The 72,089-nt window shown below is 41.1% G+C and overlaps 1 long non-coding RNA gene across 1 annotated transcript; it reads right to left on the bottom strand.

The window, feature by feature from the left end:
• Positions 1 to 31,005: 31,005 nt before the first annotated feature.
• On the bottom strand, positions 31,006 to 33,687 carry LOC132407146 (uncharacterized). Its single transcript, XR_009516378.1, has 3 exons — positions 33,627 to 33,687; positions 32,946 to 32,989; positions 31,006 to 31,116 (listed from the first exon to the last, which is right to left on the bottom strand). It is a non-coding gene; the product is annotated as an uncharacterized LOC132407146 (long non-coding RNA).
• Between the last annotated feature and the right edge of the window lie 38,402 nt (positions 33,688 to 72,089).

Below are 72,089 nucleotides of genomic sequence, written 5' to 3' on the forward strand. Positions count from 1 at the left end.
ATGTACATTTTCGGTGGATTAAAAAAGGGGTCATTCAGAAGAAGGTAGCCAATGAATAAACAAAGTAACCCACTTTGAATTCCATTCACAAAGCTTAATGCAGCGACAAATCACTTCTTTGTCGATGTCCATAAAACCTGAAACTTTTAACAACATTTCAATGAAGGTTAGTAGGGACCCATTGCCCTACCTCCTGCACAACACCATGCATTCAAATTTGTAAATATATCACTGTCCCTGTATTGACGTAGAGTTGCCGGAAGTCTTAGCCAACAAGATAGGCAAAAGCTGTTCTCTCAGCCGAACACGACGGAAGAATTAAATTGAGCTTCACGATTTGCTAACTTTATTTGCTGTTATTTTACATAAGTTACACAGTGCATTACCATGAAACATTACTACTGAATTCAATACACCTATTTATCGGTTTCGCTGTGGGTTGGAATAGAATTCAGAGAATGTTTGCAAGATGCCAAAATCACTATTGTTTATTTTCTTATATTATCATCCAGCCACCAAATTATTTGGACTGAAATGAAAAGAAGCTGCTGGACGAATTCAATGGGCCGTACAATATTTGTGAAGGCAAGAGAATGTTCAAAGTTTTGCGATCGAGACTTGGGATTAGAGTGTAGAGAGAAGATACTCAATAAATAAATATGAGAAGGAGGTGTGTGATCGAAATTGTCAGGTGATAAGTGGAACCAAACTGTGGGCTGGAGTGGTGGAGTTGTTGCAAGCTGAGCGATATTCGCTTCTTTATAATTGGCGGCTTCTACCTGCATTTTAAAAAAAAGTTTGTCTCTCCAATGCCGGCGAATCTCTGGATGTTGTTTCTTTTTCTCATCGTCTGAGGAATATTGAAGTAAATCATTGGGGGCATATTTAATGGAAAGTAGTTTCTTTTTCTTGAAATGGTTGAGAAATATGCAATGGGCCAGAAGTGGAGGTTATGACTGAGCATATCAGACATTATCACATTGAATGGCCGGGCCTACAAGAGGCGAAATTTCCGGACCCCGATTCATAAGTTTCTTACTTTTTTCAGTACAATTTTGCTGAATGAATCGGAGAAACGTCGAAGACGAAAATGACCGCAACTCATATATATGATATTGATTGTCATTCTTTTTCTGGATATAAGGAATGAAACGAAGCAACGCCTTGGGTCTACACTCATTGGTGGTCTACCGCTCTGAACTACAACTGGATTCTCAGCTACACAGCTTCCTTGATGTGTTTACTGTATAGGTGCGCTCAATATATGTTTGCGTTGAAGTTTGGATGCTGATGTGTTCATGGAATTGTAAGGTTGCAGAGCAGCGCAAGTCAGTTTGTCAGCTCCATTTGTAGATTGTGGAAGTTATATCAAATTCGAGAATCAAGTGACTAATTGAATCAAACGATCGCAAAATAAATTAGTGATGGACTGATTAAATTTCAATTTTAGATTCCTATCACTTAACACGAAGTTTCTGTCAGCGTTCTTCAAGATTTCCATTTTTGATTCTTATAGATTTTGAATGGCATGAGACTGTCTTATCCCCCGGAAGAATGACTGTTCCCTTCCTTATTTAAAATGAAATATAGCAAAATCTAATTAGGAGAGTAGAGAATTTATTACTTTATTTATTACTTTATAATAGTCATGTTACTAAATGTTTGGCTAAATCACAATACAGGCGGAATTTTGAGTTATTTCTGTTGATTTTCGCAACCTGATTCAGAGACTGAGATCACAGGCGGTTGTTTAACTACATCTGGCGTTTAACTTGAACTTGAGCTTCTCGTGAGAGGACATTACGATATCGTGATGATATATCGTCAGCGATAATGTTGTTCTGCAAGCTGATGTATATCAACTAGAGCAACTTATATATAATAAGTAATGTCGAATGTGAATCGGTTAATGCATTGGAAATCTTGATTCTCTCATTATCATTTCTGTTTTCAATCTGTCAAGATAGTAAATGGAAATTCTTGTTAAATCATTCATGTTCTCACCACGTTTTGTCTTCAGTCAGATTCTTATCAAAATTATAATCAGAATGACAATTGCCAGTCCGCCCAAAGCACCTCCAAGAATCAGGGATTTATTGCTGTCTTCTAGATCATGTAAAAAAAAAGTAACTGTGAAACATATATACATATATAGAGACCGTGAGAAAAAAAAGTGGATAATTTTAATACCCGAGGAACTCAGCAGGGCAGGCAGCATCTGTGGAGAAAAACAGTCGACGTTTCGGGCGAGACTCTTGGTAGGACTGGTGTTGCCTGGCCTGCTGAGATCCTCCTGCATTTTGTGTGTGTTGCTTGGAGTTCGAGCATCTACAGGTATTCTCTTGCTTGCGTTTTGGTTCTTTACAGTGAGTTTTTTTTTTCTTTTGGATTGAAGATTTTTTTTCTTTTTATGATGCCTTTGCAGATAGTTGGATCGCAATTGCGAAAGGAGATCATTTGCTTCTGAAATGCCACTCGAAAACTTTTTCAGCAGATCCCATTGGCAAAAAAAATTAAAATGAATTTTTGCTTTCACCAGACATCACAAGATGCATTGGTAGAATATTAAAAAGCATAATCCGAGCCATACATGAGAAGTGCTAACATAGTTGGTGAAAACCGGAGCGACTAAGTTTTAGATTAAATAATAGAAAAAAGACACATGCAGAGGGAATTCCAGCTTTCCTTGCAGAAGTAGCCAAATGCATAGAATTGCGCAGATAAAAAAGAACAGAATATGGAACAATGGATTTATTGATATATTGCATATGAAAATCTGAAACATAAAGATGATTTGACTATTTGCAAAAGTGACCAACTTCCAAACTTGTGCTTGATCTTCTCCTGCATGGTTCAGATGCTTCGATTCTCAACTGGGTTGAAGTAAAACGATTGCAGTCTCGGATGTTTCCAATGAATATACATGCACAATATTAGGAATTAGAAATATCAAAGATTTACCAACCTCTCAACGAAGAAAACATTTAGTACCCACTCTTATCACGACAAGGAATCTATCTCTGGCTGAAGGAAACTGCAACTTGATATTCTCAGCTGGATTCCTATATACGCATTGTAGTTAGATCGTTCTCTCAACTCACAGAGCCTTTTAAACAAACTTACAGAACATTCTCTTTTTGTCAGACTGATATAAACATGCAAAAGGTAATCCTGACATCATTCCTGATATTCTAATTACATATTCTATTTCTCGCTTGAGAGTTTGGTTGGTGCAAACATACCGTATGTCCTTTATACCGAATTTACCAAAGTAAAACATACTTTTCAAATTATTTTACCCAAAGAATTTTTTTCTAACATTTGGCTAAAGATGAACGGCAAAGTGCACGAAGGAAAATGATTGACTTTCCACAAACGAATGCAATGGTCAATTGGATAGAAAGCGAAATGGAACAGAATTGCATTTGTTATCATATCACATCAATATCATGTGCTTTCTTTAGCACTAATATAACGTAGAATTAAAAGCGATGGCCATGGTAAAGAGATCTTCTGGTTACACCATTTATTAGTGAATTTTCCAGTATTCTCAAAAAAATTCTCAATGTGCAGGAAAATAGAGCTGTGTTGGACTAATAGGGAAAGAAATAGAATTGCATTGTACTCCAGAATACATATCCATACCATTACCAGAGGTCGTTATTTCAGTAATTATGCTGGAGTATATACTTCATATTACCCCACCTTCGATTGAAACCGTTGCTGCAATGCGGTGAATTCCGTCATCAAAATCATTGATATATAATGGGGAAAGAAATAGTTCCAAAGCCAACCCCTGTGGAACACCACTATACAACCAAAAAATGATATTCCTGGTGATACGTAGAATTCCATGCAAGACCCAAATATTCTTCACATTTTCTCCAAGAAAATAAAAGTAATGATAAAATCTACTTCATCGACCATGTACCTGACATCTGTCGAAATACTTCTTTTGGCATCCCAGTTTTTTTTTTTTTACTCTTTTTTTACTATATTGGAATGTTTGCTATGTAATAGGCTATGCATAAATTTAGGAATTTCGTAAGAACATAAGAATTAGGAACAACAGTCAGCCATCTGGCCCATCGAACCTGTAAGATCATGGCTGATCCGACGAGGGACTCATTTCCATCTGCCTGCCATTCCCCATAATGTTGAATACCCCAGCTACGCAAAAATGTATCCAACCTTGTATTAAGTATATTTACTGAGGTTGACCCCACTGCTTCATTGGGCAAAGATTTCACTACACTTTGGGAAAAGCAATTCCTCCTAATCTCCAACCTAAAGTTACTCCTCCGAATCTTGAGGCGATGTACTTAGTTCTAGTCTCGCCTATCAGTGGAAACAACTTTCCCGGCTCTATCTTATCTAGCCCTTTTATAATTTTACATGTTTCTATAAGATTTCCCTTCATTCTTCTGAATTCCAGCGAGTATAGTCCCGGGCAACTGAATCTCTCTTCATAGTTTAACTCTCTCATCTCTGGAATCAATCTGGTGAACGTCGCCAGTATATACTGTCACTAGTATACCCTTCCTCAAGTAAGAACATCAGAACAGCACGCAGCACTTTAGATATGGCCTCATTAGCACCCTATACCTCTGTAGCATACGTTCCTTGCTCTTAAATTCAATCCTTCTAGCAAAGAAGACCAACAATCCACTTGCCTCTTTGATAGCCTGCTGCAACACCGAACCAACATTTTACAATTCATACACAAGTACTCCCAGAACAGAAGTATGCTGCAACCAATTAAATAATAGTCTGATCTTCATTTTTCCTTCCAAAATAGATGACCTCGCATTTACCAACATTGTACTCCATCTGCAAGACTCTTGCTTAACATATCTATTTCTCTCAGCAGACTATCTATATCCACTGCATAATTTGTTTGTTCACTCAATTTAGTGTAATCAGCAAACTTAGATACACCACTGATTGCCAACCAGAAGACCCATGTCTCCCAACTCTCTGCTTTTTATTTGCGAGCCATTTCTCTATCCATGCTAACCCCCCCCCCCCCCCCACTCTGCACATTCTTATCTTTTGGATAGGTCTTTTATGCGGCACGTTATTGAACGAATTCTGTAAATCCAATTATGTAACCTCCATCTGTTCCCTTCTATGCACTGCGCTTGTTATATCATCAAAGAACACTAGTAAGTTTGTCAAACGGGATTTGCCTTTGCTTCACCCTTGTCTGTGTACCTGACGGATCAATTTCTTTTCAGCAGTTTTTCGTTACTTGTTGTTTAATGACAGCTTCAAGAATTTTCCCAACTACAGATGTTAACTGACTGGCCATTTACTTGTCTTTTGTCTGCCTTTTTTATTGAACAGTGACGAATGTCATTAGCCCTCTTCCATTCCGCCGGGACCTGCCCAGAGTCCGGAGAATTTTGGTAAGTGATCACCAACGCCCAGCTATAACCTCTGCTATTTCTTTCAGTACCCTGAGATTTGTCTGTATTTTGATCCACAAGATTACTCAGCGCTACCTCTTAAATTATAGCTATTGTATCGAGGTCTTCACATCCCATTGCATCCATATTATCTCACTTCGGCAGGTTAGAGATGCCCTCCACTGTGAAACCTGGCAGAAGACAGTCATTCAAAGCCTCGGCCAATTACTCATTAACCAGATCAATTCCACTTCTCGTCCTCCACGGGACCCACGTTCACCTTGGCCACCGCTTTATATAATTATAAAAACTTTTATTATCCGTTTAAATATGTTATACTGGTTTATTTTCATAATCCATCTTCCCTTTCTTTATTGTTTGCTTAGTGGTTCTTTGTTGCTTTTTAACGTTTTCCAACTCTTCCAGTTTTCTGCTACTCGGGGAGACTTTGTAGTCACGAGCTTTTAGTTTGTTGCCTTTTTTTATATCCTTAGTTGTCCAAGGATGGCTCTCCCTGCCCTTACTGTCCTTTCTTTCAACTGGAATATTTTGTTATTGAACTTCGTGAAAAATCTCTTTGAAAGTATTCTAATGTTCTTCAAACGTCCCACAATATAGCCTGTGTTCCCACTCTACCCTATGCAGCTCTTCCCTCATCATTTTGTAGTTTCCCTTGATTAGGCATAATATACTGGTTTTAGACTGAATAATTGACACTCTATTTGTAGAAGAAAGTCAGCCATGCAGCCATGCTTTCCAGGAGGATGTCTAACAACAACATTGGTATTTTACTTGTCTCATTGTGCAGCGCTAGATCCAAGATAACGTGTTTGCTTGTAGGTTCATCAAAATGCTGTAGAAGAAAGCGAGCGTGTGTGGATTCTAGGAAGCCCTCTTTAATACTACCTCGACCAACTTGAATCAAATAATCGATGTGCATGTTAAAGTCCACAATTCTGCAAACACGTTTCTGTATAGGCCACTAAATCACAGGCCCTTGTACTATTTTGTACCACAAATTCACTGACCTTGTTAGTGACACTACGAGCATTCAGATAAAGTTCCCTTACACTCATTGTGCCTTTAAAATCTAGTGCTCTCTGTCTCGTAGGCGCTTGATTCTCTGCATTCCACCCATACTTTTCTCTTTCTCTAACTTTTGCTTTTATTTTATCTTTATCCACACTTTTCTCTTTTACTTTATCCATACTTCTCCAATCTGTTGAACTTATGGTACTTATATAAAAAAAAATCGTATCCACAATCCTAATTAAGCCATTCGTCAGGATCCAGATCCCATCACCGTTCAGGTGGAGCGCTTCCGAATGGAAGAGCTCCCTCCTCAATTCTGGTGCCAGTTTTCCATGAATTCAACCCCACTCCTTCCACAGCAATTCCTGAGCAACGCATTTAACTGTCTAATCTTCTTAACCCTGTGCCAATTTGCACGTGGTTCAGGTTGTAATCCAGAGATTACCACTTATTTGTTTCTGCTTTTTCAGTTAGCCCCTTGCTGCTCGAAATCCCTCAGCAGGATCTCTTTCCTTGCTTTACCTTTGTCGTTGATCCCAACATTACCTTACAGGCTGTAAATAATGTAGACACAGGACACACGTTAACTTTTCCCCGTTGGAAAAAGAAATGAGATTTCATATTTTCTTTCTCGTGTTTGTACAGCTCTCCAGGCATTTTCTCATTCAGGTTGGAGCTTGCTTTAAATGATTCCGGTCTTACCCTGTTCAATAATATAGCTGAAACTGGCTGGAATTTTTAGCGTTTCGTGAGATACCAGGCAGGTGTAAACCATTTTGCCCTGAACAGGCTGTGCATCTTTCAAAGTACTGGAAGCCTCAAAGAATCCTTCTTAAGTCTCGTTTCTTGGCGTTTCTATTTTGGTTATAATTTCCATATTATTTCTGAGCCAAAAGATGTATAATTTCTGCGGATAAAATGGTGCAGTTTTACACATGAGTTTCTGTGATTCAGATGATGTTTCTTCAACTTGAATGATTTTCAGTCGAAGTTCAAAAGAATAAAACGGACGTAGAATATTTAGCTATTATTTGATCGCATATACTCTCCGTCTCACGCTACCAATCTCAATTGTTATCAATGCGGCCGTTTAAAATAGCCTGAGTCTGTCATTTTTTATTGGTTTCAGGGGGCAGGAGAACATGACAAAACAGATGTACTGGTGACAGGTGGAGAACGCATGTCTATTTGGAATAAACGCAGCAGACTTAGCGTGTGCTAGGACTGACTTTATTTCTTCTTCAAACTGTGCATTTTTCCCTAACCCTGCCCTTATAGGTCAATTTTGTATGAGCGCAAAATGAGAGGCAGAGAACTAGTATAACAATGCTGGTTTCAATGGGATCGGCATTGTGGAGCTGCACAGGTAACAATCTGTGTTTCTCACTGTATAGGTTTAAGCACACGTCCCGTAATTGACATTAATGAAGTGGGTTTATTTGTCTTTGTGCTTTAGATGGAAGCTGAATATATTCCTCTGTGAATTCACTGAATTGTTGATTACGGTGTTTCGATGATCCCCGTTCCCCAAAAGTTCATCGAGAGATTGGCGCAGTGAACGATGTTTATTAATTACTTATCAATAGTTGTAGCTATGCGTTTAAGCAACTGCGGGATCGAGATCGGTAAAATACGTCGTGATATAAATACGACGTAGTATAAAAACAGGTTGAAGAACGGGTGGATGTCGTTCACTTATGCAATGCTTCGCTTTGAATTAGATGGCTTGTGACTTATCCTTCAACGCAAATTGTCTACAGCTCCCTAGTTAAGCCGAATCAATTTGGTCGTCCAAAAATTAGGTGGTTCATTTCATCCGCTGTTTGAAGCAATTGATTGATAAAGTTGTTGGGGCTGTTTCAGGAATAGGTCAAGGCCGGGACAGGGTGGGACGTTGTGTAGGAATATAGGAATAACAAAAATATGGTTGGAAATGTCAACAGTCCAAAAATAATTGGAGCAAAAGCTAATCTCCAGAATCATGTCAAAATAATAAACAGAACAATCCAAAAATGTCTAAAATGATCTTTTCCTTTTTTTGAAAGTATGTAAACCAAATTAGTGGCACAAATTGTACACCACTTCATAACATTTTCATAATCCTGGCTTTTTCTAAAATGCAAAGAGATGAACACTCTCCAATTCCAGGAATAAAGACATTTACGTAACGTATTAAGCTGAGAGCCACTTCCAATTCCCAATATTTGTTGTTGACTTTTCACTTGACAGTAATAGCAGCCGACCTCTGCTTATCTCACATTCAGGAGGGTAAATGTGACCCTGCCTTTCTTTACACTGAACTGATTTCTGCTGTCTGGTTCTAAAAATGCCTTCTGACCCTCCTTCCACTACGAAACTTCAGCAGTATCTTGTAGTATTGGAAATTTGCAGAACATGGATTCTTTGCACCCGATTGAGACTTCTAAGGTTGGAGGGAATTGTTCCACTGTGGCGGAAGCTCCTTTTGAGGCTAACAAAGCATAAGTGAACATGGTGAAAACTGTTGCTTTCACTGTACAAAGAATCAACAAACAAAATAGGCAGAACAATGGATATTTGCTAAAGCTAAATTTGCTGCGGTTTACAAATGTATAATGTTATAATATATTTGTGCAACCCCCTGGGCGCCACAGGCTCGGTCAGCTCGTTCTCGTCTTGGGGGAGCAGCCTTCGGCCTCGCCAAACTGGGTAATCAGCTAGTGTGGATGCTGTGTGATGTCCCCGCCTCGCCCAAAAACAGACAGTACACCATATGCGATTAAATGAGTACAATTTATAAAGGTTACTATAACTAAATGATTAATAACGATACAGAATATATGAAGAAAAAAATAAAGGAAAGGCGCCAAACTTAACAAAGTCCAAACCACCGTGCACAATCGTTGGAGCTCAATTACTGAAGTCTTCTGGCCACCATTCGATCCCCTCCGAACTCCTCGACTCGTAGCTCAGGACCATCTGAAGTGGCCAACCAAGCACATTTATCTTCATCTCCTCTCCTCGGAGTACCTCCTGGCCTCGGACCCCCACTTGGGGTCCGTTACTCGCCCAGCTGACTGCATCGCGCCCTCTCTCTCTCAGCCCCTCGCGCCGATCTCCCCAAAAGACCGCCAACAATAGCTTACAGACTCAGAAGAAAGAACAACATTAATCCCAATTGGTTTACAAAGGAATACAGTGCTGGTTATCAGTAAATTTTAACCCAAACAAGCTTCCAGCATTCTCTCGCAACAAAGAAGCATTCCTGCTTTTAACAAAACAAATAAGCCATTCTGATTACATACACAGTAACAAATAAAAAAGAAGAAACCCCCTTTATATTTGTTTCATAGATTGGGCACAAAAAAATTTAAGCGTACCTGGTCAAAACGCGGCGAGAAGTGCCAAGTACCAAACTTCTGCATCCACCGACATTGCCAATGAAAGTGGTCTGTCTGAAAGACAGAAATTCATAGGATGTGATAATCACGTGCGCATTATTTATGAAGTGACATGGTCAAGGCTACGTCGATGCCTCGAGTACAGGAAACTCTGCAGATACTGGAAATCCAGAAAAATACAGAGAAACGCTAGCCGAGCTCAGTTTCAACAATGAAAAACAAAAAGTAGTTGTTTCGGGGTAAGATCCTTCTTCAGGATTGCAAAGGAACGGGGAAGAAGCCACAAAGTGGAGATAGGGGAGAGAAACGCGTATAAGGTGGCAGCTGATAAGAGGCGTGAGTAGGACTTAAGGAGATAACATTTGACAGGTGGTTTTATATTCCGCCTCGGTAGCCTCCAATCTGCTGATATGAACACTGAGTTCTCTAACTATCAATAATTTCTCTCATACATTTCCCATTCTGCGTCTCCTTTTTATCTCTTCTCTTCTCCTCACCTCGCTTTGCTGCTCCTCCTCCTTCACTTTTTTCTAACCGTCCAATGTCCTCTCCTGTCAGATTGCGTCTCATTTAGTCTTTACCACTTCCACATATCACGTTATGGCCGTTCCATATTCGCATGGGTATTTTCCTGTATTCTAGTCCTGCCCGGTTCACTACGGCTACATAATAAAAGTCACAGCCCATTATTGATTCTTATCCCTTAAATAATGCTAGTACTGCACCAGGAAATGTCTTTGGAACAATGATATCTGTATCAATAATAATTCTATCTGATCGGACTTGGTCTACATCGGGTTTTTTTTTACCTCCTCCTGGGCTTGTTGGAATGTCCATTAGCTGCTGTAAACAAATCAACACTCTGATGTAGCACTGCCAAGTTGCCTCCCACTCTCGGCGTAATGTACGTGCTCGCAACCTCATTTATTTTTTTCTCTCTTATTTCAAGGCGATACCCGCTTTTCACTGCCGCTGATATGCATGAGTGGTATCGGTAAAGAGAATGGCATGACCAACAGTATTAGAGAATCCCTGTTCACGAGGATAATGAGATATTGTTTCAGAGAAAGGAGACCTGCATCATCTGTAGGAAACGGGTTCAAGCGATTCCCGACAGAAATATGAGCTGTATGATAGTACAGCTGCCGGAAATCATGAGAGTAGAAAGGTAACACTATATAACTTCTGAATATGAAGCAAGAGGAAATGAGGAAACAGCGACTGAGAAATCGCGATGACCAAGCTGTAAATTATTAATTCCCATCACTGTGGTAAAAATCCGGGAAGCTAAGCGATTTAAGGGAAAAACATATTATTTTTTAACAGATGCACATGAGAAAAATGGAGGCGTGGGGGTAAGAGGGTGCTCACGGTGTAAGAACATAGTCCGTTTGATGAACATGCGGCACCTAATCAAGTCTATCTTTTGACATTGTCAGAAGATAGAGAAGAAATTGTAAGGCTTATTGCAAAAATATCAGCATCGTCTTAAACCAGTATTGTGTTACCGCAGCACTGGAGAGTGGCAAATGTGCATTTATTTAGGAATATCTGAAAAGACAAAAGAAGAGTTGAACGTGGCGAGCTCAACATCAATGCGTGGAGACACATTGGACTGGATCGCAGAGAAATAATCTATCACAATTTGGAAAGATAAAGGATGAAATTGTGACCGTAGCATGGATTTGTCATTTGGAATCTCATCTAAAAAAATTGATCGATTTGTTTTGAAGAGGTGATGAAGAGAGTTGTTGAGTGCAGCAACTGAAGTTGTCCTTCATTGACTTTTGCAAGGTTGCATAGAGAGGTAGATAACATGGGAGCCAGGGTGAGCCAGCCAGCTGAGCACAAGAACACAAAATAGGCTTAGTAAAGGAAGTCAGACGGTGACAGTGGAAATTTCACATCAAGAATGACCGCCTGCAGCTAGTGGTGTACTGAACAGGTGGGGTCCAGTTCTAGTATTGTTTACCATCTCCGAAATAGTCAGAGGAAAATTTTGTTAACTTCGGTAATATCTTTCGGAATGCATCGAAGTTGGTGTATGCTAGACTGAAAGATAACTGCGACAATAAACTGCGAAAGTAGGACAAGCAAGTGCAGATAGAATATAACTTGGCCATTTGTTGTTCTTTGGTTAGTTAAACCAGGGCAGGAACTGCACTGTCGATTGCCCAGGGAGTTGAAGTAAAACAAAGTGACTGAGGGGTACTTGAAGATTGATCTTTGTAAGCCACAGAAGAGGTGGACAGACTGGGGAAGAAGGTGTTTGTCACATTTATTTAACAGTTGCAGCAATGAGTACAGCATCTGGCTCATCATGTTCACTGTACAAGTCGTTGGTGAAACAGACTCAGAGTGTTCTGAGCACTTCGAATCAGCCAGCTGAAGAAACGTCCCGACGAAGCTTGAAATACTGCAGGAGAGATTCGTAAAAACATTTGAGGGACAACATGTTTTTCGCTGCAAGGAGAGTCTGGGGTTACTCGTCCTTCGAGCACAGGAGGTTCACTGGTAACGTAAGCAGAGGGTATAGTTACAGTCTTTTACCCAGAATAGCTCTATCAAAGATGAGAATGAATCGATACAGGATAAGACCGAAAACATTTAAATGGATCTGTGGCAAGTTTTAAAAAGCAAGGGGGCTTGGCAACTGAAATAAAGTATGGGATGAATCTGTAGAGGTGGGTACGATTGCAATGCTGTAGGAGCATTTGGATTGTTACACAGGTAGAGAAGGTTTATTGCGATGTCCCAAAACTTATCATCCTGGTGGATGACGCCATGGATCCATCTAGGTTGTGGGGATGGTTTTCCTTGGACTGTTGGGGATTGTAGGGCTTTGTCAGTATAATATAGGATTAATGCGTGATTTATATAATTGATGCTTGATAGGAGGGATTGACGAGGTCGCGCAAATGTGTTCTGTGCACGTATAACTTATTCCGGTAAGACAGCAGAGTATTCTCCTATTGCGGCCTAATGTTAAGGTCAAGTAAAGAAACAAGGGCAGGAAACAATTGTCCCACTCATATAAAATTACTTTGTGTGAAAAAAATGCCCACCTAACCTTTGGAGGAGAGAGCAATATCCTCCTATTGGTTAATGGAAGGGAATGATGAGAATCACAGTCGAGAGTAAAACGAAGTACATATGAGTTATCAGCTTAAAATACACCTTCCAAACATTGGCTAGATTGTATTTAAGTCCTCAAATGTTTGGTAATTGAAATTTATTCACTGCTAAAAACGGAGTTTGATCTGCTTGAAAGTATTGATATCTATGAAAAACGTTTCTTTTTTTTTACAAATTTTAACTATCATTTTTGTTTTCATTTTGGAAGGTATAGGAATATTTGAACATTACGAAAAAATAATTCGTTGTTTGAAACGTTTTGGATTTGACAGTTCCAGTTAACTCTGAAGGATATTGGATTGATTTTCTCAAGAGGCGTGTCCGACTATTCGGCAAACCGCACGAATTGTGCGATATTTGACTAATACCGTGTGCACGGGTTTATCACATAAAATCTTTCACCAGCCATCAGCAACGTTGTCATAGTTAAGAAGTACTTACAGGCATATTGAAAGGATTGCAAATTCCACTGTACCTGTACTATAATGCGAAAGGTGTTCCGTAGTGCAGGGAGAATCAAAGAGTGGGAAAGAAAATCAATCCCTTAATTTGCAGCCATTCATTGGGCGATCAATCAGAAATGTTAGGTCTGTTTCGCTGTCCCTGACGCTTTATGATCAACTAACTCTTAATCTCCATGCTTCCTCTATTTTTTTGTGGACATCGTTTTTTTCTTGGTGAAAATGTTGTTGCTGTTATCCAGAAATTACTGTGGTATCTAACCTTATATCCATTCCCATGGTCTTGTATTAACTCATTCAAGTCTTTGAAAACAGAGTGAGTTGTTGAGTCCAAGATTTCAGCATTGTTCATCCTCTCAGCGACAGCTATTGAAGCAATTCTCCGCCAGACACAGCTCATTATCTTTAGCTCCTAGTGTTCCCATTTTCAGCTAATATCGAATATTTTCTCAAAGGACAGATAAAAGAGCATTGATACCAGTAAGGCAGCAGATTCTGCAAATTCTGGAAATCCAAAGCAATACATACAAGGTGAACTCAGCAGACCAGGCAGCATCCATGGAAATTAATGAAAGGTCAGCGCTTCGGTCCGAGTCCCTTCATTAGGATTGGAAAGGAGGAGGGAAGATTTCAGAATAAAAAGGCGGTGAAAAGAAACACATTTTCGAAGGTGATTGGTGAAGCCAGTTTGAGTGGGCTTTGGGAGCTTGGGGGAGAGGAACGTGTGCGGTTAGGCGCTGGGATGACTTAAGAAGCTGGGAGGTAATAGGTAGAAAATGCAAAGAGCTGCAGAATAAGGAGACTCTTAGGAAAGGAGAGTAGACTACAGGGGAAAAGGAAGGAAGTTGGACATCAGCGAAAGTTATCGGCAGAAGAGCAGAGGACAGAGGTGGAAACAGGAGAGAGACGTGGGGGGAAAAAGACGTAAAGTAGAAGTGGATGCTTGTGTCCTCCAGTTGGAGGATACCTGGACTGAATCCGAATTGTTGCTCGCCCACCCCGAGAGTGGCTTCAGAAGAGAACATGAATCGTCCTGTCGGAAACTGAATGGACAGAATCATTGGCCACGAGAAAATTCATCACGCAGTTTGGGATGAACTACAGGTGCTTGAAAAAGTGGTGTTCAGTTTACGATGAGCCTCACCAATGTAAAGGAGGCCGCATCGGTAGCTCTGACTTCAATAGACTGCCCTAGCCCTTTCGCAGGTGAAGTGTTGCCTCGCTGTTCGTGGTCCGGAACAGAGGTGATTAAGCTATAATTTTCAAGTTTTCTTCATTCGATTTAGATTTATATTTTTGATTCGAAACAAACTGCTGTCTTTAGCAATTTTAGAACAAATTTGACAACACTTCAAAGTCATTTACATAGCTACGTCAGTCTAGAATCTCGTTCCGTTGTGAAATTAATTACACAAATAATATCCTTTTATTCATAGATCGGCCACGTCTTAGCTTCACTGTGCATCCTGATGTCTATATCCGACCACGCTTCATTATTGTCTGGCTTAAATGGAAATAAACCGCAATCATTCTACAAATAGTCGCTCATGATGTAACCGTTCACGCTTGGAAGACTGTCAGCAATCGATAGGCTTAAAGGTTAAAACTTAAAACTCTGTTTTATTTAACATTGTGATGAAGCTTCTCATTATTCTCTTTCCAGAAGGCACACGCAGCAGAAACGAAAGACGGATATCACAGAAAAAACTTTAGACACATTCAGTTGCGAGGAATTGGTCTGCGTTTGTGAGTTTGCGATTCAAAGAAATGTCAATCGGCTGTTTGAGTGTTTTTTTCATCGGTGGATGAGAAATGAATAAGAAAGATAGGAGTACGAAGATCCCGTCAATTAATGATAAGAATTGACATTCGGCACTTTTACTTGAATGTAGAAATACAAACAATATTTATGGGTGGAATGGTCGAAAGGATTTGTGAAGCAAAGTGACCTGGGTGAACGAAGCCAATGAACAATTTGGGACGGGAAATCTACCCCTGCCAGTCATCATTCAGGCAAATCTTCAAGCAGCAAGTGATCAGAAGGGGTCACAGATAGACGAGAAAACGAGAATGTAGATCAAGACAATCAGCCATAAGACTGACGATGGGGTCTGCTCCACTATTTCTTGCTCAGACAGTAAGACCATAAAACCATAAACCACAGGAGCAGAAGTACATTATTCGGCTCATCGAGACTTCTCCGCTTTACAATCGTGGGCTGATGCAATTATTCCAGTCATCCCCACTCACCTGCCTTCTCCCCATACCCTTGATGCCCTGGCTAATCAAGAACCTGTCTATCTCTGCCTTAAGTACACTCGATCACTAGGACTCCACAACAGCTCGTGGTAACACATTACAGGGATATATCACCCTCTGACTGAAGTAATTTCTCCGCATCTCAGCTCTAATTGGACGTCCATCAATCTTGTAAGTCGTGACCTCTTGTACTAGAATCCCCTAACATGAGTAATAACATTGCCATATCGATTCTGTTCAATCCTTTTAATATTTATAATGTTTCTTTGAGATCACCCCTCATTCTCCTGAACTCCAGGGAGCACAGCCCAAAAGCTGCTAGACGTTACTCATACGGTAACCCTTTCATTCCTGGAATCATTCTTGTGAATCTTCTCTGCACCATCTCCGATGTCACTATATTCTTTCTAAAATAAAGAGCCCAAACTGCATACAATACTCCTCCTGGTCCCACAAGTGGCCTTGTGAGCCTCCAAATCACACCCCTGTTCTATGCTATACCTCCAGAAATGAATGTCAGCATTGTGTTCGCCTTCTTCACAACCGATTCAACCTGGAGGTTAACCGTTAGGCTATCTTGTACAAGGACTCCCAAATCCCTTAATATAGAACATAGAACATTGAATAGTACAGCACATTACAGGCTCTTCGGCCCACAATGTTGGGTCCGACCCTGAAACCCTGCCTCCCATATAACCCCACACCTTGAATTATTCCATATCGGCATTTTTGAATTATCTCACAACCTAAATTCTAGTCTGCCTCTTTAACTCTTTCTCTAAAGTGCATGACCATGAACATTACAACAAGGCATTTCATTTGCCCCTTGATCGTCCATTCCCCTAATCTATCTAAGTTTCTATGCAGGCTCTCTGTTTCTTCAATACTACCCGCTCCTCCACCTATCTTCGTATCATCTGCAAATTTAGCCAGAAATCTACTAATACCGTAGTCCAAGTCATTGACATACGTCGTAAAAAACAGCAGTCCCCACACTGACCCCGTGGTAGACCACGTCTACTGCATCTATGCTGCTTGTAATTTCTTCAAAGAATTTTAGCAGAATGGTCAGACTGGATTTTCCTTTCAGGAAGCAATGCTGGCTTTGGCCTATCTTTCATGTACCTCCAGGTATTACGCGATCTCATTCCTAAAAATCCATTCCAACAACTTCCCAACCACTGATGTCAGGCTAACAGGTCTATGGTTTCCTTTCTGCTGTCTCCCACCCTTTTTAAATGGAGGAATAATCTTTACAATTTTCCAGTCCTCTGGTACAATGCTAGAAACTATCGATTCTTGAAAGATCATTTTTAATGCCTCAGCAATCTCCACAGCTACTTCCTTCAGGACCTGAGGGTGTATTCTAACTGGTCCAGAAGATATATCCACTATCAGTCCATTACGCTTCCTGAGCACCTTTTCAGTCGTAATTTGTACTGCATAAAATTCACTTCCATGACACTCTTTAATGTTCGGTATTCTACCGACGTGTTCCACTGTGAAGACTGTTGCAGAATGCGCATTCACTTCCCCTGCCATCTCTGCACCTCTCGTCACAAATTCTCCAGCGTTATTTTGTACTGCTCCTATATCTACCCTCGACTGTCCTTTACCCTTTAAATACTTAAAAAAGCTTTAAGTATCTTCTTTGATATTATACCATAGCTTCCTATAATACTTTATATCTTCCTTCATATTGACCTTCTTAGTTTCCTTCTACAGGTTTTTAAAGTTTTCCAAACTTCTATTTTCCCACTGGCTCTGATGTCCTTGTATGCCCTTCCTTTCGCCTCTGACTTCACTTGTCAGCCGCCGTGGTGTCCTTCGTACGTCTGAAAATGTATTACTATTTGGAATATAGCTGTCTTGCATTTCCATCTCTTTTTTTTTTGCAGAAACGCCAGCCATTGCTGTTCTGCTCTGTTTCCTGCAAATATCCCTTTGGAGTCAACTTCGTCCAATTCCCCTCTCATGCCATTGTAATTTCCTTTGTACTACTGAAATAATGGCACGTTGGTTTTTATTTTTTCCCTCTCAGATTTCAATATGAACTCGAACATGTTGTGATTTCCATTCCTTAAGAGTTCCTTAACATTAAGCTCTCTTATCTCCTCGGGATCACTGCACAACGCCCAATCCAACACAGCCGATCCCCGAGTCGGCTCAACAGCAAGCTGTTCTAAAAAGCCCTCTCTTGAACATTCTACAAATTCTCTCTCGAGGTCCGGCATTGACCTGGCTTTTCCAATACACTTCCATGTTAAAATCCCCAGCATTTATCATGGCATTGCCTTTCTGACAAGCCTTTTCTATCTCCTGCTGTAAATAGAATTCAACGTTCTGGATGCTTCTTTGGAGGGCTAAATACAAACTGCCATTAGGGTCTTTTAACATTTGCTATTTCTTAATTGAACCCATAGAGCTCAACACCTTCCAATCCTAAGTTATCTCTTTATAATGATCTAATATGATTTCTTATACTCAGAGCCACACCACCCCCTTTGCCTACTAACCTATCTTTCCGACGTCCCGTGTAACCTAGGACTTTAGGCTCACAATGTCAGCCATCATTTAGCCAATTTTCAGCGATGGACACAATGTGATATTTGCCAATTTGTAGCTGAATTTCAAGATCGTCGATTTTATTCTTTATGCTGCGTGTATTCAAATATATCACTTTCAGTCCAGAATGTGTTGTTTTCTGTTTTAACTACACCACGCCTGTAATTGCCCTGTAACTCATACCAGGGGCTGTGATTAAGTCTCATCTCCTGCCTGTTCTTTCTATATTCTGTTGCATTCTATCTTTGATTTAAGTCTTTTCTCCCATTCCTCGAATCTATCACTTCGTTTCCCAAAACACTGTCAAATTATTTTAAGCGCTTTCTAAAAGCTCTATTAGATGTGTCTGCTACTATATTGGACGCCTTTGTGTTCAGGTGTAGACCGTCCTCTTTGTACGGGTCATACTTCCCTAGAAGACACCACAATAATCCAGGTTTCCGAAGACCTGCCGCCAACATCAGTCTGTCCTCCACACATTAATACGCCTGATCATGCTATACTTGCACTCGCTAGCAAGTGGCACAGGTAGCAATACTGAGATTACTGCCCTGGAGCTACTGCCTTTCAGCTTCCTACTCACTGAATTACCTTATGAGGACCTCCTCTCTTTTTCTACCTATGTCATTTGTACCAAAGAGTACCGCAACTTCTGGATGTTCACCCTCTGCCTTCACAATACTGTGCACCCGATCCTATACACCCCGTACCCTGGCAGATGGGAGGCAACACACCATGCAGGTACATCTATCAGGCTGACAGAGCCTCCTGTCTTTTCCCTCACTATAATTACTGCATTCCTCATCTTCATCTTTCCCTTCTGCACCATGGAACCAGGAATAGTGCCTCAGACCCGATCGCCGTTGTCGTCCTCTGTCAGGTCGTCCCCTTCAAGTGTTTCCAAAACGAGGTAAAGATTTCCGAGGGAGATGGTCACAGGGGTGCTCTCTGCTTTCTATGCTCTTCCCTCCGCTTCTCTGACCATGCAGCCTCCGGGTGACCAATTCCCTGTAGCTCCCCTCTATCTCCTGTTCACTCTCCCTAATAAGCCGCAGGTCATCGAGCTGCAGCATCAGATCCCTAACACGACCTGTCAGGAGCTTCATCTGGGAGACTGGAAGATTCCCGGAATTCCCACATCTAACACTCAGAGCAAAATACTAAGCCGACCTACATGCTCTCTATTCCTCTAAAACTGCACCGAAAAAATACAAAAAAAAAAGTCCACCTACTCGCTGAAGCCCGCTTTCGCAGATGCCTTAAAGAGCCATAGCCTTTCGCTTCTGCTCTCGCATTCATTTAAGAATGCCCTCAAGTACAGGTGGCAAGCCAAATATCGGTGCGTGGAAAGATACTGGAATGAAGGACAGAATCTATCACAATTTGGAAAGGCGACGAGTCTAAAAGTGACTGTCAGCATGAATTGCTCATGGGGAATCCTCTCTCACAATCTTGAATCAGTTGTTTTGAAGAGCTATGCAGAAAATTGCTGAGGGCAGGACAGTGTACTATATCTTAATTGAATTTTGCACGGTTCTGTATAGCAGTCTAGTATAGAATGCTGGTTAACACGGGAGCCGGAGTGAGCCAGCCAACTGAACACAAGAACACAAAATTGTTTTCCTAGAGGAATCAGACGGTGATAGTGGAGATTTGACACCAAGAGTAAAGACTTGCAACTCGTGATGTACTGAAGAGGTAGGCCCTGGTTCCAGTACTGTTTGACATTCCTGAAATAGTTAGTTAATATTATTTTCAAGTTATTAATAATTCTCAGAATGCAGCGGAATTAATGATATACCAGAGAGTGAAAACTAACTAAGACGAGGAACTGGGAATGTAGGCCTAGCAATTGCAGACCGAGTTTAACTAGGATATTTTCAAAGTGCAATATTTTGGTTAGTTAAACTGGGGCAGCAATTGTGCAATAGATTGCCCTGTGCGTTGACGTAGAACACGATGACTGAGAAGTACAGGCACGTTGATCAGTAAAATTGTCGACAGAGGTGGATAGGCTGGTAAAGAAGTTGTTTGTCACCATTGAGTCAACTTTCGGAATCAGACACAGGTTTATTATCACCGGCATGTGTCGTGAAGTTTGTGAACTTAACAGCAGCAGTTCAATGCAATACATAATGTAGAAAAGAAAAACAAATAAATAAATACAAAAATAAATAGCTGAAAAATCTACTAGAGTATACTTATATTAAGTGGATTAAAAACGCCCAAAAACAGGATTAACATTTTAACATTACATTTTAAAGAGGTAGTTTTCACGATTTCAATGTCCATTTAGGAATCCGATCGCAGAGCGGAAGAAGCTGTTCCTGAATTGCTGAGTGTGCGCCTTCAGGCTTCTGGACCTCCTACTTCTTGGTAACAGTGAGAAAATGGCATGCCCTGGGTGCTGCACGTCCTTAATACTGGAAGTTGCTTTCTAAGACACCACCCCTTAAACATGTCCTGAGCACTTTGTAGGTTTATACCTAAGATTGATAAGACAAACTTCAGCTTCTTTCGGGCCTGCGCAGTAGTTACCCCTCCTCTCCATCCCAAACCAGACAGTGACGCAGCCTGTCAAAATGCTCTCCACAGTACACCTATAGAAGTTTTTGAGTGTATTTGTTTTCATACCACATCTCTTAGAACACGCAACGAAGGATACTCGCTGCCTCGCCTTCTTCATAGCTGCATCAATATATTGGGTTTAGGTTATAAATCAGAGAGCTTGATACCCATGGGCTTGAAACTGATCATTCTCACTATTTCTGATCCCTCTATGACGACTGGTGCGTCTTACCCTTCCTGAAGTTCACAAGCGTCTCTTTCGTCTTACTGACGTTGAGTGCAATTTGTGGCAATGAGTACAGGATCTCGGACGTCATGTTCAATTGTGCAAATCGTTGGAGGAACAGTATGTTGTGCATTCGTTGGTGAAAAGTATGCTGTTGTGGCGGTACGCACACATGGGGCGCGAACCGCCACAGGGAGCTGCAGGCACGGTCTGATGTCACGTCCACCCACTGGTCGCATGGACCCATGGGAGGGGGGATATATAAGCGCGCGAGTTTGAATCAGTAAAGCCTTTCCAGTTCAGCTCTCTCAACCTCCCTGTGTCCCTTTCGTGGCGCTTTGCGCGCCAGTACATCGGTGACCCCGACGTTCCAGACGGCATCTGGAACCACCGACTCTGAAAACAGCCATGAAACCGAGCAATTCGCACAGTGCGGTCGCTCTGAAGATACCGACTTTCACGGCCACTCAGCCCCACGTTTGGTTCGAGCAAGCTGAAGCCCAGTTCAATATCAGAGACATTACAGCCGACGCCACGCGGTATTACTACGTGGTCAGCGCGCAGACCGGATCATCGACTTCATACGCGAGATGGACAAGCTCGATCCCACCCGACAAGCTCCATCTCGCCAAGGAGAAGTTCCATAAGATGGAAGATCTGGGTATCATACGCCGCTCAGACATCCCGTGGGCATCCCCGCTGCACATGGTGTCCAAGTCCGGAGGAGAATGGAGGGTCTGCGGAGACTACAGAAGGCTCAATGACGCCACAACCACCGACAGATACCCGGCACCCCACATCCAGAACTTCTCGGCGAACCTTCACGGAGCGACCATCTTCTCCAAAATCGACCTGGTCGGGGGACACCATCAGATCCCAGTGTAGCCCGACGACCTGCCAAAGACAGCCCTCATCACCTCGTTCGGCTTGTTCGAATTCCTGAGGATGCCTTTCGGTCTCAAGAAAGCAGCCCAAACTTTCCAAAGGCTCACTGTCTCTGTGGGACGCGGCCTGGATTTCGTTTTCATTTAGTTGGATGATATCCTGATGGCCAGCAGTTCTCACTAAGAGCACGTGACACATTTGCGCCAACTCTGCTAAAGCCTGAGCGACCACGGACTGGCAATCAAACTGGCGAAGTGCCAGTTCAGGCTAACGGAGATCGACTTCTTGGGCCATAGAGTGAAATGACATGGCACAGTTTCCCTACCGGACAAGGTCCAGGCCATCCGCCAGTTACCCAAGTCCAGTATGGTCAAGGGCCTGCAGGAGTTCGTAGGGATGGTCAACTTTTATCATCGGTTCCTACCAGCGACGGCCCGCATCATGAGACCTCTGTTCCACCTGATGGCCGGCAAGGCCAAAGAAGTGGCATGGGACGCGGAGTCCAAGGAAGCGTTCGAGCAGGCCAAGGAGGCGCTGGCGAAGGCGGCCCTCCTAGTGCACCCGAGAGTCGATGTACCCACGACTCCCACAGTCTACGCTTCCGACACGGCAGTTGGCGGATTCCTTGAGCAGCTCGTCGAGGACCAGTGGCGACCTCTCGCGTTCTTCAGCCAGCGCCTACGGCCACCAGAGCTGATGTGCAGCGCCTTCGACAGAGTGTTGAAAGCGCTCTACCTGGCTATCCGGCATTTCCGGTACTTCCTCGAGGGAAGTTCACTGTGTATACGGACCACAAGCCCCTCACCTTCGCACTGGCCAAGGAATCGAGCCCATGTTCGGTTCGGCAGCTTAGTTACTTGTGCTTTATTTCAGAATTCACCATGGACGTCCGTCACATCACAATGAAAAACAACGTCGTTGCCGACACTCTGTCTCGCCCATGACTTCATTCAGTAGCATATCGTCCTCAGGAATAGACTACGCAGCACTGGCGGAAGCACAACGGACGGACACCGAGATTCCGGCTTGCCGCACCGCCGTGTCGGGGCTCCAGTTGGAGGACGTCTCCATCGGCCCGGCAGTGGATCGACTCCCGTGGGACATGTCTACCGACAAGGTCCAACCCGTCGTTCCAGCGGCATGGAGGCGCTGGGTGATTGACACGCTGCACGACCAGGCCCACCTGTCCGTCCGTACGTCCATCAAGCTGGTAGCGGACAGATTCGTCTGTCACGGTTGGCGCAAACAGGTCGGACAATGGGCCATGACCTGCGTACACTGGCAGACCGCCAAATTCTAGCGGCACGTGAAGGCTCCCCTCTAGCAGTTCCAGCCGACACAAAGGAGGTTCCAGCACATCCAAGTGGACATCGCCGGTCTCCTGCCAGTCTCCAGGGGCGCCAGGTATATCTTTATCATGGTAAACAGATTCACCACACGGCCGGAAGCCAAACCGCTCGCAGACACGTCCACTGAGTCCTGCGCCAGGGCGTTCATTGCAAACGTCACGTCCGCCACGTTGGTCGCAGGGACCCATGGTAGGGGGGATTTAAGAGCGCGAGTTTGAATCAATAAAGTCTTTCCGAGTTCAGCTCTCTCTGCCTCCGTGTGTTCATTTCGTAGCGCTTTGCGCGCTACTACACTGTGCATTTTGATCGCCAGCAATAGAAAAGATGCGATGAAGCTTAAGATAGCGCAGAAAAGTTTACCAAGTCTGTTAGTAGGACAGCGTTCTTTTAACTGTAGGAAGAGAGACCTCCGGTAAGATGGCTTCAAACTTTTGCTCCGTTACATCTTTTACCTTCGCACTATGCGTCTCCCTTTTTAAACCTTTGTTCATATTCTGTCTGTTTATGCCTATCTGTCTGCGAATCGTTTATCTTATAATGGCTACAAAAATAATCTAAACTCGGAAAAAAAGAAACTTCCACGTCGCTGTCTGCCGAGATTCTCTCTATCCTGGAACAGAATCGACAAGACAATCTAACTGATATCAAGACTGAATTTAGAGGTTCTATCAGTCAGCTGGAGTCAAAATTGGGTCAGATTAACGCCAGAGTGGATGATCAAGCCGAACATTTATCTCGCATCGACCTAAAATCTGAAGATTTAAAACGCCGCGTTCAGCATCTGAAAACTCTCTGTTCCAACTTAGCGGAGCAAAACAGTAAACTTATTTCCAAAATGGCGGATCTCGAAAATCGGAGCAGGCGCTGCAATTTGCGAATTCTTGGTTTGCCAGAGGCCACTGAAACGGGTTCTTCCGTTGAATTTTTCTCTACTTTTATCTGAGAGATTTTCGGGAAAGAATTTCTCCCAACTCCACCTGAGCTAGAAAGAGATCACAGAGTTTATCTCCCTCGAGCTGCTTTGGGTTCTAGAGCACGGCCAGTTATCCTGTATCAGGTGAAAAGCCGTTCGATTGTGGAGGCACGCCGAAGAGGTACTCTGACTTTCCAAAATAATACCATTCGTATCGTGGAAGACTATGCTTCCCAAGTTCTGAAGATGCGTGCCGAGTTCAAAGGCGTTATGAGAGAGCTCTTTCGTAGTGGATTCAAACCTTCCCTTCGCAATCCTGCCGATTTTCGATTTACGCTTACGACTGGAGAATAGAACAGGTTTAAGTCAGTTAGGGAGGCTGAGTTGTTTATTGGAAATCTTCCAACCATCTTGACTTCTTTGGACCCGGTTTGACTTTATAAAATGGCTGATAAGTATTTCTTGAATTAAGGTCTTTTTTGCAAACTCTGATTCTATTTGAATAATTTAGTCCTTAACTACTGAGAACCTAAGGTTTTTAGTTGGTCTCTCCTTGGACGTGGTGTGATTTTCTTAAATAGATTATTTAAATTAAATGTTTCCCTGTGGACTTAAATTTCATTTGTGTAATTTAGTTTACTTTTGAATAACTTTAACTTTGCAGAACTACAAATGGTCTTAATTTATCTGGGAGGCTTAGAGTTTTTTATTGAAGGTCTCCCTGTCAATTTACTGTATAAGAACTGCCTTTTTTAAAAAACGGCTTATATGTACACTCTTTAAAAATAGAACTTCCCCCCTTTAACTTTTTTTTCAATTTTTCATAGTTTCTCGCGGGTAGATTAGCTCTTGATTATTATTTTGTATTAAGTTTTATATTCTTTCTGATGAAGTTGTTCCTATTTTGTAATATTTATTTGTAGTGCATAAATTATTTAGTATTTGCTATATTATTTACACGGAGCTTATGTTAAAGTTACGGAACTGGAAGTTATTTTTTGGGTTGTTCTATTTTTTTGTAGAGCTGGCTGCTTTTTTGGGTAGCCATCTAGTTTTGGGTTGCGAGGGTGGGGTGTGTTCTCCGGTACCAACACTATCTTTCGTTTTTTTTTGTTTGTTTTTCCTTGTTATTCAGGACATGTCTGTGTCCTAATTTTATTGAATTATTTTATTATTTTAGGGTTAGGGTTAGGGTTAGGGTTAGGGTTAGGGTTAGGGTTAGGGTTAGGGTTAGGGTTAGGATTAGGAGATATTTAAAGAAATGGGCATTAGGTAGATTAAACATAGCAGAGAGATGTTGAAAAGATGCGAAGCGATTATCAATGAAAAGGTCTTCAAAAAACCTAATGCCCTATTTATACCAATTATAAAATCTTGAATCATGCATAGAAGGTAGCAAAATATGATTATGTAAAATAGGACTAGAAAGAGAAAAACCATAGAAATCATAAAATTTCCTGAACTGGGTCCATATTGGCAGAGTATGCCTTACAAGAGGATTGACAATTAGTCTAGGCAAACTACTAGGGAGTGCAGATACAAGAAGTGCAGAGATAGACAGATCCTTAGTGGAATTCAGCTCCATTCCTACCGATTTCATGCGGTCAGACTGGATATGGAAAAAATTAGAAAATAAGACAGCGACTGTAAGCTGCCAGCTGGTATAGACGAAAATTAGGTTAGGCCATGCCGCCCTCTTTTTTAGATTTTTGAAGGTAAGCTTATTTAATTCTGGAACCCTTACTCTTCCACTGATAAGACAAAATAATAGAATCTAAGGAATCAAGAAATCGGTATTGTCAATCCTCTTGTAAGGCATTAGGTTTTTTGAAGACCTTTTCATTGATAATCGATTCGCATCTTTTCAACATCTCTCTGCTATGTTTAATCTACCTAATGCCCATTTCTTTAAATATCTCCAAATTAGACACTTCATTAATCCTTTATTAACCAACATCCCCAAGATGCCCGATAAAAATGCTATGGACTTGTTTCTTTCTATTAATCCATTGGGTAAAGGCTTAATATATTTTATTTGTGATAAATTAGTATCATTATGGCGCGCCTCTTTGGATAAAATCAGAATGACTTGGGAGCATGACTTAAGTATCCCTTTATCTGATGAGGTTTGGGTCTTGATTCTCAAGTCGGTTAACTCAACTTCTCTTTGTGCTTTCCACTGTCTTTTACAGTTTATGATTGTTCATAGGGCTCATATGTTCAAATCTAAATTATCTCGATTTTATCCTAATATTAGTCCTCTTTGTGATAAATGCAAAAATGGCGAGGTTTCTCTCTTTCATATGTATTGGACGTGTCCTAGTCTAGGGAAACTTTGGAGAGATATTTTCTTAACTGTAACCTGTATTCTGATTCGCCACTTAGAAACTAACCCTTTAATTGCTCTTTTTGGTTTCTTGGCTGAGACAGATATAAGTTTGAGTTTGACAAAAAGTCGAATATTATCTTTTGCTTCTGCCCTGGCCAGACGTCTAATTATTCTTAGATGGAGAGATGTTGCCCCACTCCCGCACGCTCAATGGCTTAACGATATTATGTCCTGTTTAGACCTTGAAAAAGTTCATTACTCAATTCTTAATTCGGACATAAAGTTTCATAAGGCCTGGGGACCTTTTTAAGTATTAAGTATTTTATTAAGAACTTATTAAGTATTTTAATAACTTTCCTTTTGATTAAGTTTCTTTTTCAGTCTCTTGTTTCAGCTTTTTTTGGTAGTAGGCATTATTATCTTCGGTTTTTAATTGTATTTCCAGTTTTGTGGGTTTGAATGTTCTGATTTATATTCATTACATTTTGCTCTGGTTGGTCTGAAGTTTTTTTTTTTTTTGCGGGGGTGGGGTGGACGCTTCCTTTACACGACTTCAATTTGTGTGTTTTTTCAATTATTATATTCTGTATTATATAACCATTGTATGTTTATCTTGCACTGTATTAATTTCCTATTTCGTTCTTGGGGTTTTTTTTGTGGTGTTGTAGAAAATGCATAAAAAATCAATTAAAAATAAAGGAAGAAACTGGGGCTATTCATCCCTAGAGTTCAGGCGGTTGCGTGGTGACCATTTATATGTAATGTCAGGAAGGGTAGACAGGGGTATGGTCATAGTATTTTACCCAGGATCGGTTAAGTGAGAATGAGAATATATCGATTACAGGCGAGAGAGACAATATTTAAAAGACATCTAGGACAAGTTTTTCAACAAAAGTGATTTGGTAAATGGAACAGAGTACCAGATGAATCTTTAGGACTGGGTATGATTCCAACGTGTGAAGTACATTTGGATTGGTACATGGATGGAAAAGGTTATTGTGGTGAGATCCAAACGCAGGCAAATGGGACCATCTCGGTTTTCAATAGTTCCAATTGATTGTCAGAGAATGCATACAATATGCAGCCTAAAATTCGTGGCCTTCGCAGTCATTGAATAAAAGAGAAGAGTAACTCAAGCAATGAATGACAGCAGAAACTTTAGAACTGGGACTAGAAACGTTAGAAAACGTTAGAAGGTTCTGGGGAGCCTTCTCCTCCTCCTCTCACGAACAGGTACCATTTCCCCACCCCAACCCCCACTGTTGCTCCTACCCCTGCAAGCAAACAATTGCAAAGACCCCAAGAGAGACGATGATTTTCAGTACGGAAAAACTAATCGCCATTGCAGCGAATTCAATATGCCCCATCCCCCCTCTCTCCCTGATAAAAGGACAGAGAGGTGTCACTCCGCACGAGAAGGGAACTGCAAAGCAAAAAACTCTGAGCTACGGTGCTACAGTCTGCTGCGTCGCTCTTTTTCGAGATCTCTGACTCGATAGTCGGCAGTAAACTCTCCCCCAGCAACGAGAGAAACTGTGTGTGTGTGTGTGTGTGTGTGTGTTTGTGTTTGCGTGGGGCTGCTTGTGCGCATGCGCGTACATGCGTTTGAGCGAGAGAGAGAGAGAGAGGGGGGGAGGTGAGCAAGAGAGAGGGAGACGGAGAGAAAGAGTCTGCAGCAAATAAGTAAACACTGGACCCATACCCATGAAATCAATTTGAGTGCAAAAGTACCTACTTGGAGTTCAGAACTGCAACTATATTCTCCGACTGGAAGGGAATGACGGGAATCACATTCGGGGGGAAACAAACTACTGATACCTTATCAGTTTCAAATGCACTTTACAAATATTACCAGAGTGTTTTTAGTTCAATAGATGCTTGTTCATTGAATCTTGTACTGAAAAAAGTATTTAGCTCTTTGAAAGTACTTATAACAAAGAAAAACATATATTTAGCTGTTGGGATGAAAAAGTTGGGAAGCTTCAAATTTAGCAAATAAAAAAAGAAATCCATTTCGATTTGACAGTCCGAGTTAACACCGGAGACTACTGAACTAATTTTCTCTGCATTCCCATCAGACTACTGATGTAAGCTCACGGATTATGCAATATTATTGATCTGCACGGTTTTCTCACATAAAATCAACATTTTTCCCTAGCCACCGGGATCGTTGATATAGTTAAAGATTTTTTTTTTTTACAAACATCTTACAATTACTGCAAATTCAACGATATTTTCGGTTATAACGTAAAAGGTTCTGGGGAGAATCACGGGTGAGAAACATAGTTAAAGCCTTAGATTTATAACTTTTCATCGGGTTACCAATCAGAAATCTCTATTCTCTTTCTCTCTCCATCAAAATGTTGTCACAACAACGTGTTGCGAATATTCGAGCAGCGTCCGATTTCTATTTCCCTCAGTTGAACATTGATATAATTGTGCAAGAATAGATTTTTAATTGGCGGGATTTCCATGTCAATAAAATAATTCTCGCCGATAGTGGCAAATCTCTGGATTTATTCTTCATCTTGTACCGTCTGTGGGGGCAAAACTATTGGGAAACTTTTAAGGGGAAGGAAGTATTTTTTCTTGGAATGATCGGGTTTGTGCACTAGACCGGAAGAGGAGACTACGACTGAGCATATCTGATATTATCACATTGAATGGCCGGGCAGTAGACAGGGCCCGAGTGGTTTATTGCTGTTCTTTTCTTAATTTTCTTAGGTTTTATTTTATGATAATTGCTTCTATAAATCGGAAAAACGACGAAGACCAAAATTATCATTTATTTTCCCAATCATTACATGTACATCGATCATCAACCTTTGGTGGACGCAAGAAACGAAACGTAGCGATGCTCTGGCCTACACTCATTGATAATATATGGCTATGAACTGCAATCGGATTCTCAGCTTCACAGCTTCTTTGATGTATTTACATCTGCGTACAATGTATGTTTGCTTTGATGTTTGGATGCCTGTGTGTAACGCGAATCGGGAATCTGCAGAGCAGCATAAGTCAGTTTGTCAGCACCATTTCCTTTAGTCTGTGAAAGTAATCCAAAATGAGCGGTTAGTCGAGCATTTAGTGACTAATTGAATCACACGATTGTAAAATAATTTAGAGATGTACTGATCAGTAAAGAACTTTAGGTTGCTTACGCTTGAATACAATTACGTCAACATTGTTTCAAGATTTCCCTTAATTATTTTTTTATATTAGCGATTCTTTCTTTACTTAAAGAGTTATTTAACAAAATCAAGATACAAGAGTAGAGAAACCCTTGAAGTGGCAGATGTGGTACAAAACAATTGGCAAACTTGTAGTACAATTTCACTTTCTCTCATCTGTGACTGATTGCCGCATCCTGTTTCGTTTATGGATCTCATAGGTGTTTGCTCAGCCGCACCTGCCAACACAGTTCCAAATGCACATGGACTTTGTTGACAGTGGACAACTGGGAAATGAAAGAATGAACGTTGGCACTTAGTTCAGTCAGACTCTCTGATTACAGTTTGGTCACAATTCGGTATTTCCGGTAGTTCAGTTCTCCTCGGTTATTATCAGACACATGTTTATTATGGAGCTGATAATTGGCGATGGGAAGGATGGCATTCCTAGTTTCGTGCTTCTTGGCAATTCCACACGGGAAATTACATGTGAAATTAAATTTGTAAAAGCAAGGTAAAAGTAATCTCTGGAGATTCTGCAGATGCTGGAAGTCTTGAAGAATGCGCACCAAATATTCATTAGGTAAGGCAACATGTAAGAAGGAAAGTAAACTGTCGATTGTTTCTGGCAGAGACGTTTTATCGGGACTGGAATAGAGGGATTAGAATCCAGAATATAAAGGTGTGAAGGGGGTGCGGGAAAAGTAGCAGGTGACAGGTGAAAACAGGTGAGTGCGAAGGTATGTGGATGACTGGGATGGGAATGACGAAGGAAACTGGGAGGTGTCGGGTAGAAAAGATAAACAGTGTATGAAGGAGTCGGAGACGGGGGGGGGGGCAGTGGACCCTGCAAAATGGAAGAAGGAGCCGGCAGCCTGATGGGCAGATGACGAGAAGAGAAAAAGTGAAACGGAGAATAGAAAAAAGAGAGAATGGAATGATGGAGAAATTCCGAAAAGTTATAGAAATCGACATTTATCCCTTCAGGTTGGAGTCTCCACAGATGGAAGAAAATATTATGCTTGTACCGGAACGGTAAGATGTTTCACTATAAGGGGATTAGCTATGACAAACTTTATATTTTGTTACAGTGTCAATGGTATCCTCTAGTTTGTAAAATTAACTTCCTCTTGGACGATGATATATATACAAATATGAACCCTCTGGGGTACTCCGGTTTCCTCCAATGACTTACAGGTTAGGAGGTTAATTGGTCACTTGGGTGTGACTGAGCGGCACGGGCTGGTTGCATCGGAAGGGCCTGTTTCAGTGATATATCTCTAATGCAAATCTATGTCACATTCACGCTAATCTCTCTGTTTTACCTGGGAATAGATAACGCGCTCCTCATGTTGTCCATCTTTGTGAAATGGTTTGCTCTCCCTATGGTTTAGTGAAGCATAAGCAGTGATGTGCTCAACTGGTGCTTGTTCAGCCTGTTAGAAAAACATATTTAACACATATCATTGATACAGAGCTCAGTGATCATAAACTAAATTAGATTTGCCAAATCTAAACACCGAAAATAAAAAAATGTTGGAATAACATTTTGTCTGCACACAAAGATACTGTTCATACATCATACCGGAGGTGGGATCTCGACCGTTTCAGACTGAAAGTCGCTATGTTTAGATGATCAAAATTACCGCTTATAACAGACGTAGGAAAAGGATGGAGTTCTCAGTTCTGGCCATCTTTGTTTTTTTTTGATCTGCTAAATCCTATCTCTTACATCGCTCAAAATTCTGTGCATGGGCACAGGCCCATGTTATATCTTTTACGCATGCGTCAAATTATCGTAATCATTGTCCTGATCAAAAATCGTCCCTGCGGTGCAAATTGAAACTATGACCCTTAACAATCACATTATTTAAGTTGAGGATATTGGAGCAAATGGCAAGTCCCGATGCTAAGTCTCGCTTAAATCTAGCCGGAAACAGGGGAGCGTCATCCTGGGCCCCCGTTGATTTGATTGGATTTTCTGGAAAATTACGATGGAAGTAGGTTGAACCAATGGACGTAGTTGTTACAGTAAATGATAAAAAATGGTATTTGATTTACTGAAATAATGACATAGCATTCCAGAATAATAAATTAATAGTAAAAAGTTATCATGAATGCTTCATCTTCAACTTAGATATTACACTAAGCAATAGCCCTGCATTTCCGGAAGTGTTACGAACACTGGTAGAAGTTTTAGCGGAATTCTACCATAATGAAATCAATGATGTCTGCAGCACTATCTTATCTTAGTTGCTGCAGCTGCTCCATTTGCAGCTAAAGTCGTTAGGAAAAATTAAAACTAAATGAGTGAAACTGGAGAATGTGATTAATGAAACACAAGAAGACAAAGGTTATCTTGAGAATGAATACATGTACCAAAAAATAATAACATTGAAGTGCTGGAAGCATGAAGTAAAATAGAGAAATAGAACACACAACATTTTAGTTAGATCAAGAACCACCAGTTAAAGGGAAATAGTTCATGTTCTCGTTGCAATCTGCGGAAGGGTCTTCAGTCTGGGACGTCAACTGGTTCTCTTTCCAAAACCGGTCAGAAGCCACAGATTATTTTCTGGTTGGAATCCAAATGGGAGACGGCAGTACTTTTATCTGTTTAAGGCTTTGCTTCCGAAATTGAGGACAATACTCATTCAGCGTATTATCGTGGACTAGAAGGTGCCATGTGGAGTATCATTGTTCACCACACACTGCAAGGTTTTGTTGCAAGTATATTCGATTCCATTCCACCGCTGTGTGGATCTTTGTTGCGGATCTTGGTTAAAACCGCATTTAATATTGCAAAGACCATTTCAACAAAACAAGATTTCTTTACATTTTTAACTTGCTTACTGGCATCAGATCAAATGTACCACACATTACGATTTGATTCGTGCACGTACTGTAGTTTCCCATTCTCCAGTCAACTGCTATTCTCGGAAACTAGGATTTAGTAGTTTCTCACAGTCTCAGATACGTGTTGAATTATTTCTCAAAGCAACTGACCTTCCAATGGTATATATGACCGTTCCCCTTCCAATCCAACCGGCTATGAACCGGTGTGGAATCTTGAAAGGATACTGGAAGCAGATGCAACGGGAACATTCAAATAAATCTTGAATATATACTTGAAAATAAATATTTGACGGGGAAAACAGATTTATTTTCCCTACTACGCTCCAAAGTGTTATGGAATTAAATAGATTCATGATATCTTTGCTATGCAAATATCACGCTCTGAAACAAAACCAGTCGCTTAACCTACCGGGTCTTCATTCTGACATCCGTCCAAAGAATTTTTGTTACCCCCTTCAGAAAAAAAAACAAAAATAAATGATTTGCATTGTAAACATCGTACATCATTCATTTGATACCAATCGAATTAATCGTATAAGTGGAACTGCTGAAGTCACGGATCTGTCAGAAAATATTTGTTGGTTACAGTCCTGCTAATATACTGTGTTCTGCATTAACCTGGTGCTATGCTCAAAAGGCATTGACTTTCAGCGAGTCTGTAAAGTGATAATAGCATACAGTGGCGGTACTGTATTTAAGTATGCCAGCCAAAATTGAAATTAAAACCAATGAAATGTACATAAGTTAGTCAATGTTCTTTACACAATTGGAGGGAAGTTAGATCTACGCCAAGTCATTTACGCTTCAAAATACGGATCTGCCACTGCATTAAAAAAAAGACATTTGAAGAACTCCATGTAACGGCATTCAGAAATGAGATATGAAATACTACTAGTGGACTGGTGAAATAATTGAACTTTATGATCAAGCCTATATGTGCTAGAATATTATCACTGACATCTGGCTTCGACAATCGCGATCCATTTCCAAATATTCTGTAAATGTCATTTACTGTTTTGAAGTTAAATGTCATTAACGCTTCTATTTTGTACGAATAGAGATGCTGTTTCTCAGCAATCAGTCTTCTTACCGTGCGATCTCTTTAACTTGAATTTCAGCAAAACTATTAGCAAAATTACATTTAAAATTGCTGATCCGCCCACTGCACATGCGAGAATCCATCTGGTATCAGCGCCTTGAAAAAGAAACCGTGAAGCATTTATACATCCAAAAACAAATCCGCACATGAAAAGCAGCAATGCAAACTATTATATATGGTCCTTTCAAACCTCACGACATACTGATAGCAAAATTACAGAATATACTATATAGAACAAAGAAATCTGGTTTTTAGTTTCTCCAGACACATACGAGCTATTTACTAAGACTAAGAATAGGCTCGGGTGCTTTCTCCTGTACTTCTCTTGACAATAGATATTAGCACAACAATTGAATGTGTAATCGTCTAACCTAATACAATTCTAATTTCGATTTAACCTTTTAAGTCACGTCTGTCACGGATATTCTTTGGTACGAATAGGCACGCCAAAAGAGTCAGGGTGCCTCAAAATGTCGCTTCTGCATTACGTGCTGAAATTACCCGCTTACTTCATGAGTTTATAGCACTGTACCGCTAAGTCTCCTGAATGTGTATCGAGCATATGAAACGCATTTTCCCACTGTTATGTTTTCCACAGCTTTATGAGTGATAAACCCGAATTAATGGTAAATGCATAATGAACACATACATAAACTCGAGTCATCCATTTGAATTCTGTTGTCAATATTATTGGAAGGGAATTATGCAGAGACTGAGTTTTGTCAAAGTCTGTTTACAGTTTCACTCCATATGTATTAGATCCAGGTGGCAATTAAGTGTCACGCCTCACTGTTCAGGAATTCCTACCTTGATTCTGATTTTGCCCCATGCCGACTTTTTTCCGGTAAAACTACATCAATTAAATACACCTTCACTCACCAGCAGATGGTTTCCCCCTTTGTTACATCACTATGCGATTTAGAGTTTAACTTTTGCTTTGTCTCATCTTTGACAGATGTTTTGAAGTTTGTTACCTGACACGTACAACACGAAATCAATTTCTTAATTAATCCTACACGATTTAAACTGAGGGTATAAGACATTTGTTTTATGCACAATTCACATTGAGTGCCTACCTTTAGATTCTATTCTTGGGTATTTAATATTCAATATTTAACGTTTCTGACAAAAGATTTGGATGAAATTCAATGTCCAAGTTGGGTGAACCTCGAGTGCGAGTCAGTACAGGGCTCTACTTGGCTTCTAGTATAGGGGCCTCGCTTCCCTTTGCACTTACTAAAGTGAATAAGCAAACAACTAATCCAATAACTAAACATGCAATACGAATATGGTTTCAATTTCGTAAACTTTTCGATTGAATAAGTTTCTCCTATCAAGTCCTATTATATCCATTTTTTCTTCCAAACATTCAGAACTGATCAAGCTTTACTTTTATGGAAAATGAACGGGATAACATGTTTTCCTGATTTATTCGTAGATAACTGCCTCAAGTTTTCTGAACTATTTTCTAATAAGTATAATTTGCCTAGATCACATTTTTCAGATATTTACAGATTAGAAACTTCGTGAATGTTATTTTCCCTATGTTTCCGATACCACATCAAACGGAAATTACAGGAAAGAATAGGTTTAAACACCTATCAGAAGCGTTTAATAGGAATTATTTATGATCTGGTTGCGAAAATACGTCTAGGTGCATCAGATAAAATTAAGAATGAATGGGAAATAGAACATGAGGTTTCTTTAACTACAGAGAAATGGGAGAAAATTCTCCAACTTGTTAACAGTTCTTCAATGTGTGCTAGGCACGCCTTGGTACAATATAAACTGGTTCATATGGCCCATATGTCTAAGGATAAGTTAGCTCGTTTTTATTGTCATATAAGTTTTGTCTGTGACAGATGTAATTCCGACGTTGCTTCCGTGACACATATGTTCGGGTCTTGCTCTCTTCTGGAAAAAACATTGGAAAAACATTTTTGATACTATTTCAGTAGTTTTGCGCATTGATTTACAACCTCATCCTATTACTGCAATTTTTGGATGACCAGTGATGGACTCTAATCATTTATCCCGTTCAGCTTGCTGTTTGATTGCATTTCTTACATTAATAGACAGAAGATCCATTTTATTTAAATGGAGAGAGACTTGTCCCCCTACTAGATTTCAGTGGTTTTCCCAAACTATGACATGTTTAAACCTATAAAAAATTAGAAGTGGTACTATCGATTTTTCGGTTAAATTTGAAGAAACTTGGAGGACATTTATTAAAATGTTCATATAATATCAGCTGAACTTTTCGGAATCCTTCTCAATAACCTTCTGTTCGCTTATAGAGGAGCGGAGTTAATGACAAATATTGATTTTAACCGGTCAAACACGGCAGCCCAGCTTTTGTTTTGTTTTGTTTTTTTGTCTAGTCTTTTTTTAAGTTTAGGGGGACTTTTTTGTATAAAAGTTTTTGAATCCTTTCAATGTTCAGTTATTACGAGATTGGGAGGCTTAGATTACATATGTTACTCGGAGTCTGTGTTTGTATGCGTTAACCGTTAGTAATATAATCCCGATCCCTTTCTATTATTTTCATTAGCATGTTTATTAATTCGGAACTTAATTAAGAAATGATCAATAGAGACAGAATGTTCACTGTAGTCAGGTAATCTGAAAATTTCCCCCTACTTCCGTGATGGGAAGCTGTTCTGTGACTGTTCTTAACCAGATTTGATCGACACACCTATATCATTTGGAAACGTTTGCATCCTTCCATCAGTGCTAGAGATTTTGAACATGTTCAAAATGCAGAGTGCACAAAATGCAGAAGGTAAACTGTAGATACGGAGAGGAATAAAATAACGAAATTTCGGTCCGATACCTTACACCAGGGCGCAATGAATACACCATCTTACCTTGCTCCAGGATGTAGCTGAAACTGACAGACACCGTGAGGGAGATATGCTTTATCATATTTTTAGCAAATGTCCAAAAGTTTGCTACCTTACAACTATTGAACGATTTCAATTTCATCATTCGTGCTACACGATTTAGAGCAACAGGAACAACACATCAGCTTTTGAACACCTTTCACGTTTGCTATTCACTGTCAATAACTGATCTTTAAAATTAGTCATTCTTCCTTGTTGCTGTTCAGTTACTCTTCTTACATGGTCACATACGCCCCACCACTATCGCTTGCAAGCGCTTCCATCTTATATTAAGTGCAACAGATTCTGAACATGCTGATATCCAGAGTTACACAGAACATCCTGGAAAAACTCCGTCGATCAGGCTATCTAAAATATTAACGTTAAAGGCCGAGACCCAACATCATGACTTCATCAAGAGACCCATCTTACCTTGCTCCAGAATATAGCTGAAACAGGCAGGCACCGTGAGAGAGACATGCGACACCAGACAGATGTACACATCATTTCCCCAAGCAGACTGATTAATTTCCAATAATCTGTAAGCCTCGTATAAACCCTCCTCGGTCCGGTTTATCACTGTTTTTCTTCCACTGCGAATTTGCCTGTTATTTTTTTGCCAGACGATTTCTAATTCCTTCGGGTAGAAGGCAGCTGTTTTACAGAGGAGCTGCCGAGTAGCCGAAAAATCTCCAATAGGAACGATTTCCAATGGCGTTGGGGGAGCTTAAACAAAAATATATACATTGGGTGTTTACCAATCATTTAATTAAATTAAATTCCTTTATCTTCCCGCCAATTCAATTTCATCTCACTGCCAAATTAGTTACCCACCATACGTTACCAGCATTTTATAATTTGTTTTATGTTCAAGTTCAAGTTCATAGTTATTAAACCAAAACCCTAAATTATGATAGATTTCCACAGTCCGAAAAAATAAGCTCTTGCCTAGGTTTTTAATATTCTGGAAACTCAGTTGTTCAGGCAGTTTTTCAGAGCCTTCGTTGGAGCTTTCTAGTCATCAGCATTCACTGATAGAGCTTTCTTCGGAATGTAAATCACTGCTGGAAGATATCTCCCGTATTTAATGTTTTGAATATGCCAAATCGTACCCTCCATAAAACGTCTAAGAACGTCAATGCGATGCTGATATTAATCGCATTTATTCTACATTTCTATTATTTCATACACCTATCGGCCTACAGCAAAATGCTCGATAGTGATCTGGCACTGGTATATGAATGATGATGCCCTGCATAGAGACAATCCCGGAGCTGAACGAACTCCGCTTTTCCGTGCAGAGATTTCACTCAAATTTGAGCCCAAATTTCATAGTATTGCAAACGTGGTCTGCTTCCGCTTTAGCTATGGTCCGTATCTAACTTAGGAAATTTTATCGTCAAATTCCTTTATCAATGTGTCACAACATTTAGCATTTCGCTCTGCCTACAATGCCCATCCTGAGCTCACGGTTGCCCGCACAGCGCTGCCATGGACCATATACGGATTACAGATGTTTACGTGCCTGTTGCTGTAAGGCAAATTATTTTGTAAAAGTCCTCAGGGTCCGATATGGTGTCAAATTCGACCTTTTAGGGAGGCTTGTGCAGAATTTGAAGGTGCCTTGACAGAGGTATTCGAAATGTCCTGATCCTCGGGTGATGTGCTGAAGAACTAGATATGACTAATGTTCCATAGTTGTTCAAAAAAGGCTCCAAGAATACGCCGTGAACTTTTACGATGGCGAGCCTGACGCTTGTAAAAGGTAAGTTATTTGAAATATTCCAAGTGACAGGATACAAAGCTATTTAGGTAGGAGCAGCAATAGCCATCAAAATTTTGTGCTTGGTACGCAGTGTCCAGCTTAACTTTAAGAGTTTTTCGAGGAATTTACCCGGGATTATGTTGAAGGAAAAGCAGTGGATGTTATCAACATGGCAAACCCCTTGGGAAAGTCCGGAATGTGAGTCTGTTCAAGAAGGTTCGGTTGACATTCAGGATGAAGTAGTAAAAGGCATTTAACAGTGGCTTGGCAGGAAAGCAAGGGAGTGGTAGTCGACGGCTTTTCTCTGACTGCAGGCCTGGAAATAGAGTTGTACCGTGGGGATCGGTACTGGTTACGTTGCTTGTTGTTCATCTATATTAATGATTTGTGCGATAATGAATTAAACTGGTTCTAGAAATTTGCAGACCTGGACAGTGGGGATCGCTTGGAGTGGAATATGGCACAGCTGTAACAACGGTCTGTGAAATGACAGCTGGAATTTATTCGCTTTCAAATTCCATTGTTGCTCAACTCTCTACTCTTTACTAACTAACCTTATCAAAACTCACCTGGATATTGAGATTTCTATTGCTTTCCCTCTTTTGAATGGCGAAAGAGGTGTAGATTTAGAGAAATTTTGCACAACATGTTTGAATTGATAATTTGCAGAGCGTGCGACAAATAAATACATTAGATTGCTATTAGTTTTTTTTTTGATCTGACTATTATTTCCCTCAGTTTGTAACCTTGACATACAGTATACGAGAGTTGATGAAATTATTCATAATTTGCTTCCTGTGTGATGGGAAATCGAGCAATCCATCTACAGCCACTCACATTAGTAACAATATTACTTCAATATCTTGTGTACAGAGCAAACAACACCTCACTTGAAAATGAATTCCTTGTTTGTGAAGCACCTTCCCAATAATAATGCTAAAATCGATAGGTCTCACTCACTTTGGACATTGGCTTTAAATGGGAGATAGCCGATCGATAGGTCTGCCCTAACAGCAGTAATAAGCAGTATGGCACAACAAACAGAATCAACGTTATTTGTCGCCCGATTGACGCTGCCTGGAATTTATTCTGTTGTTTTTAACACTAGAATTGGAGCTTGTAGAATGTTTTATTTTTCTTAATGCGAGAAACAAAACCACCCTCGTCGTTTCTTTTAACAGGTAGCAACATTTCATATTACTCTCATTAGCAGATTTAATGTAAATGGAGAAGAGGCAAAAATCTCCTCGCAGCCGCACTCACCGTACACAGAGAGCTTGGAGCCACTTCCATTCCAGAAAGATCGTTCCTGATACTTTAGTCCACAGTAGTACATTCCGGAGTCGTCGAATTTCACATCCAGAAGAACAAGTTTTTCGCTTGTCTTTTCGTGAATAAATTGCTTTCTGCTGTCCCTTTCTAAAAATGCATTCTCGCCCTCCTTCCACCAACGAACGTTAACAGTATCTTTTGATATTGGAGGATTGCAGTACATGGTAACATTTGATCCGCCCGGAACCTCCACGTTCTTAGGGAATTGATATACTCTGAACGCAGGTACTTCGACTGCTGCCGGAAAATAAACAAGGGCATTAATAATAGCTACACACAGGGAATAAAAAAGAACCGAAAGACGCACTGTAAATTACTGGACAACTAAGAACCAAAGACGACCAAATTGCTCAACAACTGAAACTAAGTATGCAGTGGGTTAAATTTTCTAAAATAGAATACTCAGTTCAGGAACGGAACATGTAATTTAGCATACATAGCCATGTAATAGCCAGAAGCGCCATGTATAAAACCGTAAATTTCTCTGACATATTGCAGAAACAGAACCGAACAATTTTGCAATGCGAGTGGTGTTCTGAAGAGTTTGTGGAAGAAATAGAAATTCAAGAGAAAATGTATGAACCGTGTGATCATGACGTAGATGACGACTCACCAAGGCAGAATAATGTCTTTCAAATAGACTCCTACTGGGCAAACAGGGCAGTGAGTCCTCTTCCTTTTTCAATTTCTATATTACTACCTAGTGGATGCAAGAAACAAATGCACCTTCGCCGTTTCTTTAATCAAGTAGCAACATTTCATATTGCCATTATTAGCAGATTTAATGTAAATGGTGGATTTATTTCAATCAGTGGAAGTTTTCTATATGGACTTCAGTAAGGCCTTTGACAAGGTTCCGCAGGAAAGTTTAGTTAGGAAGGAACAGTCGTTGGGTATTAATATTGAAGTAGTAAAATTGATTCAGAAGTGGCTGGATGGGAGATGCCAGAGAGTACTGGTGGATAACTGTTTGTCTGGTTGGAGGCCAGTGACTAGTGGTGTGCCTCAGGGATCTATACTGGGTCCAATGTTGTATGTCATATACATTAATGATCTGAATGATGGTTGGTGAATTGGATTAGTAAGTATGCAGATGATACTATGGTAGGTGATGTTGTGGATAATAAAGTAGGTTTTCAAAGCTCATAAGAGTGGGCTGAACGGTGGCAAATGGAGTTTAATGCTGATAAGTGTGAGGTGCTGCATTTTGGTAGGAATAGTACATTTAGGACATATATGGTAAATAGTAGGGTATTGAAAAATTCAGTAGAACAGAGTGATCTAGGAATTATCGTGCATAGTTCACTGAAGCTGGAATCTCAGGTGAATAGGGTGATGAAGAAAGCTTTTCGTATGGTGGCCTGTATAAATCAGAGCATTGAGTATAGGAGTTGGGATGTAATGTTAAAATTGTACTAGGCATTGGTTAGGCCGAATTTGGAGTATTATGTACAGTTATGGTCGCCGAATTTTAGGAAAGATCTTAAAAAAAAATAGAGACAGTACAGAGAAGATTTATTAGAATGCTACCTGGGTTTCAGCACCTAAGTTACAAGGAAAGGTTGAACAAGTTAGGTCTTTACTCTTTGGAACGTAGAAGGTTGTAGGGGGACTTGATATTGGCATTTAAAATAATGAGGGTGATAGATAGAGTTGACGTGGATAGGCTTTTTTTACCATTGAGAGTGGGGGAGATTCAAACAAGAGGACATGATTTGAGAGTTGGGGGGGCAAACGTTTAGGGGTAACACGAGGGGGAATTTCTTTACTCAGAGAGTGGTAGCTGTATGGAACGAGCTTCCAGTAGAAGTGGTAGAGGCAGTTTCGGTATTGTCATTTAAATTAACATTAGATAGGTATATGGATATGAAAGGAATGGAGGGTCATGGGCTGAATGCGGGCCAGTGGAACTGGGTGTGAGTAAGCATTCGGCACGGACTAGAAGGGCCGAGATGGGCTGTTTCAGTGCTGTAATTGTTATATGGTTATATGGTTATATCTAGTGATTTCAAAATTATGTTCGGAATTTTTGCACTTTGCTGAGTTCAGTAATTACCCTATTATTTATTTAGGACTAAATTCAAATCTGTGCTCTGCCAAGTGATCCCAAATATGGGAATCTGCATTGGAGTCATAAATATGTAATAAAATCAGAGATGTTAAACTGAATGTGTCAGATGTATCAATGTAAGATGTAACGACAAATGTGACTAACAGCAACCTCTTGCAGACATTTAGGATTTTTTCTTCTTCTTCCCCCTTTAAAAGAAACACTTTCAATTTTTCTAATGTATGCACGATTGGAGCCTGTAATAAACAAATTGATAATGTGTTTTTAAGCTTACTGAGTGATCTGGCGCTTTTGGTCACTCTGAAGGGATTCGTCGTGGATGAGAAAGAGGAGAAAGGAATATGCGGTTTACTGGTGGAGCGTAAATCCAAACGGTTCCGTTATCCGCCCATCTCGCAAAAAAGTCGTGGAGCAAGATTTAAAATAAACAAGGACGATAGCGCAAAGCGATCGGGTATTCAGAGCAATTGCCGCGTTGAACTCGTCTCTCTATCCTCCTCGGTTACCCGAAGAAGATCGTCGAGTCTTGGATCGCGGGCTAAGACTTGTGGACTGGATTCTTTTTTAGAGGACTTTTAGTTCCTGTTTTGTGTGTTTCAGGTTACACCATTTTTGAAACTATTTTGCACGATTTTGATGGGGCACTTCGACGCGAATTGGTTCTGCGTCTGCAGTGAAATTTTACACCAAACTGATCGACATCGAACATTCCGAAATTGTTTAACCTCTGGTTTGATGTTTCCTATTGTGTCTGCTATTCGTTCGTTTTTGCCCTCTGAACGATCAGTTCTTTTTATCTTTTTGGATGCTTGATATTTTTAAAACTGTTTCCCTGGATTTCTTCGTTTCCTGGCTGCTTGCGGGAAAACAAATTTCAGGGTTGTATACAGTACTGCTAACATACTTGGATAGCAAATGCATGTTGACCGTGAATCTGACAAAAAAATAATAACAACCTTCCTTCACTCCAAATTAGCTTCGCTGTGTTGTTCCCCTTCTACCATATACGATGGGTCCCTTATCAACGTGCCAGTTTCTCAACGCAATCCCAAAGCCCAGCCCCACTGAACAACCTCTGCATTCTCTTGATTATATTTTAGCTCAGCTTCCTCTTTCTTTCGAACGCTAGATGCTCCTGCATGGACTTTCTGGACCTCCAAACTAAATTTTGATAGCCACGATCCCTATTGTTCTTATAATCACCATTGCAGTAACGTTTCCAGAAAATGAGGAGACCAATCGCGCTCTTAGGGCAAGGAAGGCTTTAAGCCGTGACGGGTCAGGTGGGTGTTGCATAGATTATCGTTCTTTGTCTACTGATAATTTCGTTCAGGGTTTGTTTATAAACGTCCGACTGATGAACTACTGTTTAATACCAGGAAAACAAAACGAAAACAAATTGATGAACGAAACTGGCTTGAATAGTAAGTATATTATTCCCTCGGACGCCATCATTCATATATATCCGGTACATTGTGTGATTTTGGATTCTGAGCAGTCATCGTACTGCACAAGAAAAACGACATATGGTCGAGCAGTAGGTCTATTACTTCAGCAAATTTTACCAAATTTAAATCCTTGATCATTTAGAGGCGGTATACATTTTATGAAACAAAAGCATAATATTATGAAAACTTCATAAATTTTTTCAAGCGATGGATTTGCCGTGTTTTTTTTTGTACAAAGTCGGCCCATTGTACTCAGCTTCCTCGCTCGCTGCTGAGGCCAGGTCGCACGTAAAGCACAGCGAGAAGTAGCAAGTTTTGTCTCTGATAGAAAAAAATATTGGTAAAGGCAATGAAGAGAGAGCTTAGAGTTGAAATTGTACCTTACACATTTTAGTGATGATGGTAACACAGAGATTCAGGAGGTATTGCGAAAATATCTATCAAGTGGGCATCGAGGACACCTCAACCGATTGACTACATTCCGAGGCTCCATTTAAAATCCAATCAGCACGAGTGGAACTGGTGGTAACGCTGCTATTTCAAGCATCTCTGAAAATTGCACCAATTAACAGGGAGACAGAAGGAGAATGAATCGGAGCTATTGTTTACCCCGGTACAGACAAAATAGGCATTCGAATGATAATCATGCAACTATTTGTCTGACACGGCAGCGCAAACACTCTTACCCGTTTCGAAAATGAGAATACGGAATATTCTTCGAAGCGTCGTGTTTGGTGGTGAAACTATGCTGAGCTTCTAGCGAAAGGAGTAACGTCTTTGATTACCAATTGGATCCCCAAACCATTTTGAACAGTTATGCAATCGGAATCGCCACGAAACGGAGGGGACGTTCTGCTGCTTTCAATGACACGTTATCGCAATCATTGATTTGCATGTCCTGCCGTATCGGAGATGAAATCGCGTAGATGCGTCGAGCGTAAAGTTGTTCACGGTTAACACATATTTTGTCAATTGGATAGCCCTGGATGTAACTAAAGTCGGATTGTTGAGGAGTTTGTCCAGGAGAGGGTAAATCAATGCCGAGCTGCCATGTGCTTCCTACGAACAGAGTCAGCATTCTGATTAACGTGATAAGGCCACGCCACTTTGCGCAGTTATGCATCGGGAATTTCCACAAATCGTTTGGGATGTTGTGCTGCTTTCATGGACACATTGTCGCCACCAGTGAATTCCATCTCATGTCCACTCAGAATTGAAATCGATCGCAGAAACATATATTTTGTCCATTGGTCCAGCTGGATGTAATTGAGGTGGGGAAGTTGAGGAGGTTGGCTAGAAGAGGACAGTGACATTGTTAACCTTATCCTACTGCGGATCTGGATGAATTGAAAGAGAAAAAAAATCTAATGAGAGACCGTTTAGTTTTACCTTCCAAGTGATTTGAGATGCCTAATGCAGATATGCGACTGCAGCAGAAAACTCCGCTTCCAGCAGATAAGTTTTCTGCCGAGACGGGTGAGGGTGGGGGTGGGTATGATCTTCAGAGATTCCTTTTCTCGACACATAAATACCGAAGGTGTCAGTACTGTGATTAATTCCCCATGAACCACAGGTCTGTTCTCCATTAGTCGATTCTTCATGCAGTGTAGGACTGAAACAGAAACCTGGACCGATCACTAAGCAGTTAAAAGTAAGCTGGATGAAAAAAGTACCTCGTTTGAGCACTTGTGAGAATGTCGTGGTTGCTCTTAGACGACAATTAAGTAAGACTGCACATGCATCATTAATTGTAAATGTTTTTGATATAGTCCCTGTATCCCTATAGTTTCATCATCATAGATTAGTTCAGTATTAACTGGCGTGGAGAAGCACGAAACAGTATAAGAAAATGTATGCTTTGTAAATATTTAATTTATCGGTTTATGAATTCATATCCATGAATATTTCTGATAATGACAGAAAACTCAAGATGATTCCAACTGAGCACAGCTCTCGTTAGGTCTGCGGGTTGACTGTGAATTTAGATTTGTAATTTGTGAGACACTTTTGTCTGCTCCACGAGATGATCTATTGAATTGTCGCGCCTTTAAGTGCCTCTACCTTTACTGAAAACATATTCCAAAATGTTTTCAACAATGTCTTTCTATAGGAGAACAGCACAGGAACAGGTCATCCGACCCACAATGCTACGCCAAATATGCTAAAAAGCATTTGAAAACACTCAAAACCTAATCACTCTCACCTAACCCATGTTAATCCTTGCATCCATGTGCCTCTACAAATGTTTATTTCAAGTCTCTATTGTACTTGCCGCTACCGCCATACCAGGCAGGTCCTTCCACGTATCCACAACTCCCTAAGTAAAAAGGCAACACGAGTGAATCTGCAGATACTGGAAATAAATAAAAACACAAAATGCTGGCAGAAATCAGCAGGCCAGACAACATCTGTGGATCTGTGGGAGGAGGTAGTGACGACTTTTCGGGCCGAAATGTCGTCACTACCTCCTCCCACAGATGCTGTCTGGCCTGCTGAGTTCTGCCAGCAATTTGTGTTTTTACTCCCTCAGTAAAAGACTTGCTCCTCACAGCCCCCTTGAATCTACTCCCTGTCACCGTCAATATATGTCCTCTAGTATGAGACAGTTCAAATCTGGGTAACGGATGCTGTTTGTACACCCTATCTATGCCTCTCATAATCGTGCAGGTCTCTGTCAGATCTCCCCTCAGCCTCCGACGCGTCAAAGAAAACAAACTAACTTTATCCAGCCTCTCGTGATAGCATAAATATTTCAGCTGAATTTTCATTATTATTTTGGTAAAAGAATATGGAGATGTTTTGGAGTAACTCCGACTGCAAAGTAACAGATATTTTTGATACTAAGGGGCAGAATTGATGGGAATATCGCAGCACGCTAGGCTCCATCGGCTGAGAGAGAAATCGGGTTAACACTTCATGTTGATATTTTTTTACTCGATCATGAACAGCAATGTTTTGTGTTTTCCTCTCTTCAGAGAAGATTTCTGACAGGACTAGGATTCCCAATTTTTTTTTGCTTAATTTCGCATTGCAAACTTGGGGAGCGCTAGTTTCCGTTAATATATGCCTTCTTTCCATGATCGACCTAACTAGATATGTACTGAACACATGGAGGCATGACCCTCCTTCCCCTTCATGCGTCTTTAAATGCATCGCGGAAATACTTTGGGTAAAAGACAACTCTCGACATTTTCTCAACATGCTATTTTTCTACCTGGCTCTTATCCCATTAACACGGTTTTTAATACAAGATGGACGAGAACAGCACAGGATTATGACCTGCAGCAAAGCTGTGTGTCGCAACGCGATGTCAAATCAAAATAAATGTTTACCAGCTGCGTATGATCTGTACCTCGTGTGCCGATTCAAAATCTTCTTTGGTACGGTATCTTCTTCTGATTTCACCTGCTTTAAAGATCAACTCCTGCGAGTAAGATACGCCTAAACCCAGGTGCTCCTGCATTTTATGCGAATTGAAGTCTTTGGATCAATTTGGCACGCCTTTTTTGCGTGTCCGTATGAAAGAAAAATCATTCCGGTTAAGTGAAAGGGCAGGACTTTCAATTATTTCTCAAATGTATTTTTACCTCGTCTTAGTCTGGAACACGTTAAGGTCATCAAATAACAATCTAATACTCGGTGATACGAAACAGATATTATTTCATGTAACCTATGAATTCTGATATAATTTAAACCACCTTCACTTTGGAAGATTTAGTCTAATACACTTAAAAGTTATACCAAAATCAAAGGGCTACATTATCCGGATGCGCGGAAATCATCGTCCATTTTGTAAAAGTAGTTGCTCATTCAAGTAATCAGAAAGCAAAAATTGTTCACACATCCCCCACCCACTAGATCAAGTTTACATTGCCTTTTAAAATGTAAGTTGTTCAATATTTAATGTTCTCAAAAAATGACTCAGGAATAAATATAAGCTATTTAGTTGTTCTTACAAACATTGTTTAGTGCAGTTATCTGAAGAATGAACATGCCGTAGAATCATTAAGTATAGACGCCGCAGCCCAGCTTCAGAAACATTTAACTGACAGAAGCAGGCTTTCAAAAAAATCCTCTTTTAAACTTGTTTCCCTTATCTTAAAGGCCAAATGAGCTGTCTGCAACATACATGTTTCTGATAGGCGCAGTCTTTGACCATAAATTTTCCATGATGTCACCAATAGACTCGCGAGTACATTTCTATTCTCAGAGAATGTCTCAGTTTCCATAAGCGCACACTATAATTAAATTCTTGTTAAACTGGTATGTTAATTTAAACCTCTATTCCAAACAACTTTTTATAGAAAACTTACACAAGCTCGCATGCAAACATTCGCATCTGCGCATTACAAACAGTAAGTTCGCATATATCTAGTTTGAGAGGATCTGACACTACATCAGAATAGCACATAATAATATAATCTGATAGCATTTCACATGGGCAGTGGAAATAGGAAACGGAAAGATCCAGGCAGGCACGGGTACACATATTTAAATATTTTATTATGTTAATTTAAATACTTGGACTCATGGTTCACGGATGTGGGGTCTGAACTTGGGTCTCCAGTAACACAATTCATTGCACGTATTCCGAACATTCAATATTCAAGAGTCAGCAATCTGTACCAATTTTCACTTATCTTTTATTTATTTATTTACTTATCTACTTTATTAGGCCACTGAATATGCATTGAAAATTGAATTTTAATCTCTGTTTCGCACTTTACGGCAATCCATAAAGCTCCTGATCTCCGCAGGTTAAATGATCCGCGAGATGAGTACACCATTTCGAAGAACATTCATCTGCTGATGCGCATGGCATGGAACGATTGTTGGGTGGTGATGCTAGATATAGATTCTGGAGGACGATCAGCAAAAACACTACAGCTATCAGTTCTGAAATCTAACAAATAAAGGACAGGGATAATGGGAGCCATTACAGGAGAAGTGAAAGGCAGATGTAACCAGGGGCAGATTGAGGACAGAGAATAATTTGTGTGAAATGTGTGTGGGATGAATGGATGGAGGTAGGAGGAGGAGGTGACGAACTCGGGTGCGTAGGAGCTCAGGTAAGTGTGGATACGGTTAAACTTACAACAGCAAACTCGTTGTGTAATTTCCTGGCTCCAGATGTCAGCTACAAAATGCCAACCTTGATTGAAAAGGCCTTGATGTATGACCAGAAAGATAGGCTATGCTGCAGCAAGGTACAATGAATTGGTTTAGCCAAACTTGCGAACTACTTTGATCATTTTCTTGGAAGGACTACAGCGAAGCCTTTCTAAATTGAGTCAAGCAACATCTATGGAGTAAAGTGGAAGGTCGACTCTTCTGGACTAGACTTGATCAGGACTGGAAAGAAAGAGGAAAGTTAGCCAGTATTAAAAGGTCGTGAAACAGTTGGAGCAAGAATTGGAGAGTAATAGGTGGAGCCAGGTGAGGATGTGATAGGCAGTTAAAGGGTCGAGATTAAATGTGATCCATCAGGCTGGTCGTGATAGATGGAAGCAACAAAGACTGAAGAAATTAGAATATTTCAGCAGTGTGGAAAGCCATTCTTTTACACGCATGAACAACTCTCGATCATATGACATATTACAGTTGCACCCAACATTTCCCAAGATGTTACCCGCGTCAGTAGCACACTTATAAATATTTAGTATGCTAATTGCACGTAAACTCCAAGATCACGAGCTTCAAATGGTAGAGTGCACAACGTTGACTTCTCAAAGCAGTTTAGTCACTATCATACTACTTTGCTTTTTCAGCTTTCTGCTAAATCGCTATGGTCGTCATTTTCTGTTCATCATTCGTCCCCCTGCATGCTCACAAATAACATGGAAGCTTAACCGGTCTGACATACTCCCCCTCGATCATGGCTGATCCAATTACATTTTTTCAGTCCACGCTTCCTTTTTCCACTGCATGTCATATCGGTATGCTGAATTCCTCTTTCATTTTGAGTGTGTTGCTTGGATTTCTAGCATCTGCAGATTTTCTCTTGTTCATTTCGGTATTAGGTAGGATGACATTGTCACTATTCAGTTGCTTTCTAAAGATCTCCAGCGATTTATTGTTATGAGTTTGGTCTTATAAGTTAAAAGGCTGGATCAATGAAGAAAATCATTACTTTAAATAATTAATTAAGGAAGTTTCAAAAAACTAATTAATGCTACAGATCTAGAAGATTCTGAGTGCGAGCAGGAAGGAGCTTAAGAATGAAATTAGGGGAGCCAGAAGAGGCCATGAGAAGGCCTTGGCGAGCGAGATTAAAGAAAATCCCAAGGCATTGTACAAGTATGTGAAGAGCAAGAGGATAAGTTGTGAGAGAATAGGACCAAATAAGTGTAAAGTGGAAAAGTGTGTATGGAACCGGAGGAGATAGCAAAAGTATGTAATGAATACTTTGCTTCAGTATTCACTACCAAAATGGATCTTGGCGATTGCAGGGATGACTTACAGTGGATCAAAAAGCTTGACCATATATTCATTAAGGAAGAGAATTTGCAGGAGCTTTTCGAAAGCCTCAAGTTGGATAAGGCTCAGGGTTCGAACGAGACAGGTTCCAGAGGATTAATGGGTGGCAGATGTTGTTCCCTTATTCAAGAAATGGAACAGAGATAGCCCAGGAAATTATAGACCAGTGACTCTTAGTTGTAGGATGGTAAGTTGATGGAAAAGATCCTGAGAGGCAGAATTTACGAACATTTGGAAAGGCATCATATGATTAGGTATTGCCAGCTTGGCTTTGTCAAAGCAGGTCGTGCTTTACGAGCTTGATTGCATTTCTTGAGGATGTGACTAAATACATGAATCAATGTAGTGCAGTATATGGATATATATTTTCATATTCTGCATGGAAGTCGGTGTTCAGTGGTGTGCCTCAGGAATACTTCTGGTCTGGGACCCCTTCTTTTCGTGATTTTTATAAATGACCTAGATGAGGAAGTGAAGGGATAGGTTAATAATTTTGCACATGCCAAAAATTTTGGGGTGTTGTGGACAGAGTTCAGGATTCTACAGCGGGATATCAATAGGATTCAAAACTGGGCTGAGCGCAGCAAATGGAGTTCAAAACAGATAGGCGTGTGGTGCTTCACTTTGGTAGGTCAAATATGATAGCAGAATATACTATTAATGGTAAGACTCGTGGAGGTGTAGAGGATCAGAGGGATCGTGGGGTCCAAGTCCATTCGACAGTCAAGCTGCTGCGCAGGTTGACTCCGGTGTTAAGAAGGCATACGGTGCATTGACCTTAATCAACCCCATGGGATTGAGTTTAAGAGCTGAAGGGCATTGTCACAGCTATATTGGACCCCTGTGAGACCCCACTAAGAGTACTATGTTCAGTTCTGGTCACCTCACTACAGGAAGGATGTGGAAACTATAGAAAAGTGCAAAGGAGATGTTCGCTGGATTGGGGAGCATGCCGTATGAGAAGAAGTTGCGTGAACTCGACCTTTTCTCTTTAGATCGGCGGAGGATGTGAGGCATATAAGATGATGGAGATGTATTAGATGATGAGAGTCATTGATTATGTTCATAGCCAAAGGCTTTTTCTCAGGATTGAAATGGCTAACATGAGAGTGCACAGCTTTACGGTGCTTGGAAGTAGGTACAGAGGAGATGCCAGGGTTAAGTTTTATTTTGCACAGAGAGTGGTGAGTGCGTGAAACAGTCTACTGCCAATGGTGGTGGAGTCCGATACAATAGAGTTGTTTAGGAGTCTCCTTTAACAGATACAAGGGGCTTAGAAATATAGAGGACTCTGGGTAATCGTAGGTAATTTCTATAGTAAGTACAAGTTAGGCACAGCATTGTGGGCTGAAGGGACTTTATATTCTCTAGATTTCCTATGTTTCTAACTTTGCGTTCCTTCTGTTTGATTTTTTATGATATTTTGTCAGACTGGCGTATCGGCACAGGCCAACTTGCCAGGTTATTAGTAGAACTCAGTTATTACTGAAGCAGATGGACTCCTCGGTGAGATTAAACGAGATTTGCAGGGAAACATGCTTTTGTTAAATTAATTTATGAATGACAGCGATGATCTGTTGGACCTATTCTAGTGTTTGACAGTGTTTTATATCAAGGTTGGGAGCCAAGAATTATACGATACGTTATAGTATTGGCTGAATGCAAAACTCAGCCGCTGCCTGGATTAGGTTTACATAGAAACATAGAAAGCCTAAAGCACAATATATGCCCTTCGGCCTACAATGCTGTGCCGAACATGTACTTTCTTTAGTAATTAAATAGGGTTACCCATAGCCCTCTATTTTACTAAGCTCTATGTACCTACCCAGGAGTCTCTTAAATGTCCCTATTGTATCCACCCCCACCTCCGTCTCCCACAGCTTATTCCACGCACGCACAACTCTGTGTAAAAAGCTTACCCCTGACATCTCCTCTGTACCAGCTCCAGCTTCCAAGCAGCATAAACCATCTCACTGACTATCTGACCATCTGACTATCTACACGATGAATGTCTATCATCATCTTATATATCTCTATCAGGTCACCTCTCTTCCTCCGTTGCTCCAAAGAAATAAGGTCGAGTTCACTCAACCTATTCTCATAAGGTATGTTCACCAATCCAGGCAACAAACTGGTAAATTTCCTCAGCACCCATTTTATAATTTGCACACGCTTCCTGTAATGAGGTGACTAGAACTGAGCACTGCACTCCAAGTGGGGTCTGACCAGGCGCCACTATAGCTGTAATATTACCGCTCGGCTCTAGAACTCAAGAGCACTGTTGATGAAGGCCAATGCCTTCTTAACCACAGATTCAACCAGCGCAGTTGAAAAAGATAAAAAGTTTTAAGATTAGGTTTACGTGTCACATATGCATCGAAATATCCAGAAAAAAACTGTGTTAAAATCAAATCACCGAGGATAAGCTAGGCGGCCTGCAAATGTTGCTACGCATCTGGCCCAAGGATAGCATGCCCACAAACCATCAACCTTAACTGTCGGTCTCTGGAATGTGGGTGGACGCCGGAGCACCCGGATGAAACCCAGGACTCCATGGGAAGAACATACAAACTCCTTACAGACAGCGGCGGAAATCAAACCCTCATCTTATAGCTGGTGCTGATTTGTTGTAACCACTAAGCTAATGTGTTGCCGCAAAAGAACTCTTACAGAAAGACATAAGGTGCATCCAGCTCAACCATCGCTTCAGAATATACTGTACCTGAGAATCGTGAGTAGTTGAAGTAAATTGAGCGTTTGCACCAATGATCGATGACTTCCTCTGCGACAGACAGTATCACCTCGGTGTTACCTGACAGAGATGCTCAGTGCTGATCCAGCTGCCCTTAACTATATGGCTCAATACAATTTCCTGCGCTATTTAATTAGGTTGTATTTACAAAATATACGGTGATGCTTGGGAAGAATCAATTTCATTAGATAATTATTCTGCAATTGGAGCTAGGTGCAATGTTAACATTAATCTATATAATACCTCCAAGATGTGCATATACCATTGCAAACGAGACCGAAGGTTTCGAACAGGGTAGAATATACAGTATATTCCATAAATAGTGGAGAACACAATGGGACGAAGCAGGTGATTGTGATCGATGTCTCATTTTCAGTGGCGAGGGGAAAGGAATGAGAACAAAACACTTACAAGAGGTGTATTCGGGTCATTCGGTGGTCGGAGCGGCTGGTAGTTAACAGGGAGGTCTGCCAGAAGATTAACAGAGAGAAACTGGAGAGAAACAGCATCGATGGTGGTAAATATGTAAGGCTGAAAAGGTAAAAGACGAATCTGCCCGGAGCAGCAGCTGAACATACATTGCCTCCCAGGCAGCATATAACTCTGCTTTGTTCCTTTGCAAACAGAAAAGAATATCACTATCCAGATCCAAAATCTGGGACGCAAATTCACAGTAGAACTTAATGTAATATTTATCCAGTCACCATATACACGATTGTAACAGAATTAGGCAATTCGCAGAGAGAATCTGCATTCCATCTCTTCACAAGACTCAAAGGACTGCGCTTCTTCATGAATATGGAATAATCATTTCGGATTTCTATGTTCTGTAAAAACAACCATCAAGCTCTGTGAGATGAACACTCAACCGATCGGAATCTATACACGTGAAGGAGGGAAAACGAAACGATGTGGTTCTGTAAAGAAAGTATTGTCTGTCCAGCAATGTAATTGGTGGAAACGCACATAATTCGCAACAACCGATACTGAGTTGGGATTCACTTCAAGAGGCAAGTCTATGACAACGTAATTAAACAAAGTTGTTATTAACGCCCATTGTATTCAACGTCTGGCTTCAATAAATGAGTTATTACGGTTTTTCTTACATTTAAAGCGCCTCCGCCATTTTTATTTGAGAACATTTACAGAGGTGACTCCGATGCTCTAGGACGATTCCAGTGTTGTAGAACATGTCGACTAACGCAGTCCCTTTGAACCTGTCGGAGTTCTTGCAAAATGTCATTGCTTGGTTTGCACAAGCCGAGGCCCAACTCGCATTGCGAGAAATTTTCACCGACGACAAGAAGTTCTACAATGCGCTTGCTTTACACAGCAACGCCACGTTTGCGACAGGGAGTCTACCAATACACATGTCTGAACGCGGTGAACACCGGTGACTGTAAACTCAGCTTCTACAGACTTTTCTACCATCTGAATCTGGGCGCGGAAACAATTGTTCTCCATTGCCGTCCTCTGGGATGCTAAGCCGTCTGAGCTCATGGACCACTTGCTCCCCCTTCTAGGAAATCAGCAAAATTGTCTCATTTTTAAAGAATTCTTCATGCAGCAAATTCCTGATCAAGTTCGAATAGCTCTGGCTAATGCACCCGTGAACTACCATAGGAAGCTTGCTAAAACGGCTGGTAGTCCACACTCAGCCAGCTAGCGATGCATCAATGCTCCTCCTTTCCCTGCCTCAATAATCTCCATCTGCAAGGCTTCCAACAAACGAACGGCCGCAGCTGCGAAACAGATAGCTCCAGGTCTGTATTCTTTCCTCGCTCGCTTTAAGACGAATGATAGGAAGTGCCCACAGCTTTGCAACTGCGACTGTGCCAGCGCATCGAGACATTAGAGGTCGGGGAACACCCTGTGCTTCAGCTCCCTGGAAAGTCCACTGCTCGTTACGGACAACCTTTCGGGGCGACGGTGCCGGTGTGCCACGCCTGCTCAAATGAGTGTGCTGGCAGGATCGGCTATTGATGAGAAGGCAAAGAGCGACGTTGAAGGCCGCCAAGTAGGCGATATTACACATAGAATTCGTCACAGCTAAAATGGATATACCCCAGCTCCGTGCAGATTTCCTGTATTTCCAGAGACTGTTAGTCGACAACCTCGATCCAGGTTTAATCGTGGCGAATGCTCCTGCGTCAGCGAATTAGACCCGCAGGAAGAATTTAACCTCTACATACCGTTCAGAGTTTAAATTTTCCCAGTATTGTCAGGATCAACTTTGACCCTGGCTCAAGAATCCTCCTATAACAAGTGTCAATATCAAATTTTGAACGACTAATCTATTTACAATGACAAGATAGCCTAACTGACATTAATAAAAGTGTGATTACTCCTTAATTAAGGTATCAGTGATGAGGGATAGTGTTTTTGTAGGTTTTACACCACTCATGTTAGGAGAAATAAACATACACTGTTACACAATATCATGTTCTATTTTACCTAAGACATGAAAACATAACAGCTGTAAAGAATTAAATATATTTTATTGAAACTGATAATGTCAAGAAAATTCTGGAACTGTGGGGTTCATTATATAGCCATCATTATATAACAATCTGTTACCATTACAACCAGCAAACAGCGTCTCAACGCTATATCATACACAAATCATACTAGCTTCTATCTAATTATACGTATTAACTATTACTTCTACTTTAAATAACCTTTGAACAAGAAACTAAACAAAAACGTAGTTGCTATTTGCAAACCGGTATTTGCATTCAAAGCAGTAGCGGGAAACCTTGCGTGTGGGGCCCTTACATATGAGTCTACCATATTTGCTGTACGTAGTGTATGTTTTGCAGTCCTTTTTTGCAGGGCAGAAGTTGCATCTCCTTCTCTTTTGCCCCCTCCCCTGTTTTGGCTTCTTGTGGGACTTGTTGAGCATGGCCAGGTTCATATTGCTGCACTGCCCTTACCACTGCTGCTGAGAATGCTGCGCCGGGAAGGTGTTCTCGCCTTTGCAAAGAAGGAGTCATAAGGGCCTTTCCAAGCTGCTCCAAAAAGAACTTCCCCAGGTTTCTCCTGCTTGCCCTCTAGGCAGAGCTTAGGTCAGTCCAGATAACAAAGGCATTGTATGTAGAAATGTCAATAATGTTATGCAGCTGTATGTGCCTGTGACTTTGTCAAGGCTGTCAACCCCCCCCCCCCCCCCCCCCGCCGCCCCAATTTGTTGGCATCGTATTCCAGGATGATGGCTGGATTTCTGTCCCCCTGATGGCTGAATTCTGCAGCCTTATATAAAGTGCTCATAGGGATCACATTTTTGGTCTTCTTTGCTATATACGACACAACTGTGGCGACATGGGTGAACACCAAACATAGAAGCCACCTTCTTTCAGTCAGAGCAGGTGACTGGTCCGGCTTGTTACACCTTACGGTTGTGATTTTCTTTTTCAAGAGCGCCCGACCAAGCTCATGAGACGTGAAGATGTCGTCACAGGTCATGTAGTGTCCTTACAGCCCTTCTGTCATGTCCAACACGATGCGCATGCCTTGCCTTCTTTCTGGGCCTCCCACAGATGGCTTCCCAGGAGAGCAGGAAAGTAGATAAAATGACAAATGCATGTGATACAGCCTGTCCTGTGGGTCCTGGAGTCTTTCGAATGACATTTTCCATCGCCATCCTGCCCGCAGCCTCATATGCAAGTGGGGAACAGCAAATACTGTTGTCATTAGATATAAATAACTTCCTTGATTCCTCCTCCTCTCTCTCAGAGTCATCGTCGTCTGAGGGGCTGTAACCAGAGTCTTCTTCCGTGTAGTCCTCCTGCTCTGAAAGTTCCTCATCCAATTCGCTGTCTGGGTGTTCAGCTTCAGTGTTGCAAAAATTATAGCACCTGCAGAAAAGATTATTATTTTTTTTAATGTCTTGTTTGCACATTTTAGGTAACTTTAGGAAAAGTCATAAGATTTCGGCTAGAAAACCGGCGTTAAGGGTGTTTTCACCGCGTCAAAGGTTAAAAAGTGTCAAAGTTGAACCGAACAGTATGTCAGGATTAAAAGGAGATCGTTTGTTCTTCGGCGGTTTGATCGAGGAACGACTGCGCAGGAGCATGGCAGTAAGCGAGTTAAAACGACGAGAAGAATTTTTAAAGGAAGACAGCTTTATAGAGCGGGTGTTAAAGTAGGAGGACTTTGGATCAACGGGTCTTCGGCGATAACGTTTCGAGGTAAATTGCTTGTGAAGAATAGGAATAGGAAGTACGTGTGTCAGGCTGGTGTTCTGTACTGAGTGTCAGATGTGGAATGTCCGGCAGATTCCCAGCCTACCGGACGGTCACATCTGCGCCAGGTGCGTCCCCGACCTGATTAGGGATCTGGAGATGCGGCTAGATGACCTTCGTCTGGTCAGGGAAGGAGAGGAGGAGGCAGAGAGAAGCTATAGCCAAGTAGCCTCACCGGGGCCGAGGGAGACAGATAGGTGGGTAACAGTCAGGATCGAGAAGAGCAGAAGTCAAAGGCTAGAGATACAGCTATGGCTGTGCCCCTTATGAAAATGTACTACTGTTTGACTACCGTTGGAGAGAACGACGTAACTGCGGAAAGGTACAGTGGCAGTGGCCTCTGGCACAGAGTCTGGCCCTGTGGCTAACAATGGTAGGCAAAGGAAAAGGATGGCAGCAGTGATATGGGACTCTATAGTTAAGAGGTGGGTGATCTACCGGCGATTCTGTGTACGTAGGAAAGAAACACGGATGGCAGATTGCCTCCCAGGACCCGGGATGTTTCTGATCGCGTCCACATTATCCTGAAGTAGGAATGTGAAAAGCCAGAAGTCTTGCTGCATATTGCTAACGACAACATAGGTAGGAAAAGGGAGGAGGTTCTGAAAACACACTATAGGGAGTTAGGAAGGAAGTTGAGAAGCAGGATCTCAAAGGTAGCAATCTCGGGAGTAATGCCTGTGCCACGTGCCAGTGATTATAGGAATAGAATGAGGCAGAGGATATTGCGTGGCTGAGGAACTGGAGCAGGGGGAAGAGATTCAAATTTCATTGAGACTTCGTTATGGGCAGCAGTGACCTGTTCAAAAAGATAGGTTGCTCGTGTTTCCGAGTGGGTTGAATATTCTGGCAGGGTGGTTTGCTAGGATTATTGGTGAGAGTTTAAACCAGGAATGCTGGTGTTGTGAAACGAACTGAAGAGACAGGAGAAGGGGAGGTTGGCTCACAAATCGATAAAAAAGTTGTAGATGGTATGAGATGAAGTATTGGCAGGTGATTGAGAAGGGATACGCTCATACTGATAGTTTGAGATGTGTCTTCTTTAATTGAAGGAGTATCATGAACAACGCGGATGAGCTTAGAGAGTGGATCTGTACTTGGAGCTATGATGTTGTAGCCATTACAGAGACTTCAATAGCTCAAGGGCAGGAATAATTACTTCGAATGCCAGGCTTTAGATGCTTTAGAAAGGACAGGAAGAGGGGCAAAAGAAGTGGGGGCGTGGCACTGCCGGTCGGATATCGTGTCACGGCAGCAGAAATGGAGGAAGTCATGGAGCGATTGTCTAATGAGTCTCTGTGGGTGGAAGTTAGGAACACAAAGGAGTCAATAAAGGGATGTTTTTTTCTATAGGCTATCCAATAGTGACAGGGACATGGAGGAGCAGATAGCGAGACAGATTCTGGAAAGGTGTAATTATAACTGGGTTGTCGTGCTGGGAGATTTTAATTTACCCCATATCCATTTGCATCTCTCTAGAGCGAAGGTTTTAGATAGGGTAGAGTTTTTTTGGTGTGTTCAGGAATGTTTGCTGACACAATATGTAGATAATCCTACAAGAGGAGAAACTGCACTTGAACTGATATTAGAAAATGAACTCGGTTAGCTGTCAGGTCTCTCAGTGGGAGAGGATCTTGGAGATAGTGATCACAATTCCATCTCCTTTACCATAGCATTGGAGAGGGATAGGAACAAACAAGTTAGGTAAGTGTTTAATTGGAGTAATGGAAAATATGAAGCTATCAGGCAGGAACTTGGAACCATAAATTTGGAACAGATTTTCTCAGAGAAATGTACAGCAGAAATATGGTAAATGTTCAGAGGATATTTGCATGGGGTTCTGCATCGATACATTCCGATGACACAGGGAAATGATTTTAGGGCACAGGAAACATAATGCACAATGGTTGTTGAATATATAGTCAAGAAGGAAAGAAAGGCTTACAAAAGATTCAAAAAACTAGTTAATGATAGAAATCCAGAAAATAATAAGCCGAGCAGGAAGGAGCTGAAGAATGGAATTAGGAAAGGCAGGAGGGGCCATTAGAAGGCCTTGACTAGCCGGATTAATGAAAACCGCAAGGCATTCTACAAGTATGTGAAGAGCAAAAGGAACAGACATGAGAGAATTTGACCAATGAACTGTGACAGCGGAAAAGTGTGTAGTGAACCGGAGGGGGCAGCGAAGGTACTTAATGAACACTTTGCTTCAGTGTTCATTACAAAAAGGACGTTGGCGATTATAGGGATGACTTACAGTAGATTGAAAAGCGTAAGCACTGACATATTATGAAAGAGGACGTGCTGGAGCTTTTGGAAAGCATCGTCGAATATGTCACGAGGACCAGACGAGATATATCCCAGTAGCGTAGAAGGCGAGCGGGGAGTTCGCTTAGCCTCTTGCAATGATCTTTGCATCATCATTGGGGACAGGAGAAGTTCCCGATGAATGAAGAGTTGCAGGTGCTGTTTCCTTATTCAAGAAAGGGAGTCGAGATTGCCCAGGAAATTATATACCAGTGAGTCTTACTTCAATGGTTGGTATGTTGATGGTAAAGATCCTGAGAAACGGGATTTTTCAACATTTGGAGAGCAATAATGTGTTTAGGAATAGTCAGCATGGCTTTGTCAAAGACTAGTCGTGCCTTACGAGTCTGATTGATTTTTTTCAGGATGTGACTCAATACATTGATGAAGGTAGAGCAGTAGAAGTAGTCTATATGGATTTCAGCAAGAAATTTGACAAGATACCACATGCAAGTCTTATTCAGAAAATAAGGAGGCATGGGATCCAGGTTGACCTTGCTATGTGGATCTAGAATCGGTTCGCATACAGAAGGCAACGAGACGGGTCATATTCTAGATGGAGTTTGGTGACCAGTGGTGTGCCTCAGGGGTCTGTTCTGGGAACACTTCTCTTAGTGATTTTTATAAATATTTTGGATGAGGAAGTGGAGGGATGGGTGAGCAAATTCGCTGTTGATGCAAAAGTTTGGTGATGTTGTGGATAGCATGGAGGGCTATCAGAGGTAAGAGCAGGACATTGATACGATGCAAAGTTGGGCTGAGAAGTGGCAGATGCAGTATCCGTTGGTTCATATTCGTAGGTCAAATCTGATGGCAAAATATCCTAATAATGGCAAGATTCTTGGCAGTGTGGAGGATCAGAGGTATCTTGGGTCGTGTCCATAAATACTCAAACTGCTGCACAGGATGACTGTGTGTTTCAGAAGGCATATGATGCATTGGCCATCATCACTTGTGCGGTTGAGCTCAAGAGCAGAGAGATAATGTTACACCTCTATAGCACCTTGGTCAGACACCACTTGTAGGTGCTTGTGTGCTGTATTAATGCTGAAAAACGCAGCAGAGACGTCCAGCGGTTTCTAGGCATTGTACTAAAAGGCGCAGACTTTCCCTTTGTTTATCTGGATGACCTCCCAGTGCATCAAAATCCGAACATACGCCTAAACCCATCACAGGCTTAGAATGTTATTGCCAACGAGGGGTTGATTATTAACCATAATAAAGGCCAGTTTGGGTTGTCAACCATGGCTTTTCTCGGCTATTCGCAGAGGTAAGAAACCCCTCCCATCGAAAGTAACCTAAATTATGGATTTCCTAACGCGCTATACTACCAGAAAACACAAGAGTTTTTCGGTGTGCTGAATTACTATCACCGCTTCGTTCTGTGAGCTGCTGAACTGAAGCTTCCTCTGTAAAGGCAACACGCCTAATCATGTGCTTAACTGGTCTGCCGATGTGGCCAGGGCATTTGACAAAAGCCAACGCGCCCATTCATGCGCCCCATACGGCGCACCCTCTCTGCAGCGCACCATTACTCCTGACGCTCCAGACTCTGCTGTGGTCGCTGTGCCCGAACAGTTAGTCGGAGGAGTGTGGCAATCGCTTGCTTTCGTTCGCCGGCAGTCCCATCATCCCGAAAGGAAGTACAACGCTTTTGACCGTGAGTCTGCAGGTCTCTGTGTTGAATTCTGCAAGTCGTGTGTGTTTACCGCATGGCTATATCTATTCAATAAGTTGTTCTCCCTTAGTTATTTCAGACACATGTTATGGAGTGTACTGTCTGTAGTAATAGATTGGTCGTAATTTAATTTGTGGAATTGTGACTCTAAAACTGGATCAGGCTTGGTCCAGGGAAGGAATATTGTCTTTTATGAGCTTGTATTTTAAATCAAAATTTTGGGGAAATTTTGGGAATTTTTGATTGTGCGTGCGAAAGTAATCAGATTAATTTAAATTCCTGCAAGATTATGTAATGTTTTGGATATTTCTGATTTTTCTTGCATTTTCTATTTTTATCGTCATTAATGCTTTGTTATTTTTGAAACTTTTTTATATTAAACATCTAGTTCATTGCCACAACGAAGTTATCTGTTTCTTCTTCTTCTTCTTCTTCTTCTTCTTCTTCTTCTTCTTCTTCTTCTTCTTCTTCTTCTTCTTCTTCTTCTTCTTCTTCTTCTTCTTCTTCTTCTTCTTCTTCTTCTTCTTCTTCTTCTTCTTCTTCTTCTTCTTCTTCTTCTTCTTCTTCTTCTTCTTCTTATTATTATTATTATTATTATTATCATCATCATCATCATCATCTGTCTCAGGCCTGGATTCTGAGTTTGGAAAGCCCCTTGGGAGTTAAGTCTTGAGCGGCATGAACTCGGAGAACAGGTGAGGAGCTGAGCCTCCGTTTCGGGGAGAAGACATCCACCGGTGTAACATTAACCGCGCCCCCCTCCCACTCCCGGTCCGGCTGAAACTGAAATCTGACTGTAGATAAAGAAAGGTAACCGCTTTCACATTAGAAACGGAAAGGTGGGTTCCGGTGACGTCATCTTCGAGAATGGCAGCTTAAGCCACTAGTTCCTCCGGAAAAACGCCTTTTAAGCCCCGTTAACCCATAAAATATAATATCTTTTGAATAATATTTGGACTGAAAACAGGGGCAACACTGGGGAAAAGAAATGAAAATAAAAGCGGCGACACTGCGGATCCTGCTGCCGAGAGGAGTGCAGCGAGCGGCTCTGCTTCCCGAACGCGTGCTCGCGAGGCGGACGCTGGGCCTCGTTCAGGCGAAGCGGCGAATATCTTCGAAAGCCTGAAAGAGATAATGGAGGTCCAGAAAGAAATAAAGCCGCAGCTCCGTCATATTAAATCAGAGCTCGCCAGCGTCAATCAAAAAATAGCGGCGGCAGAGACTCGAATTGAGAAGGTTTAAGATCGCGTTCAAAAAGTGGAACGGATACTGAGTAAGACAATAAAAATATTAATCACCAAGAAGGTGAACTGCTTGACCAGGAGGGAAGATTACGGCGGAAAAATATCCGAATCTACAACGTTCCCAAAGGAGCGGAGGGCTCGTCTATGACGGAGTTTGTCGGAAAGTTACTGCGGGACACGTTGAATCTTCCGCCGGCTATGAAGCTTGAAGTCGAAAGAGTCCACTTCGTGTTAGTTCCAAAACCTACCCAGGATGAAAAGTCACGCTCAATGATAATTGAATTCCTTCACTACAGCGCCAGGGCAGAGATTCTACGAAGGGCCTGGGGTAAGAAGAAAGTGTTTTTAGAGGATAAGTTAATATGTTCTGACCAAGATTACCCGACCCCACTCCGCGGTCCTGCTGAAACGCAAAAAATACTCTGTAGTAAAGAGGACACTAAAGCAAACCAAGATTAGATTTCAAACTCCGTACCCTGCTAAACTTCGAGTGTTTTATGACAACGGGACGCTGTTGTACCAAGCAGTGGACGAGGGGACTACAAACATGAAGGCCAGAGTGTTGCTCGTCAGCGACATCAAAACGAGAGAAAGCCTGGTTGAGGAATTTTCCCGCTCCGTTTGGGAAATAGTGTGAGAATCCAGAAGGCAGGAGACGGGAGCAGGCCGTGAGAAATATATCACGAAGAGACCGAGAGTTCCCCAAAGACAGTCCTCACCCCCTTCAGAAGAGCATAAGGTTTGGCTAACTCTAAAAATGTTGAGAAGCTAAACGGAGGCAAAAGTACACGGTGTTATACCTATCTCGAGAAATACTTATTATAATGTGGATTTTATATTACTTAGTTGTTATTTTTTATTCGCTCACTTACTCCTTTTTCCCGCCAACATGTGGATATATATAGGTGTGCATATATGGGTATGTATGTAATATGTGTGTGTGTGTGTGTGTGTGTGTGTGTGTGTGTGTGTGTGTGTGTGTGTGTGTGTGTGTGTGTGTGTGTGTGTGTTTGTGTGTGTGTGCGTGTGTGCGTGTGTGTGTGTGCGTGCGTGTGTATATATATATGTGTGTGTGCATATATATAGAAGTACACAGGGAAATCTTTTCTGTGTAATGGATTTGTTCACTGACTTTTATGAATACTGCAATGGGGCCATAAACTCACACGTAGGAAGGGTTATCCTCGACAGTTAGACATTCCCTCTAGCTCAACGCAGGGTCATCTGCAGGAAACCTCAGCCTTGGAATCACACGTTCGTTGCAATTTCTGTTATTATTTGCGTTTACTGGTTCTTATTTGTTCAAGAAGTAGATCGATTAAGTTTTATTCTAATTTCAATGATACATTGACAGATAAATACAGATGGCTAAGGACAAGGTAAAAATAATTTATTTTAATGTCATGGGCTATTAAATCCAATCAAACGTAAGAGAATTTTATCCAAAATGAAAAAAAAAAGAACAAGCCCATGTCGTATACTTACACGAAACTCATTTAAGTGAGAATGAGCTTAGAAAACACTAAAGAGAATGGGCTTCACCAATCTGTGTTTCTCCTCATATAAATCAGGACATAGGGGAGGAGTTGCTATTCTTATCTCAAGTAAGCTAAATTTTGAAAAGGTATTCGAAATGGGAGATAAAGAGGGCAGATATATTCTGGTAAGGAGGAATATAGACGGAAATTCAGTTACTCTATTGAATATATACGCAGCCCTGGGAACTGATATTGGTTTCTTTCAGAAAATTACTGATATTATGGTAACGGAAACAGAACGTCTCCTGATGCGTGGGGGAGACTTAAATTTACAATTACGACCAAACTTAGACACTTCCAATAGAAAACCTATGAAACAAAATTTTTACATAAGAAAGTTAATACACTTTTTGAAAGATGTTGGTTTAATTGATATATGGAGGGACCTTTTCCCTGACCGAAGGGATTACACTCATTGTTCTGCTCCCCATTCAGTATATACAAGAATAGACTATTTCATAACATTTGGTAAAAACAAAGACAAAATAAACACCTGTGGAATTGGGACAATAGATGTAACCATGCATCTATATATTTATGTGTTGATTTTGACCTACAACCAAAGAATACTATTTGGAAACTAAATTCAAGTCTACTCAATGATCCGTACTTTAAGGAACAAATTAAAAAAGAAATCGGTCTCTACTTAGAATTTAATGATCTGAATGGGGTCCTAAGAGGGAAAATTATAGCGATATCTTCATATAAGAAAGCAAAAATAATAAAGCATTACAGGAATTACAAAATAAGCTGAAGGAACTAAAGAAAAAAACAAACTGAATTTGGCACAGAATACATTAGGGGAAATTAAAGGAATTAGGTAAAAAATAATTAGTTTGGCTACGCAAGAAATCAGGAAAAGCAATGTTTATGAAACAGAGACATTATGAAAGTGCATCGAAATCTATGAAAATACTGGCGTCGAAACTGTAAAAGATGATAGCAGAAAATACAATTCATAGAGTTAGGGACTGAAGAAAAAAAGAACAGTAAAAATAAGCTAAGTGAAATTCAAGAATCTTTTCAAGTGTTTTACAAAACTCTATGTTCCAAAGTTCCAGGTGGAAGCATATCCCAATTTGACACCTTCTTGAATTCTCTAGAGTTACCCACTTTAAGCGAAGAACAAAATAGAGCGATGACTGCTGTCATAACTGAAGTTGAATTAAAAGCTGCAAATAGTAGGCTTAAATTAAGCAGGTCACCAGGATCAGATGGGTATACGGCAGAGTGGTACAAAGAATTAAAATATGAGTTAATTCCTGTTTTACTCCGCACACTGAACTGGACTCTAAAAAAGGGACAAATGCCTCCCAGTTGGAAGGAAGCGATAATCTCAGCTATACCGAAAGAAGGCAAGGATAAAATGAAATGCGGGTCATTTAGACCAATATCCGTTCTTAATATAGATTATAGGTTATTTACCTCCATCATGGCCAAACGATTAGAGGAGTTTCTACCCATACTGATACGTAACGATCAGACAGGTTTTATACGACAACGCCAGACACAAGGCAATGTACGAAGAACACTTCACATTATGGATCATATAAAAAAAAATAAAATCGAAGCAATAGTGATAAGCGTGAACACTGACAAGTAATTTGATTCGGTTAATTGGAATTTTCTTTACGGAGATTTACATAGATTTGGTTTCCAAGATACAATTATTAAAACCATACAGACACTATATAACAATCCTACTGCTCAGATTAAAATCAATGGATACTTATCAAATGGTATTACCCTAGAAAGCGGCACGAAACAGGGTTGTGCATGGTCACCGCGTTATATCATCGCGATATAACGCTCTTTGCGTTATATCTGGAACCGTTAGCTCAATACATCAGACAAAATGAAGATATCAGGGGAATTACTATTAAAGGGACAGAACATAAATTGGCTTGTTATGCGGATGACATTTTGATCTATCTAGGGCAACCAACATACTCTTTTCTTAAATTGATGCAATCCTTTGAACAATATGGTCAATTATCGGGATACAAGATCAACATAGATAAAACCAAATTAGTTTCATATTACTATAGCCCACCAAGAGAAATTGGAAGTCGATACACCTGGGCATGGCACTCAGAGTCTTTCATATATTTGGGCATCATTATGCCAAAAGATTTGGCAAAATTATCAAAATGTAATTATCAGCCTTCATATATAAAAAAAATTAAGGAAGATGTGGCAAGAATCCTTTTTTTTTCAATATCAGTTCAAGGATTGAGTCTATTAAAATGAATATACTGCCCAGACTGCTATATCTCTTTCAGACCCTACCAATAGAGATTAATCAATATCAATTCAATGGATGGGACAAGATGCTATCAAGGTATATTTGGCAGGGTAAAAGGCCTAGAGTTCGTCTCAAAACTTTGAAATTAGCAAAGGAAAAGGGGGGAATGGGGCCTACCTTCTCTTTGTTACTTACCCCGTAACTGGGTGTCTATGCAGCAGAGAAAGAAGTATCCGTTGGAGTCTGGTGGTACTATACTAAATGTGTTTATTAATAAAAATAAGCAAAACCATATCAATAATGCAAATATGCATATAAACCCAGTTAGCAGTAATAAACCCAAAAGTGTAGGAATAATAATAAGCAATAATAAACAAGCTCTATCGATGTCTAGGGGTAAATAAATTGTCATAGAAAAGTATAAATTTTATTTCAGTTCATGAGCGCTAATGTAGTTATAGTTGTTGTATTGTAATCGTTGGAGAGAGAGAGAGAGAGAGAGAGAGCGAGCAAGATGTAACAGCTACAGTCGGGCAAGCCTTCCTTTGCTTTCTTAATCCGTCGGATCGGTGTGGCCATTCAGTTATGAACTCTCCGTCCTTCTGCCAGACCGTTCTTCTGTGATGGACGCGTCACTCTGGCATGAATGGACACACACGCAAGTCCCCACCGGCCCTGCATTTACACTGATAGCCTTAATGTCCGACCTCCTGGTTCGGTCTTCGAAGCCCCCACCATTCTTATGGGTTCTAACACTCAATCAGTGTCCACTGGCGTGTCTGGGGGGTGTCTCGCCAGACCTGACTTTTTATCCCTACTAACGGGGACTCAGCAATCCATCACTCCTGAATGACTGTGTCCATCAAATAAGGCCACTCCTTCAGTCCACTCAGGAATGTACATGAGCAAGCTATTGTCTTTGCAGCGAAACAGTAAATATTTCAAAAATGAGTCACAATATGATTAAACAGCAATTTCCCCCTCTCTCTTACCTGTCGCATACTTGTTTTTCCGTCTCTCTTTCTAATGGTCAGCATAGCAACAGTAATAGATCGTGTTTCTCAGGATGGGAATAGTTACCTCTGTACCCCATTGTCCATCAGGTCTATTCATCACTCATAACATCTTGGAGATTATTATTGTGTAGCACAGTTGAGAGCTGTGATATGTTGGTGCAACCCATCATATGACGCTCAGTGGAAAAACATTCAGAAGCGGGTACTTCCCATCCCAATACAGGCAATTCTGGCTGATAACAACCTGCAAAGGTACATAAATACTATTGATAACCGGTGGGCGAAATTGACTCTTAAAATATGGAAAACTACTGTAAAAGAATATAATCTAGAAGAAGATATTGCAATTCTTAAATGGTGTGCATATGACTGGATTTTACACCAAATACATTGGATGCTAAATTTAAGGACTGGGCAGCTAAAGGAATAACAGTTCTTTGCAGCATATTTAAAGAAGGAATACTGTACAGTTTTGAAATGCTTAAAGAGAAACACTTATTAGAAAAACAAGATTTCTATCGGTATCTACTGATGCGACAATATGTTAAGATGACGCTTATTAACATATTATAAGAACATGTAACCAAGGCAAATACGTGCTTGATAGAGCTCTTTAGAAAAGCATATAATTCAGATAATGGTAGTAGAATCATTTCAAGCATGTGTAAGGGGTTGTAAAATCTTAAGACACATTCGACTTCATACATTAAAACTAAATGGAAGAATGAAGGAGCGATAATTATATCTGAGTTAGGATGGACAACAATATGGAGATATCAATGGAAGTGTACCAGTTCACAGAAATAGAGGGAGTTTGGATGGAGAAATTTGATGAGGTATTTTATTACACCCTCTCAGAAATGCCATTATGATAGTAACCTCCCTGTTTGCTGGAGAAATTGTGGAAATCAAAATGCATATCATTATCATATGTTTTGGGACTGCCCTGTTATCAAAAGCTATTAGAGGGGGATACACAATGCTCTGGAAAATATCTTTAAATGCGAAATATCCTTAGAGAGTAAGACCATATATTTTGTATATATACCTAAAGAATGGTTGTAAAGAGATAAATATTTAACGAATATACTGTTGGTGGCTGATAAAAAGACTCTTACTAGGAAATGGTTATCACAGGAGAGCCCAACTTTAAATACATGGATGGAAATTACAATGGATATTTAAAAATGGAATAAATAACAGCATCTGTTAATCATAAGCTGGAATAATTTGTTTAATAATGGGGAAAATGGTTTCAATACATAATACCTTATAGGCCTGATGTTATTCTCACAAATCAATGAATCCGCTGTAAAAAAAAGATCACTCCCTAGTTGTACATAGTTCTTTCCTTTTGCTTGTTTTTTCTCTCCACTCTTTTCTATAAATGTATACCTCAGCTAAATACTTTGTGGAGATTTGTGATATATATGATTATTTGATATATATGTGCAATGTCTGAAAGACAACTTATGGAAATGTTTGTTTGATGATGAACTTTAATTAAAAAAAACAAAAAAGGAAATGTGTCAGCGGAACAGAGTGATACGGCCGATGATTGGCGATCGCCAGGGTATGTCAGTAAGCGAGCACCTAGTGGTGCAATGCAGAATCGGCGGACAGGTACCTGGAACCCTGAGAAAGGTACTGCCAGTACTTAAAATAGCCCATCGACACCATAGGCTGCCACTGCTGCAAGCGTTGCTCAAGGGAGCCGTCCAATTTCAAATGGGACCACTCAAGGCGCTCCCAACTAATTAATTTCCATATTCCCCCATCTTCCTTATAACAAGGTGCCTATCCAAACATTTAATAAAAACCTCTATTGTACTTGCCGCTACCACCATACCAGGCAGGGTATTCCATGCATCCACGACTCTCTGCGTAAAAAAGCTTACGACTCATATCCCCTTTCAACCTACCTTGTGCCACCTTCTATTTCATTTGACGTTTCAAACGTGGGCACCAGATACTCTGCATACAATATATATGCCTCTGATATTCTTATAAATCTCTATGTGATATCTCCTCAGCTTCCAACGCCCTAAATGAAGCTACTCAAGTTTATCCAGCCTCTCGTGATAGTATAAACATTTCAACTGTATTTTCATTATTCTTTAGGTCAGATAACATGGAGCTGCGTTGGACTTAGTCCGATTGCAAAATTAATGCTACGTTTGATACCATTGGCAGAAGTGAATGGAATCTCTCAAGACGTTCGGGTCCATAGGCTGAGAGAAGTCGTGTTGACACTTCAAGTTCATAGGTTTTTACTCCAGCATGTACAGCAATGTTTCTTATTTTTCACCTCTTTGCGGAAGGTTCCTGATCGTCCAAGGGTTCCTCATATTTTCTGCTTAATTTCGGTTTAAAACTTCCGCAATGCTATTCTCCATTAATTGCCCTGCTTTCCAGTAACTGCCTAACTTGATATGAAATAAGCACATGGAGGCATGAGCCTTCGTCCCCTTTTGTTCGTCTTTAATTGCATCGTGAAAATATTTGGTTAAAAGACAACTCTCGACGTTGTCTCATCATGCACTTTTCGACCTGTTCTGTACCCCACTAACACTGCTGTTCATATAAGATGGATGAGTACAGCACAGTTATAGGACCTCCGGCAAAGCTGCCTGTCGTGAACACGATGTCAATTTAAAGTAAACATTTGCGAACTGATTATGCTCTATATCCCATAATTCACTGCGTATTTGTGTGCCCATTCAAAAGCATCTTCTTCTGATTTCACTTTCTTTAATACATAAGGATTTTTGTTCAGTTCCTGGCGGTGAGGCATGTCTATCTCCCGGCTCTCCTGCGTTTTATGGAATTGAATTTTTCAACTATTTTGTAACTTGTATCTGTGAGTCTGTAGGAAGAAAGTTGATACCGTTTAAGTGAAAGGGCAGGAAGTTCAACAAATTCTCAAATGTATTTTCGAACACGTTTTAGTCTGGAACACGTTAAATACATCAGGTGACAATCTAGTTCTCAGTGAACCAAAGCGGATATTATTTCATGTAATCTTTGATTTCTGATATACTTGCAGCATTTAGAAAATTACAAGGCTGCCGGGAAGGAGCTTAAGAATGCAATCAGGAGGGCGAGAAAAAGCCATCAGAAGGCCTTGCCGAACAGAGTTAAGGAAAATCCCAAGGCATTCTACAAGCATGTGAAAAGCAGGAGGTTCAGCCGTGAGAGAAAGAGTCCAATCAGGAGTGAGAGAGGAAGCATGTACATGGAACCGGAGGACATAGCGGAGGTACATAATGACTAATTTCCTTCAACATTCACCAGTGGATCTTGACAATTATGGGGATTACTTACAGCGCACTGGAACGCTTGAGTGTATAACATTAAGAAAAAATATCCGCTAGAGCTTTTGAAAGGCATTATCATAGGGACGGAAGAAACACCTGCGGATTAGAAGATTGAATATGTTGTTCACTTCTACGAGAAAGGGAGCAGAAATAATCCAGTAAATTATACAGTGTATCTGGCTTCGGGGCGGGCCAGTTGTTGGAGAAGTTACTGAGAAACAGGATTTGTGAGCATTTGGAGAGACATTATCTGATTAGGGATCATCAGAATTGTTTTGTCAAGGGCAGGTCATGCTTACTAACCTGATTAAATTCTTTAACGATGTAACATAGATGAAGGTAGAATTGAAATGCATTGAATATTTAAATACATGCTGATCTCAGTCTAATGGTGCTAAGTGCAAATTATACAAATTTATAATAAAAAGTATATACAACAGGATCGTCAATATAGCATAAAATGCAGTTGTGTCAGCATGAGTTATGCACTTTGATGACCTGGTGTAAGAAGCTGTCCTGGAGCCTGCTGGTACTTGCTTTTATGCTGCTGTACCGTTTCCCAAATGGTAACAGCTGGAGGTGTTTGCGGCAAAGCTTTCTTTACGACCCTATCAACCTGTGACACCACTTCCGGCAAATTTTGCAGCTGTATTCCTAGATCCTTTTGTTCTGTCACGCTCCTCAGTGCCCTGCCATTTACCGTGTAAGACCTATCGTGGTTGGTCCCACCGAAATGCAACATCTCGTACTTGTCTACGTAAAATTCCAACTGCCATTTTCAACCAATTTTTTTCTGCTGATCCAGATCCCTCTGCAACCAGGAAAACCTTTCTCGCTGTCCACTGTACCCACAGTTTCGGTGTAATTCGCAAATTCGTTCATCAGGTTATTCACATTATCTTCCAGATCGGTCATATAGATGACAGACAGTAACGGACCCTGCACAGGTTTCTCTGGTCCGTCCATCAGAGACGCATCCATACAATGTTATTTTTCGCTTCTCCCACAAAGTCTATTGGTAATCCAATTTACTACCTCACCTTAAATACCAAGGGACTGAACCTTCTGTCAAGGTGCGGTCTGTGAAATCTTTATTCCGATTCACGGTTCGGTCCGTGGACTCCGGACTCTGGATCTTCTGTCTGTCCCTTGTTTCAATTGGGCTTATTTATAGGCACCTGATGCTCGTCTTGACCGGGAATATAAGTGGCCCTGGAATCGAGTGTGCTTTCTGGTTCGTCTCATCAGTATCCCCTTGGAGCAACCAGAAAGTGATCGGCTAGAACAGCCCTTCGTGATCTCTACGCCTCGTTGGATAACCACCGCTTCATGGAGCCTTGTTGCCTCTAGTCGTAGTAGTCATCGGAATATGGATTCGGCCGTTTCCGGGGCCAGTCAAGGTTGCTGGACGCTCCGAGAATCGCAGCCGCCCCGGATTGAGCGCCGTTCCTGTCCTTGCCTCCGTGGGGTAAGTCAGGCAGTCCTTGTCCTTAGCCTTCATTTGGATCTGTCCCTTCCCATCCGCGCCACTGTTGGGTAAGACAGGCCGTATTTGCCGTTACACTGAGGCTGGTCTGTTCCCTTCCCATCTCCATCTGAATCCCTGATAGTTTCCTCGGTGGTTTACCTCGGCAGTCATCCCGGTCCCTCATCCTAGTGAGCATCCCGGCCCGGCGTCCTAGGAAGGGGCCTGGCCCTGTGAAAGGATCCCTGCCCTGCATTCCAAGAAGGAGTACCACGTTATGCCCAGGAGTACCTCGTCCTGCCCAGGAAAGCCTGAAAGAATCCAAGCCACGTCCAGTCCAGTAGCCACGTCATGCTTTTGCCTTGTTCCGGTCTGAGCCCGAGTCAAGACCCAGGTTCTGTGTTCTAGCCCAATGTCTGGCTCGGAGTCCATACCGAAACCTCGAAGATCCCTGTCCTCGCCTAGTTCTGGGGTCCAGGTTCTGGGTGCTTGTTCAGTCCCTGGCTCGGAGTCCAAGTCCAGGCTCCCATTTTCCAGATCCTCGACCTGGTCCCGCTTTCCTAGCCCAAGTCTGTGTTCCTGTCCCAGCAACTAGTCCGTGTGTAGTTCCGTCCCTAACTCTAGTCCAGTCCAGTTTTCCTGTACGTCTGTGTCTGTATCTTGCACTTGGGTCCGT

This window comes from Hypanus sabinus, chromosome 17 (genome assembly GCF_030144855.1).
Source record: "Hypanus sabinus isolate sHypSab1 chromosome 17, sHypSab1.hap1, whole genome shotgun sequence".
NCBI lineage: Eukaryota > Metazoa > Chordata > Chondrichthyes > Myliobatiformes > Dasyatidae > Hypanus > Hypanus sabinus.